At 41.4% G+C, this 72,089-nt stretch overlaps 3 protein-coding genes, 1 long non-coding RNA gene and 1 pseudogene across 11 annotated transcripts in view; 2 read left to right on the top strand and 3 right to left on the bottom strand.

The window, feature by feature from the left end:
* LOC145658956 (olfactory receptor 6C75-like) overlaps positions 1–811 on the bottom strand; it is a 12,820-nt pseudogene extending 12,009 nt beyond the window's left edge.
* A 3,929-nt stretch (positions 812–4,740) lies between these two features.
* LOC145659032 (uncharacterized) lies at positions 4,741–6,383 on the top strand. The gene is made up of 2 exons (XR_014125004.1): positions 4,741–4,850; positions 4,954–6,383. It is a non-coding gene; the product is annotated as an uncharacterized LOC145659032 (long non-coding RNA).
* A 9,148-nt stretch (positions 6,384–15,531) lies between these two features.
* wdr55 (WD repeat domain 55) lies at positions 15,532–21,622 on the bottom strand. The gene is made up of 8 exons (XM_027027233.3): positions 21,473–21,622; positions 20,959–21,101; positions 20,254–20,354; positions 19,697–19,784; positions 19,306–19,485; positions 18,555–18,654; positions 17,814–17,983; positions 15,532–17,025 (listed from the first exon to the last, which is right to left on the bottom strand). Exons 1-8 carry the CDS (start codon positions 21,539–21,541, stop codon positions 16,686–16,688), a joined length of 1,191 nt encoding a protein of 396 aa, XP_026883034.2. The 5' UTR covers positions 21,542–21,622; the 3' UTR covers positions 15,532–16,685.
* Positions 21,623–24,158: 2,536 nt separating this feature from the next.
* Positions 24,159–55,431, bottom strand: chm (CHM Rab escort protein). Of its 2 annotated transcripts, XM_027027232.2 has the most exons (15): positions 55,356–55,431; positions 48,973–49,039; positions 48,426–48,498; positions 48,178–48,308; positions 47,428–47,785; positions 46,779–46,895; positions 45,034–45,154; positions 44,412–44,634; positions 39,147–39,224; positions 35,426–35,530; positions 34,280–34,343; positions 32,872–32,968; positions 29,258–29,368; positions 25,787–25,944; positions 24,159–25,574 (listed from the first exon to the last, which is right to left on the bottom strand). In XM_027027232.2, exons 1-15 carry the CDS (start codon positions 55,405–55,407, stop codon positions 25,296–25,298), a joined length of 2,034 nt encoding a protein of 677 aa, XP_026883033.1. In that variant the 5' UTR covers positions 55,408–55,431; the 3' UTR covers positions 24,159–25,295. The 2 variants fall into 2 exon arrangements, with proteins under 2 accessions (XP_026883033.1, XP_081575145.1); XM_081719019.1 differs by lacking the exon at positions 35,426–35,530.
* A 9,052-nt stretch (positions 55,432–64,483) lies between these two features.
* dacha (dachshund a) overlaps positions 64,484–72,089 on the top strand; it is a 111,105-nt gene continuing 103,499 nt past the window's right edge. For 3 of the 7 annotated variants that reach the window (XR_014124742.1, XR_014124741.1, XM_035527326.2), the window contains exon 1: positions 64,485–65,133. Coding sequence is in view for 5 of the 7 variants with exons in the window: in XM_035527326.2 (XP_035383219.1) it covers positions 64,658–65,133 (476 nt within the window). In the remaining 2 variants the exon portion in view is untranslated. Of the gene's footprint in view, positions 65,134–72,089 lie in introns of all 7 variants that reach the window. The other 4 variants (XM_081718596.1, XM_081718595.1, XM_035527325.2 and 1 more) reach the window with 3 other exon arrangements.

The raw sequence follows: 72,089 nt of genomic DNA, 5'->3' as shown, positions 1-72,089 counted from the left end.
GATGAATTCTCTCTAGAATAACCTAATCTGGTATGTCTACCATAGCTATAAGGGCAGGGGTGGAGCTGGGTCACAGGTTGTAGACCTGTCTGTCCTAATAAGACATGGTGCCATTGGAGCTTCAGTTGGTCATACCGAAGGTGATTCCCATAGTGAAACACTTCATTATGTTCTCATCAAAAAACCTGGGTTTACATTAAGTAACTCAACATTCCCATTCAGAGACAACTACAAGAGGTACGTGAGCAGTGCTCTAGCAGTGTAAGTACTAACTAGTTCACCTAAATTCTGCACTCCCTGCTCAGTCAGCCTCATAGAATAGCATATAGAAATGGCCTCTCCTGTTGGTTTTTGATGGACATGAGTCACACCTGGACCTGATTAAGGTGGCACAAAGGAAGAGCATATTCATTTTCATATTCCTTTTCCAATATTACTAGTGCAATATCACTGAATCCTCCCACAGTGGCCACAGGTTCACCTGCTGTAGGTCCAGCCCTACCAACTTCACAAGGCTGGCCATAATATAGCAGATTTGGTAAAGATACTAACAGAATAGGTGTTTGATTGCCAATTGAGGGAATGATAGCAAAGAGAGTACTGCAGCCTTTCCTAACAGAGATCCACTCCACAACCATCTCCCAGTGCCCAGAAACATCACCCCATGCTTTAATCGTACCGCATAAGATACCTGTGTCTACTCCACCATCTCCAGAAACAACTGTGTTCTCACCTTCTCCTCCTCTTTAAGTGGGACCTTCACCAGCAAACCCTCCTGTATGACCATGAAAACCTTCACCTGAACCCTCATAAATCTTTTGCTGATTTCTTTTCTCAAAGGTGTATACCTCCCTCTCAAGAAAAGCTAACCATTTGTCTTGCCTGTGGCACACATGTGGTACACATGTGCCTGGGAATCCCTTAATTCAAATTATAAAGCATAGGTGGCATAGCTTCATCATTATACAGTTCTCTTTAGTTTTTTTTTTAGAGCTTTTGATGTGGTACTGAAAGGTGAAGCAAGGCAGGATGCAAATTTGACAGTGAACACTCTTTATTGGTAGTATTTCCAATATCTTTGTTGATAGAATAGGCCAGGATTGCAAAGCAGTAAGTCTGAGATACAAAACCAGAAAACATATCTGGAAAACATGACTGGGAATACAGATTTGGAAAAACAAGACTGTACAGGAAAACAAAATACTAGGAACAAGAAACAATACCTTCCATTTCAAATGTTAAAATTGATTTAAACAGAAATACAGTTGTACTGCTTTGCTCATTATTCCAACAAATCCAATTTTGAATCATATTTTACTGAATTTTAAATGCTCAAAAGTATGTTCTCATGACTGTTGCACTTGACTTTGTTAATGTGGTTGAAACTGATATATCAGTATATATCAATACTGAACATTTTGAAATGGTTAAATACTCATTTCCTGCAGAATTGATACTATTCATATCAAATGTGTTTCCTGCTTGTGCTCTTTTTTGACCTACATAGGTTTCTGTGATGCACCAGGTTTTCCTAGCAAAGTGGCTATGGTTCCTAGCAAATTGTTATGGTGCAGCAGCAAGTTTTTTTGGGACCAGTTTTACTCAACAAAGAAAACAGCAGAAGTGATATGTGAACACACAGCTCTCCTCAAAACATTTGATGGATATCTTCAAGGGAAAACATTATTTATCATTGAGCACAGCTGTGGAATTACGCCACTGTATCGTAATCAGTAACGTGCACCTGGGAAGGTGCTGCCAAAATTGCCAAGGAGGAAGTGATGGAATGTCCAACAGTATTCAGCTGCAATGGTTTGAACATTATGTGAAGTTAGCAAATTACCTAACTAACTGTTGAAGTTATCGCTAAGTAAAACATGTGCTATGTTTGAAATAGCCTACTACATACTGTATACTGCAAACTGCACTCAGTATATACTGTATACTGGTCCCTGTAGTAGTATGCAGTACAGTATCTAGTATGCAACAAACACAAACCATACTACAATGTCATATATGAAGATTCCACTGATTCCACCATTGCATGACAGGATGCAGTACACCATGAAGATAGCTCTGGTTGTGTGCTGGAATATTTGGCCAGAGTAGTATGTCATCAGGGTATATTTCGTGTACTAGAAAATTTTATACTGCATACTGCATATGTCATACTGATACAGGGCCCAATCAGTATGTGAGTAGTAGGCTATTTCAAACACAACTATGATGTTTCAATTAATATTTACAATTAGCTAGACTAACTTGCTTGTTACTTAGCAAACAGTCAGTTAAAATAATTTTTTTTCAGCCCTGTGAACTTATTTTCCTAAAGCACTTATTTTAGCAATTCATATGTTCACTGAAAACTAGACCACCACTAATTAGCTTTGTTCCACAATACTGCTTATCACTGGTCCCGAGAGCAACTATATTAAACAGCCTGTTTGAGAATTTCACTCTACAACAAAAGTGTTTTTAAAGCATCCTCGAAAAATAGTTTGATAACATTAAACTTTACCTATGACTAATATATAAAATATATCAGAATATGCATTTAATTTAAATGCAATTCATCAATTCAGCAAGCTAGCTAGCCTAGCTAATTTAACAGTCATTTCAACATAAGGTTTTAGTTAGCATTAACTAAAATAGTTAGCTAGTTAGATAATCAGCAGCCTGTAAATTCCAGACGGAATTTACTCCAAACAAAGCATCTGTTTTCTCTATGGAAGGACTGTGTCCAGTGGTGCTCTGATATTTGGCTGTTCAGAGATGAGCAGTTTTTCTTTTGCATCCAAGCACATCCAGTTTCTTAAAAAGAGGTTTCCTAAATTAATGTTACATCATATCTGTGTAATGTTTTCAGCTTTGCAGATATGGTTTGTAGAATCTGCATTTACTTTACTAAGCAAGTTCAGGGGGAGAAGAATCTCGAGGACAAGTGAAACAATACAGATCTCATCTGATAAGCAGTTAAAAATGTAGTAATCCATGTTACTGGAGAGAAATGGTAAATTTGTCAGGTCTGAAAGTAGTGCAGACTCACAAGAAGTGGTACCAGTGGTGAAGAGGCTCAGGGTCAGAGTGTAAGACAGGACCCAAGATTAGGGTATTCACTACTCAAGTCATTAAGGGTGTATTAATGTAAAAACTAGCATTTACATGATTTTAATGTCACTATTTATTTGTCTTTCTAGATTTTCTCAAAGACACAGAACAAGTCATTTTGAGTCACAATGACAAATCTGGCTCAGACATAATAAAGAGAGCATGACATGTTACCTGTGCCAAAAGCACTGTGTCCACATTCTGCAGACTGCCATCCACAATCGACAGGCTGGATACCCTAAAACAATATGACATGACAGCTTTCCATAAAGCAGAAGAAAAGAAACACATTAGAGAAGGTAGCACTTTAACAAAAGCTTTGCTCTATAAGTTATTAAAAAAAACTAATATAAAATAGTTGTTTTAAAGAATAATTTATTAGGACAACACTGCAATATGCCATAGCAATATAGGTGGATATGGACCACAGGGCACTTGAAGGCTGCTTCAAAATTATGTGTGAATGCCTCAAGCAAAAGTGGTCCCACCATCATTAGTTGTTTATGCAAGAAATTGGGCTATGCTTTTTTTGATGTTTTGAATGTAAATTCTGCAGCCATTTAATTAGATGTCTGTAAATTGAACATCTCCACATACTGTCAAGTAGGCTGACCTAATTACTTTTCTGCCCCAAGGTCAGTGGCAATTCCAAATATACAAACAGCCACATCACTGATGAAATGGTTTTAATCATTGGCCAGATTTTGTATACACAGATGGTGGCAGATTTGTCATATTCCCCAGTGTGGAGATTAATGGTGGGTGGGTGTCTGTCACCAAGCAGCTGGGTCTTCTTGTGAGAGAGATTACATACTACAATTCAGTAAAGTCAGGCAGTGGTAGCTCAGAGATTGAGGCACTTAACTGCTAATCAGAAAGTTGCTAGCCCCACCACTGCCACTGTTGGACCCCTGAACAAGGCCCTTAGCCCTTGCTTGAGTTGTACTCAGTCCATTGTAAGTTCATTTGGATAAAATGAAAGTTAAATGATTTCAAAATTCATGTCTAGGTTAAAATTACTTAGACTAAATATTGTTTTTTTGGGACCTGACCAAATGGGAAGAAACAAAACACAAAGTGCTGCATTTGGATGAAGTGTCTGCATGTTGTAACTTTGTATGAATCCATACTGACAAAATCTTTGCCAGTAATGTAGCCACAGTATTGATAGGTCAGTTGTTTCTTTTGCTTTTACCTTTAGTTTAGGTATCAAAGAACCCATATTTTTATGGATTGGTCAGAATTAATTATGTATTCACCCCACCGTTTTAAATACTAGAGGCCTCTGCCCTGTATGCAAATCATTCTAAAAGGACAAAGACTCTATACTCCTTTAGGTTTTACTGTATTAATGTCTAATTCAATGTTAGAACTCTTTTAGTACTTAATTTCTCTTCTTTCGTGACTTTATGTCACAAACCAATCTACTATTTTATGCTATTCATTTCAAATGTGTTAACGAGGGTTTAACCACATATAGAGTCTATTTGTAGGGTTGGTATGATTACACTTATCCAAATATGTGTAATATACTTGTCACGGAACGCTCGACTCTCGCAAGTCACGTGGTGTGTCCCGCTACTTGCAGTGGGAGGAGCTTTGTTTATTTGTAACCACGCCTGCACACCTGCACCGGGTTAGCGCTTTGTCTGTGTATATAAACCCGTGTCATGGAGTACAGCGCTACAGGTCTTTGTTTACGCTAGTTATATGTATGTCGATGGTCGCCGTTTATGTCATGGGTGAGTACCATTGTTGTTTTCGTTATATGTTAATAAATGTCTGTCCACGTCAAAAGAGTCTGTGCGTCCTGCCCCTCGCCTTGCGGCACTCGGGCCGTTACAGAAAGACCGACCGTCGCAGGACGCGACTCCCTTGGCGCAAGACGGAACTCCTAGCGGGAAGTGCGTAAGCACCTCCCGCGCTGCCACCAGGTTCCCTGGATATTTGGGAGGACCGCGACCAACGTCTGCGTCCACTCCAGAGGTGGAGGGGAACACCCCCGGGAATTTCTTGGAGGCCGAGGAGCATCGAGGACCGTGAACAGGGTGGTTTGGTGGAGCCCGAGTTCTGTCACCTGTGTAGAATCGCCAGCGAGACTGGAGAGGTCCGCCCAAAGCCTCGGAGGCAGACAGTCTCTGGGACGCTCCTAGAGCGGTAGGAAGAAGGACCATTTGGGGGAGGAGCACGGCCTTAACCGGGGCGGAGGTGCACCCCTGCGTTTCCATCGAGGCCAAAAGGACACGTATTCGGCGCCTGCGCTGCAGTACAGCGCCATATGTGTTGGTGTAAAGGCGCTTCCGTCTGTATTTCTGCACCTTTTGTATGTTTACAGGCGCGTCATTGTGTTATTGGGAGCGTACCGTACATCCCTGAGTGAGACACGGACTCTGCCTTTCTCCCTCCTAAAGAGAGATCTCCCTTATGGGCGACTTCTAGACCGCCTAGTATGTGGTGGGTATAAGGTTGTTACGTGCTGTGTGTAGGTGTACACGGCAGCCTGAGGGTCGTGTTCCCAGGAAGGACGCGTTAGGAGCCGCGCCCCTTGGTGGGGTGGTTCCGTCACGGAACGCTCGTCTCTCGCGACTCACGTAGTGTGGCCCGCTACGTGCCGGGGGAGGATCTGTTTATTTGTAACCACACCTGCACCGGTTGGCGTTTTTCTTTGTGTATATAAACCCGTGGTGTGCAGTGCTGTTGGTCTTTGCCCCGTATGTTTGTCTCTGTATGTTTGCTTTTCACGCTAGTTATGTATGCTCACCGTTTATGTCGTGGGAGCCATTGTTGTTTTCCATGTCTGTGCCTCCTGCCCTCGTCCTGCGGTACTCGGGCCGTTACAATACTTCCTGGCAAACTGTAATATTGTGTGTAGCAACACTGTTGGGGCTAGTGTTAACACAAGCACGTGAAAAAATGTGAATATAAATGAACAAAAACACTTCATAAAGCTCATCATGCTCCACCGTATAAGAACCCATACTGTACATTCATGAGACTGCTGAAGCCGGAGGTGACACCGCGGGAAGTGAGGCAGAAGGGAATACCCTCCCCATGAATCATTAGTTCTGGTCATAGATCAAGGGACATCAGAGCCTAACATGGGTCAAAATGACACCATCATAATCAGTCCCTCCCAGGTTCTGGTTTGGTTTTTTTTTTTGTTTTCCTCCCCCCCCCCCCCCCCGTTTCGTTTTCTCCGTCCCTAGTTTGATTTTCCACACCTGTCCCTCGTTATTATATATTTTGTTTGTTTTAATAAAATAAAATTTCCAACAGCCATGCTCTGCTTGTAGTCTATTCAAAATTTCCTTCACTATTTAGCTATCTTGAATTAGTAGCCATCCCCCGTGGGAAATCAGATACTAAGCTATTGATGTGTAAGAAATTGCAATTTTATTTTTAAAATACTAGGGACAGTATTTTACTTTGGAAATACATTTTCTACCTTTTAACATAATGTATATCACTAATTAAGAGGGACATATTAAAATAATCTTAAGATGTTCCACTCAGAACTTCCATCTCTAACACTACATAATACAGCTGCTTAATAGTTTTTATCTGATAAAATGTTGTATAGCTAACAACCCCCACTATCTTATCTCGTCTACTAAACAACATTCACCCCTAAGCAATTACTTTCCTTTGCTTCCACAATTTTCCTCTTTACTAAATATGTGTAATTCATTCAACTTTATTCTCTTATTCCCAATCTCGATGTTGCTGAAGATGTTTATCTTTGCAAATGTCTAGGGGTAAAATTAGCCATCTCATTCCAATTTAAAACCGCTCCTATTTTCTTCACCGTCATAGCTTTCATCTTAGGCAATTCCCAACAATATCCTGGGCTCAGTGAATTAATTCTGGCAAGCAGTAATGATGTAGCTAGTCTTCTTTCACATATCACTTCCCAATTTTTTCTTTAAATGATAGCTGGCTAAACAACAACAAGTAAAACATTACCATCAATAGCACATTCGTGTGGCCATAGCCAAAGATCCCCGTAGTACGGGCCACCAATAAATGTCATTCCTAAATCCCTCAGTCAGCTAGTCTTAAAGTTAAACATTCAAATATAAAATGAAGATGCAGACTTCAGAATTGGTTCAAGAGAATAGCTGGTCCTGTCCTTTATTGCAGGTAATGTTAACAAGCATTATTGAGGAACCTTCCAGAGAATGTCTAACAATCAAAGAACCCAAATTTTTATATATTTGTCAGAAGTGATTATATATTCACCACACCTTTTTACATACTAGTGTTTGCATTTGCCACCATTACATGCAAACCACACATTAGTCAACATATGCAAAGTGATATTCAACACACATACACACCAGTTGGAAGCCATTAGCACCACATTCCAAGAGAAGACTTCTCTTAACCATGTCCTAAAGGAGATTGCTTTTCTATATGGTCCTGAGCCTAGTGGAGAGGTCATATATCTTACCCTGACGTCCAACAAAGCCTACCCAGGATTCTTTGCTGAAGCCTGAAGCCCTGTACACAAATATTTCTGAAAGGACAAAGAATCTCTATACTCCCTTATATTTTATGTTATTAATCTGTCTAATGCACTGTTAGCCCGCTTTTCCCTGTTAACACCTCAGGTCCATGTTCATTGAGCGTTATTGTAAATTGGGATGTTATGATGCTGTCACTTCACCTCACTTTTGTCACTTAAGTTTGTTGACTGAGAGCAGCGAAGTGCTGATGTTCCAGGGTGTCCTCGTGCCTGTGGTTCCTTCTAGCTATTTCCTTTTAGCTGTGCTGCCATAGCTAGATATGACAGAATCCATCTTTACACGTTATAGTTCCTTAATTTACACACCATCTTACCTGGACATGCGTAATAATATATTCTCTTTTATTGCCGAGGTTCACCTACCCCTGATGTCATGTTGTTACTGAGCCTTAACCCGTCTCAGCTGTCATGGCTCCTCCCACAACCCCCTGATACCCCTTGCTGTAGCCGACCACACCTCTACTCTAGCCAACTTAGTCTCCATTGCCCTTGATGGACATTCTCATGCAGGATGGGTTTCATACATGTGCACATTCTCGAGACAAGAACAGGACTAGACTTTAATTGCTTATTTTTTTCATTTTATTTTAGTTTTTTCTCTTTCACTACTTATTCTGCTCATTGTTGTTTATACTGTTAATATTGTAGTGTCCGTTGTGCCCCCCCCCCCCCCCCCACACACACACACACATGCTCTTAGTGGAGTTTTTCCTTGCCACTGTCGCCCTTGACTTGCTCACTGGGGGCTTGTAAAGCTGCTTTGTGACAAAATCTGTTGTAAAAGCGTTATATAAATACATTTGACTTGACTTTACAATGCAACTGGAGACAAAATAACCAGTAGCCTACACTCAGATTTAATTTCCCCGTCTTTACACATAAATCTTAAAAGCAATTAAATTACTAATCGCAGATTTTAATTCATTTTCATTTCACGAATGGACTCCTACTACTTTAAAGAGTTAAGTATTAGGCCTAGGAACCAGCTTACTGGGAAAAACCATTACATTAAATAACCACATTTGGAACTTGTCTAAAGTGAGACGTCAGCTTGATGAGGTTGGTATATTCGGGGCCAAAGTATAGTAGAACGTAGTTATAACCATGCCAACCCAGTGTTCCATTATAGAACTCTTATAATATGACAGAGCAGAACTCTACAAACACATAGAAATCTACGATATCAGTTCAGTCTGATCAACGTTTAAGACCACATTAACGTCTAACGCTAAACAGTGAGCGATTTAATGGAAAGAAATGCCCATACTATGGCCAGCCACGGTGAACGAGAAACAGACGTGTGCCACGGCGCTGAAACTTCGGCTACTCAGGGCACTGCGTCCCGAAAACGTACATTTTCCCGATCGGCTTCGCCTTGCACTCCGTCTATTCACAACATTGACGAAGCTAGCGACGGAGAGATTCGCACTTATTTGGAGGAAAAGGCATTTCAGGTGCTTGCCCAGAAATCCGTTATCAAAAAGCCGCGCGTGGAAGTTCTAGGAGACGGCGAGGCTCCGTTCGAGCTTAACGTCGCCGCGCTCTCGTTTCCGCGGAAGCTGTGGCACATAGTGGAGAACGAGACCTACAAATCTATCGGATGGGACGCGCAGGGGATGTGTGTTCTTATTGACGCTGAGCTGTTCGTGAACGAAATTCTCAGGAAAGAGGGAGATTCAAAGATTTTCCTAACGACTAATATGAACAACTTCCTGCGCCAACTCAATCTGTACGGGTTCAAGAAGATGGGCCGCGTGCGTAATACCTCCAAAGTTGCGAGGGAATCTACATCCAAGGTAAATATCCACTTCAAATTAATTAAATCTTTATAGCAGGTCAAGCCATCAAGCAGGCAAAAGACGTGTCATTTCCTCATCTTTCCACAGAAGCTGGTGTTTCATAACAGCTCCTTCTGCCGAGGACACCCTGGGCTCCTGGACCACATGAAGCGCCGTACGAAAGTCAGGAGCGAACTAGCCTCTGGTTCTAGGCACAGTGCTTCTGTCTGTACGTCCCAAAGCCTCCTCCCTCTACAAAGCTCTAATGGTGAGATAAGCCTCGACACATGCGATGCACCTCTGGACCTCAGCCTCAAGAACAAGAAGTCCAGAACCTCCTCCTCCTCATCTGAGGCCAGCATGAACTCCACCCTTCTCCGTGTGCTCTCCCTCCTGACTGAAATGACCTGCTTGGCCCAGGCCTCGACAGCTGAATCTCTGATCCCGGCCAGACTACAGGCCACACTGGCTGCCTGGATCTCGCTGAGTACCCCGGAACTCCAGGCATCTGGGCTGATCTCCACGAGCCACCCAGCATTTAGTGCACTAGCCCAGCCTTGCCCCAACTGTGGACACAACCTTTTGCCCTCCCAGAGCACTCAGGAATAGAACTTTCACCAATTCTCTGTTCTCCACTAGATATGATACTATTGTGTGTGTGTGTGTGTGTATATATATATATATATATATATATATATATATATATATATATATATATAGTACATACAATGAGAATACATATAGAATGTATTTTTGAGTATATATCTCAATAATACATCTACATCATTCATAATAAAAGGATATTGCTGCAGTGTTGGTTTTGCTATGTGATTTATTTTGTGGTACTGTAAAGAAGTCTGGTATGATGAAGTAAAACATATAAATTGGTCATAATATTTGGAGCCAATGTAAAACAGAACAAAACATAAACAAAAAAAGAACCATTCTGTATAAATAGTAGGCTACTGTCACAGTATGACCCCTCCTCCCAAATGTCTCCCTGTGTGTTCGTCAAGCAAGGCCTGACGCTCTCGGATATAGAGAAATAGATTTATTTTGTTCGTGTGACGAACAGCATATTGGGTGTTGTAGTGTGCTTGGGGTTCGGTCGCCGTGACACATATGTTCCGCAACTCGTACCCCCATCCTGCTCTGCCTCCTCAGCGTAACAGAAACATGGCTACTCCCACCAGCCCCTCATGTCCCCTGCTGTAGCCCATCACACCTCCACCCCAGTCAACCAAATTTAGATAATTCAGCATCATTCTTTCAGAGTGTGGATGAATTTTAGGTCACTATTCCTCACAGAACTTCTTGCTTGCATCACAGAAACCTTGCTATGTTTTTGAGAAAGATTGGCTCAGGTCTTGCTACATCACTTCTATTTATTTTAACCAGGCCACACAAAATTTTAATTTGGTTTCTTTTCAGGCTTTCTTTTCTCTGTCCTAATCGTTCAAAATTACTTTGAAGTTAAATTTTGTTATTTTCTGCATTTTTTTTTTGATCTCCTAATCTTTCATATCCTGTCAGATATATTTTTTTGTGTTTTGGAAAATCTTTGTGCATAGTGCCACTTGTTGGAAGTTATACTGTGTTACAGCAAGATGTCTCCCACCATGCAGTGTTTAGTAAGAAGCTTTATTAACACAGTCCATGCAATTAGTAAAGGTTCTTGGAGCATCTAATATTAGAGATCATATTTATATTCCTTGCTGACTCAGCTACAGAAATTGCAATTTTATGACATTGGAAATATTTTTGCTAAATTCTTTCCAAGCGGTTGTTATTTACTATAATATCCTGAAGGCAAAGAATTAGTCACTTGCCGCTTGCCATTATAGGAGGCAGGTGCGCCTCATTAGGGCAAGAGTTGTGTATACCCATAATAGAAGGGCCCTTTGAGATTTGGCTTTTGTTTAAGTTTGGCAAAGGTATGAATAAAGCTCTTCTGGGTCACTTGTGTTGGTCTTGAGTGTGTATTTCTGTGCTCCTGCTTGGTTTCCTGGCTAGAGTGACACAATCCATCCCCTGGTCTTGTAGCAGTAGTAAATATAACATCTTAAAGGTTTTAAAGTTGGTCATTAGTTTTGCTTAGTAGAATTCTCCCCCTGTCTCCTCAGGCCTTCATTACCTGAATGAAATCCCATTCTGCATTTTAAAAATCTGAGTCTGTTATCAAGAACTGAACTGATTTGACAGTATGCATTAGCCTCAAACTGCTTCCATAAGATCCTTTGATATTGTCTACATAGATTATCTTTTGAGTGAAATATATGCTGTCACAACAGTCTTAAAAGTTGGAGAAAATGCTGTGCAAAGAGGGTATTCAGATATATTTCAGTTTTGGACAAAGATTTCCCAAGCAGACACACACACACACACACACACACACACACACACACACACACACACACACAAAGATTTTTCTCAGTTAAATAATATATTCTTGTTTCATGTGTATTAACTAAATAAACTGTTACATTCATTTTGAATAAATTATGGAAAAATATGAAGTTCTTGGTAATCATGTCAGACTTTTGGACCATATTGTATGTGATAAAAAAAAAAATCAAAGTTGTTTATCATGAAAACCTGGGCCTTCAATAACCAAACGCAGACTATAGTAAACAAATGGTTATTTAATTGTTTATTTAATTTTACCTTAGCTTTAATACTTCTACAAACAGTGAAACCTAAGTTTCAGTGCTTCACTCATTTGCCCTTGTCTTTTCCTGGTCTTCTCATCTTCCTAGGGCTACTCTCAGTCTCAGAGCCATGAGAGGGACTCGGAGAGTGTGTCTCCTCCTCTTCCTACAGATATTCTGTTCAACATGGTTTCTGAAGCTCTGACTCATGGCAGGAACATGGGTGGAGCTGTGAGCTCTGCCTTCATCAGGAGCTCCAAGATCATTTCCAGGCCTGGAGCTGTGCTGAGCCTGGTCATTGTGTGCCATGGCCAAAACATCAGGCTGGGGCATCTTAGATTCATTGGTAGATGATGGCTTATTATAAATTGGATGCCATACAGGTGTGAAAGAATCCCCTGCCATCCCAAAGCAGATACCCCATGCATCGGAGTTCCAAGCAAGCATGCCAAGCAGAGGGTTGTCCCTGTCATATTCAGGCACTGTGTAGTCAAAGGGCCGGGGAGATCATGCCACTGAACGTTTTCATACTTCTTGGATCTGCACACCGGGGAGAGAAAAAGTCAAGTTTCATGAGGTCCTTATTGTTGCAGCATTGCAAAGCTCATTTTGTTGGTTTGAATTGAAATGGGTAATGTGATCTGCTTTTTGCTAGAGGATGTGTGATTTGTGGAAATTATTATTATTATTAGTTGCATTAGGTGCATATATATTTATTATTAGAGTGCAATTTTTTATTGCACTGTTTGTTATTTTCACTTTTAAAATAAACATTTTTAAAATAACCAACAACTACCTCTTTTAAATATAAGTGTGCTAAATGCATTAAGTGTAATATGTAAAATATATAGTGGGGGAAATTAGCTTTCTGGTTCATTCCCTCTTCTTATGGGGTGATAGAAATTTCGCCCAGCGCAGCCAATTGCTGACCGTTGATGATATGATACGCACATATCAACAAAAATGTAGCCAATCAGCGTCCTCGATTCTGATATGTAAGGGCGCTTCATATATCGCCCCAAGCCACATCAATCAGTAGTGGAGTAGGGACATCTGACGTAATTAACAATGACGAATTTGGTTACTCAAGACACTTTTCAAAGTGCGTTTTAGACGCCCTCAAATTCAATAAGATCTTCTCTAAAAACCATTTGAGAGAACGTTTGTCGAAAAACTGCTGAGTAGCTTGCTAAGATGACAGCCTGGCTAGCTAGATAGTCGTGTATTTTGTGGTAGTTTTTCATTTATAGTACCAATGAACTAGCTAAGATAGCTAGTGAATGTTAGGTTTACTCTAGTGTTACCTATTAGCTAATGTTAACTTTCTAGATTTATGTTTTAGTGATGGTTCTAGCGAACTGAGCCAAGTTTAGCCAGTTGTGTGTGTATGAGCTTTCCTTTTGATCTATAGCTAGGTGTCTTAATTTATAGTGATCTGCACATTTATTTAGCATTAGTTATTCGTTTAGCTTTAGGTCATTTAATTTAAGATGACTTAAGGCCATAGCATTTATATGGAGGGTGCAATCGTGTGACACCCGTAAAGCATCTACAGTATATAATCTTTTAGAAAATATGGTTTAAAAACTAGGGGCATGTTGACTAGAATAGTACACAAAAGAGGACAAACATAATTTGGCTGGGATATCGGAATTCCTTTTGTTTAAAACTATGATTTACAGTGTTGTGTTTTGTAATCCAGATAATATAGTTGCTGTTGTTTTTTAAATCTGCACATCCAATTTATTATACAAGTTAAAATGTTTTTCCCTATTAAATGTAATTAAAAGTTTTAAACATAGTTTCAGATTAGCCTAGCGTTAGGTAAGATAATTCCAGTCCAGTAGACTGAATGCACACAGATCACTTTCATATTGGCATGTAGTTGCAGTATAGCAACAAGTTAATTTTGCCATTTTACAAAAACCTTAAATGAATTATATATTTTAAACCTTTAAATGAAGCGAGTACTTCTGGCTACAGCTATGTACACCGCCCTTGTCTAACTGGCCGTGAAGTGGCATTGTAGTTATTTATACTGACACTAGGATAAACCAGAAAGCTGGTTATGATTTTAAATGCTTTAAATTCTTTTAACATGAATGATATAGCCAGGAAATAGAAGTCAGCATTTTTCACTAAGTAGTATTTACAGCCCAGAAAGACCCTAATCAAAATTTCTTAATGACTTTGCAGATTTCCTCTCTAATCTAGTTTTTTAGATAGAAATAATAAATATTATTGATTTCAGTATTCACTTTCATAATCATCAAAGTGGTATCCTGGCCTACATAATATTTAGTTAATATCGGCAACTACATTTCACCTGTTGAAACCATTGGCTGTGAGATTCCTCAAAGATCCATATTATACCAGCACTGTTCTATTTTTATATATGCTCTCTCTAGGTAATATTTAGAGAAAACAATCTCTTACTTAATCTCTTATTGTTATACAGATGATACCCATCTTCAGTGTCTTCTAAGGTCAAATGATTTTTATCCATTAAAGTGCCTCATTGAATGCAGAGGCTCTCTGAAGGACAAACAATGTTTTACAGTTAAACTCAAGCAAAACTGACATAATTTCTTTTTTCCCCCTAAATGACTGGAAACCTGGTTGGAAACCTAGGAGCATTGACAGAGTATGTCAAACTAACAATAAAGGTGTTTTGTTTGATCTAAAAATCAACTCTTTTTGAAAAGAGCAGTTTTTACCAACTCAGAAAAACATTTATAATCAAACCATTTGCAATTGCTTTCATTGAGGTTGTGGTACATTCTGCTGCTGAGCATTAGGTCCCCTTCCATTATCAGTCCTTAATTTGAGAATTAAAACACAAATGTTTACTTTACCATTTTAGCGGTGTCACGTGGGTGTCCTCATGTTACTGGTTTCCTTCCGTTTAAGATTTTATTCTTTTAAATGTGCTCTTTAAATACATTTTTCTTACTTACTGCTTACCTTCCCAACAGTGGTGAATACCATCTTGCACTAAAATAAAAGGCTTGATAGCAAAGCTATCCCAGTTATTTAAAAAGCTCACATTATTTTCTTAGCACTATTTGGACAACTTTCATTGCGGCACCAAACTGGATGGGGGCCCAAAGATCTTACTTTCTACATCACTATACTAGGTACATTTCAAATCCCTTTAAATTTTTCTTTAATAATCTCTGACTGTTTTAAATGTACATGTGCTGACATGGGTTAAATAATAGTGGGGATTTCACTGTCTCTAACATCTACCAAACCAGCATCTAACACTAGACTTATTTAAAATCCAGATGCATCTTCTGTCAGACAGGACACTAAGGCACACATTTACATGTAAAACTACTAATCCTAAACAAAAGAAGGTTAGCTAAATGTGGCACATAAGACTGAACCTGGCCATGTTGTGATAATGAATATGCTACTTAGGTTAGCTTTGCTTTGTTCAATGGTATGAAAATAAAATCTTCACAAAATCTTAATTTTCATTTTCAGTTTAATGTCGCTGATAATTGGTCTGAACATTCTTGGTAGACGCTTCCAAGTAACATCAATTAAATCCAACACGGGGTTTGCTATATTAATAATAATGAATTATGTTTGATTTATTGGAATGTATATTTAGACTGTAACAGGAATGTGGGATTGAGTTTGAGGTTTCATGATGTAACCTAGCTAGCTACATTAAGTAACTAAACCAGCTAGTCTTGACTGTGTCCTTGGTTCTGTAGACACATTCCACTTTTTGGCATATTTTAATATAGTTAAGTGAAAGGACCATTAAAAATGACTTAATCTGCTTAAATATGTTCACTTGTCGTATAAAGGGTTTGATAATTCTCTCAAGTTAAATAAATTGTAATAAACCATCGAAAACACATACATATGCAAAGCATGTTTCCCTCAACCCAGCAGCTAGATGGCTATGTTAGGATTTCACATTAAGCAAGGTTACATTCTCCCAACACCATGAACATTTTCACAATGTGAGTGCCCTGATCTGTTTGAGTTTACAATAACTTCTTATTTTTATATTCTTTTGTATTCAGCTGTTAGTTTTTACATGTCAAAACCTGTTTTGAAGTAATTTGCTCAGCTGCACTGAGCAAAATATTTGTGCTCATCAAAGCAAGTCAGTTTGAAGGTATTTATGATTGAACATTGATATTACTTTAAATTCAGATTATCTGAATAATTGAAAAAAATCAGTTATTTCAGAAAGTTTTTTTTAATAATACTGAAATCCATCTTCTCATAAATACTCCAACCTTCTGAAGTATCATGCAAAAATAGCAATTTTAACTTCACTAATTTAATTTCACTAGTTTAATCTCACAAATTTTACACAACACTGCATATAAACAATAGTTACATTTTTAATGGGCTACCTGTAACCCAAACTTGCCCAGTAGTGTCCATGTTCAATAGAACTCAATTCAGCTACCATTTTTATTCTTGGGTAAAAACCTTGACAGCACATAACAGCTTTTAAAACAGAAATGACAAATTATACAAACACAGTGCACACAGCAAGTAACTTCCTTCCACATCACACACAGGATACAGTGTGCATAATATAGAAGCAAGCAAGCAAACAAACAAACAAAAACCAGCAAGAACCCTTGGAGCTGTTCAGTCACTCCCACTGTCACCGTCACCCTCTTCGTCACTCTCCTCCTCCTCCTCCTCGCCGTTTGCTTCATTCGAGTCTAGCAGTCCAGAAAAAAAGTCCCCTCTTGTACCAAAGGCCTTACTGCTGAGGGCTTTCAGACGTCCATCTTTTTTCTTGCGCCGCCTGTAATCACTCACCCTCGTATTGGGGAGGCATGAAATGTCCCAGAACTTGATGAGCTGGTCATGAGCGGAGCTAGCAAGGAAGCGGCCGTCCTGAGACCGAGCAATCTCCTCAATTGGCTCGCCGGTGTGCTGGCCTACACTGCCAACCACCCGGTTGGGCAGGATGCTGATGACCCTATATGGGCGAGAAGCCACTGAAAAAAAAAATCCATATTCTAGAACATCTTTTAGCTGGTTAAGTAATTAATCACTGCAATCCCATTGTATACACAGGGTTGTCAGTTTATTAGGTTAACTGTTGAGGCCGCCAATTTATCAATGCATTTACCATATAAATGTAAATTAAAAGCATATGCCCTTTGGACAAAATCGGATCACTCAAAAATAGTGGACAACGTACACCAGGTAGAAGACCCTCAGCTGACTGAGAAAATAGAAGGTTTACCTACTGCAATCACTCAGTTGCTGACAGATTTCAGAAGTCTATGTTACTGAGGGGAGGGGAAGCTACTCTAACAATAAATTCCACAAAACAAAGTGAAATAACGAATGCATGAATTCAAAACAAAATTAGTGTGAGCATACCATTTAGACTAGTGAACCACTTACAGTTTTTGACTAAATTCATTTTATATTATTTTCAATTTCTATGACACACCTATACCTTAACTACATTTTGATGGGATACAGATGAACTAAAGTCTATTTCAAGTTGGAGTGAATAAAACATTTGTTTTTTAGGTTGTGCTGTGTCAGCCAACCAACGGAAAGGAAGAAAAGCACTACCCATCAAGGACGAAGCTTTCTGAAGTAAATTAGAAACACATGCGTTGAGATCCTGATTTCTGGGGCCACTGCATAGCAATGATACTAGGTTTAAATGCTTCAGTGAAGTTACAGATGTTTGGCTGTGTGCAGTATCGCTTTCACACACTCCGTTTGCAGCCCTATCTCTCCTCCTACCTGATGACCCCATCCATGGAGGCAGCACACAGCAGGCTGTCCGTCATGGGCACGATGCAGTCCACAGACTCTGCCTGCAGAGTGAAGCGGTCACTGGTGGCCCCGAATCCGTTCCAGTTGAAAATGTAGATTGTCCCGTTGCTGGAGCCGCAAACCACTTTCCGTCCCCGCTGGGAAAGCATAGTTAAGAGGAAGAATTAAGAGGCCTTGGCCATGTTGCTTCACTGATCCACTTTACGTGATGCTGCGCTGTCTGACAATGTGGCCTCTGGTACATTTCAAGCCCTTTCAGTGACTGTGTTGGTTGCGCTTGGTGTTAGCTATGGCACCAACATGAAGAACCTGACCCGGGTCAGGGTTTTTGCCATCCCTTCTCTTACTCATTTCCTCACAGGATTTATAGTGGGACTATTCATATCATTCTTTATACAACTGTAACTTTAAAAGTTATGTTTTATTTTGCATACATGTTATATGAAACATGGGATAGGAAGAAAGAATAGCAAACACGGTCTAAATCAATTATGGCCAAAAAAAACAAAACCAGAGCACTGATACATTAAATGACCAGTTATTACAAAATCCAGGACTGGATTTTAGATTCAAGGTCCAGATATAGAGAGCTCTGTCAAATAGCTTCATGCTATGATTATGATTTTTGAGTCAACATCATAGTTAAGCAAACACATTTTTGAGAAATTTTACTCAAAAGATCAAGTCTGGAAGACTTAAGTGTCTTACTTTCATAATTGAAACTGAAGTAAGATCCCCACTTTGGAACTCAGACAGCAGTTCGAATCTTCTCCTCTTTAAGTTGAACACACCCATAGTTCCATCACCACTAAAAAAAAAACCACATCAAAACACTCATTTATACTAAATCATTTTACCCTACCCTAAATAAATTGAAAAAACAGTGTTAGCCTCCATGTGCTTAAGCAGGCTTTGTGTTAAGTATAAGTTGAGTATTAGTAGCTGTGCACTACACCTACCTAAAAGTAGAGGTCTGCTTTGAACATAGTAGAGCTCAACTAGATGAAACTTGAAGGCAGCTAGAAAAGCACCAGCTCACTCTATAAAATCCAGCAGTGCTACTGAATTTTGCCCAAGCAGCAGATGCCCCCTAGACGTTAAGCAGTGCACTGCTTTGCCTCTTACATGGCAGGTCCTGCACTAACACATGTACTTGCTTGTAAACACACATCACCTAAGGCGGTCATCACCTGATATGCCTGTTCATGCTTGACACAGGATAAGGTGTGTTAAAAGAAGTCCTGAAAATGAAGGACCACTTTGGAAATCCAGTCATGCTAAATGATAACATGAGAAATTAACCGGGGCCAGTTAGTGTCTCACACATGAAAGGACTCGAAACTGAAATTCATTCTAAACTGCTTGCATGTTTCATGGGGTATTGAAATTGAACCAAGCAACAGGCTGCGGCAATGCGAACAGCCTCTTCGGGCTGAGCTGTTTGCGATCAGCTCACTACCTGGAGGTGAGCAGCGTCCTCTTGGCCAGGTCGACGGCCATGTCACTGATGTAGTCCTCGTGGTGTTTCAGGGACATGAACGCATTGCCCTTCCTCATGTCCCACATTTTCAGTGTGCCCTCATCATCTCCGGTGGCAAGCATATTCTCGTCAACCAGCAGCAAAGCATTGATGGGCTTGCTAAAGAGAAGAACAAAGCAAATTAGAAGAGCTCACTGACATATTCCTGTCAGATGAGAGGCTTGCGCAAAATAACTAATAAACATACAGATGAACTGAGATTAATATGTGGTTACAAACAAGCATTGCGCTATGTGGACTCGTGAAATTGAAATACACCTAATTTGGACCACTGCATCATACCACAAAGACTTAGCAAGTCAGGTGATACCTGTGAGCTTTTGGAATGCGCGTTTCAAGTTTTCCAGCCTCCACGTCCATGATGTGAACAGCCTTGTCTTTGGATACACTGAATAATTCTTGGGAAAGAAAATTTTATAGGAAAACAATAAGCAAAATACATAACTGAATACATGCTAACTTTTAAGAATGAATGTTACATAATGTTCATTAGATTGCAATGAACATAATATTCACTCTTTTATATGCAGTGATGGTCATAAAAGCAGATGTTAATGACAGTTCTAGTTCAAATGTCACATCATGCCCTAAAGCATCTCAAATGTCGAATGCCATTCTAGAACCAGACTTTAGCTCGTAGCTAAGGTTACTATGACAAACACAAACTGATAGACAAAACTCCCAATGTTTGCAGCTTCACAAATTTAGCACAATATAGCCACAGCAAAGATTCATGACCATCTGTTTGAGACATTAACTGCATTTCCCCATCAGTAAGCCAGTTAGTTTGTAATGCTGCACTTAGTGTGCACTTTGATTTGTTGATGCTAACATTATAAACAAATACTTTAGTAAATGCATACTGACTTCCTCCATCGCTTGAGAATGCAACCTTCCTGCAGGACTTTAAGTGATGCCCAGATGACCAGAGTTCCTTGTTCTCACCTTCAGTGCAAGAGTAGCTGTATCTGCAATGTAAAAATCAGCTTTTAGGTGACAGTGAAAGACTTCACTCATCTTTATCACTTTATGCCTCCAAAAATGGTTTTGCTTGGCAGGTCAATCATCATCATGCTTCATTAACACAGGAAATTAGCCCTGGCATCACCTGGAATCAATACTGTTTTACACAAAAGGTAGCTGTGGCACACAATTCTTTGTTAGAAAACAAGAGATGCGTGGCTCTTGATTCTGTTTAAGGGAAAGCCATCAGTAGGTGTGAATAGCATACTTCATTGTCAGGCAGTATCCATTAGCCATCAACATGCCATATAGCTATTGTGCAGAAGGATTTTAAGTGACACTGGAAAATTGTGGGAAGCCATACAAAAGTAAACAGTGAAAAGTTCTAACGTAATAACTGCTGTATTGAGTGCACTTAATCACTTTATCTTCTTGAATCTAGGGAACAGTTTAATGCAACAAGCCTAGGTAACTGAAAAGAAAAAAAAAGTGTATTGGGTTTATTATCCATAACACTGTCCACATATCTGATGTCCTATTGGAGAAGCATCGACCCCTCCTCAGCAATATCTGTGACAAAAAAAGCGCAAAAAAATAAATAAAACGTACAAATATATATCTCCGTCAATGTCCCCAGCAGCGAGAATGTCCTCTTTAGGATGGAACGCCAGTGTATTAACGATGGCCTCTTGTTTAATGTCCTCTGGAGTCTCTCTGATCTTTGGTGGTTGAGGTTCGTCCTCTATCTCCTCCTAACGTGAAACAGAAAATCAGTGAACATGCTGTGATCCAAAATACCTATAACTACCTAGGCTAGCTAAGCATCTACAAATTACTATTCACGGCTACATCTCATGCTAGTCTTGGGTTTACGACAAAATAAAGGACAAAACTAACAGCCATCTATGCAATACTTTCCAGCGCAAAATTCATTCTCACTCCAAGAACCTGTCCTAAACTGTTACTTTGCTAGCTAGCCTGGTGGCTACCAAACGTTAGCATACTATTCAGAAATTAAAGTTGTTAACCTAGCAATTTTGGATGCTGCTAAAGCTAATACAAATGTATTTCAGCGTTGTCAGATAAGTAAGAATGATGAGCATAAACACTGATAAGAACCTACATTCTCTTCTACAACGCTGAAAGTTTCTTCTTCGGGAGAAGGTCCACGCTCTAACTCGGCCGTCGCCATCTTGTTTGTAGGCTAACCAGTTTATTTCCAGGTTAAAGGTCTGCGATGACGATTTGGCCAAACGTGCAAACTAAAAATTGCTCTGCAAGTGAAGTCAACTTCAGTAGTATGAAGATTTAGTTTATATGCTGTATTTTACAATTTTCTTGTGGCAAACATAGGAAATCTTAGAATAAATCTAAGAGCATAAACTATCTGTGATTCAACTGATATGCCACTAGATGTCATTACTTACACATACATGGTGCGATTATAGGCGCCCATTCGCTAAAATATACTACGTTAGCTTTTTCGGTAATGATTAGAAATTCTGCCCTTACAGCATTATACCTTGTTTCATGTCAGGAATACAACTCTGACTGGCTACTTTGTAATAAAGACATTCCATATTGAATGTGGCCTTTTCTGTTATGTAAAGTTTTTAAATGTTAATGTCCGACTCTGGGGATGTTTCTAGGTATATGTTTATACATTCATACCTTACGATAATCTTCGAGGGCATAATCATGTACCGTCAGGAACAGTGACGGGCATTTGTTTCTAGAGCAGGTCTATAACGCTCTCTCCTTAGATTAACACTGATCACCATATGCACAATTTCATTTAAAGGATCCCCAAACTAAGTCACTGAAATCTGAAAACAAGTATTACTTAGTAGCTTATTCTGTCATTACTGTTAATTTGTAATGAAATTACTTTGAAGGTTTTCACGATAGCTGTCCGTCTAAGTGACACGCCACTCGCGACAACATAGTCAAAATATTTTTGAGCAATTTCTTCATTTGTGCATTTTAGGGTCAAGATAAAAATCACATATCAAACCCCATTTTTTACGAACACTAAAATTAGAATGATAAAAAATGTTTCAGAGTACATTTCAAGACGGCAGATTGCAGTCTTTAATAGAATCTCTGAGATCCTTCTACAGACTCCCTGGGTTTCAAAATATTACTGAAATGCTTCATCCCTCGTTCTGTAAAGAAAAATGAGCCCTCATTACTTCGATAAACAGAGCCTGTAAGCCTGTTGACAGACCTAGTTATTACTCCTGTGAAAAGGCTAGTTATTTGATACGACAGTTCCCAGCACAGTTTGGCATCCCGGTCAGTTCCTAGCCAATTTAAGTCACACACGTGTCATTTAATACGAACTGAATGACAATGGCCAAAACATTGCCAAGATATACAGATATTTAGATCATTGTTTCACATAAGTAAGAATTGTTTGCTTGCAGGTGTAAATTTTCGTGCCTGAGCCATGTTTAACCTCAAAAGTCACTGATTAATGCCTGCTTTTCATTTGTGGAATGAAAACTCATTGGGAATCAAACGACACACAGCCAAGAGCACCTCTGAGGTGCAAGACAGCTGTATGCCTGAATCCAGAATTCAGCAGGAAGCATTTTGCAACACCTCAGAGTGGATCCCAGAAGGTTTGTCTTGCTGAACGCATCCCATAGTGAGGGGAAGTGTGGGCCCCTGCTAGGTGTCTTGCCTGTGGCACTTTCTACCCTTTTACATTTGAATGTCAAGACTCCCCATGCAGAAAATTGATTCCCAATGATACTATTGAGCGGCTGGGTCACTCAAGAGAAGAAATATAATCTCGCTCAAATTTAAACAGAACAGTGAAGATAAACTATTTTCACGAAATTATGAAAATAGGACGCAAATTTAAGCATCACAAGCTCGTCGACAAGGTTTAACCACAAATAAGGCCTAAAGCTGCTACTTCTGACCTCGTCAATTTATAGACTCCAGTGAAATGAATTCTCAAACAAAGGCCACAGTGCATGCTACAGCACATTCAGTAGAACAGACACTGTAACCAATGGCACCAGGCCCAGTGCTGTAATGTGTGAAGAGAATCCTCCAGCAGTACAGCCACCAGCAAGCCCTCTGCTCCACCCACCAGACCCACATGCAGAGTGACTGGGCCACTGAACTGCGGCTAGGGGCTACTGCCACCAGAATTGAGCACAGCGCAGTCTGCCACTTCACTCAGGGCGCCTCTTCCCAGTGTCGGGGGAACGCTCTGTTCCGTCAATTTCCAGCCACCCAGTGTGCCTTCTCCGGGCCGGGACTAGCCGGGGCCATGTGTCGAGCCGTATTTTATTCCCCCCGCCGAACGGGTAAACACCCTCGGCAGAGCCCCCTATCAAATTCCCGCGGAACAAAAGACAGCGAGCGCTTGCGAGGGACGCCTTCGCCCTCACAGCCATAATGAGCCATCTGTTCAGCCGTGGCAGCGCAAACCAAATGTCATCAAACTGTGCTCTCCCTCTCTCTTTCCCCTTTTCCCTCCCTCTCTCCTTCTCCCTCTGCCTCTCTCCCACTTTTCACCTCAGCATCATTGCAGGTAAACAGCTCATGTTCAGATACCGAGAGAGACCCTCAGTAATGTTCAATCTGCAGCAAACAGCTGCGGCGTCACACTTTGCACTGGAGCCTGGCCTACTGGAAATACGTCTTCCACGGTTCTTGGACTGGGCTGCAGTGTTAACGTTGGTTTTGTACATTCACATATACATCTGCTGACATACAGGCAATATCAGGATGGTCGCGCGCACATGCTCACACACACACGTTCAACTGGGAAAATACATAAACTCCTCCTCCTGAGTTCAAATATTTAATGTTGGTAACCGCTTGCAAACAATAATTAACAGCATTTCATTTCAAAGCATACAATACATAAGGACAACAGAGGACGGCACTGATGGCACAGGAAAAAAAGAAGACCACAGCAGAATTATGAAATTAGTCAGAATTATGAAACAGGGTGTCCTTGGCAACTGTGTCTTCTAAGGCTTCATGAAAGACCCAAAATGGCAAAGGCTTCACAAAATTCCCTTGCAATACACCCTTCAAAATATTTAGGTTTGCTGGATTATCAGATACCTTGAACTGAAATGACTGCATCCTCCCAGTGAAATGTGTCCATGTCAACAGGCACCTTAGCTACATCCCAGTTCAACAGTACAAACTTGGATGAATTAAAGGAACTAAGTGAATTAAAGGTGTCGGAATAGCGACCATAACACTAAGGAGGTCACGAAATAATGCATTTTCAGGAGGAAAAAACAAGCCAAAACAATTCAAACTCATAAAACCAAATGCATTTAGAAATAAAAGGCCAATCAGTATTTAACCACTGATGTAACTTGTTTTTTGTTTTCTATTTTTCCACTGAAAGGAAACTGCAGGCTAGTATTATATTTGCATGCCAAGACCGATATGCTCAGAACCATAAGACCATAGTAAGGTTTTCAGGCACTGGCAGTTAGATTTGAATGAGCAAGACTATATAGAATTGGCCAATTCAGATGCATGTACACTCCCCTTTAAAAAACATGGATATAGCAATAGCAATTCCGTTGTGCACAGTGCGTGGAAATAGTGATCTTATTTTTCTTTTGCTTGATATTATTATGATTATTGTTATTAGTACTATTTCCAGGGCTTTTGCAGACAGTAAATGTAGGAGTGAAGAGCTGTATCTCCTTCACAGGCATTCAGAGGACAGGACATTGTCAGTCAGTGGCCATAAACCATCTTCTTGGAGGGTTATGTAACCACACAGTCTATTTCGACCCCAAATGTGTCTGATTCTTTTTTTTTCTGAAGTTATCTCAGGTCTTTTTAAGTATGGTTGGGACTAACCCCTGTGTGGATGAAGACACCTAGGGGGAAGGTTGGTGGCCACTGAGAGTAGGGGAGTGGTTTGAGGAATGGTCCTTAAGCAAGGGGAGGGGCTATTCCTCAGTGGGTGAGATCTGGACCTTAGATTCAGTGTTAGTTTCCGGGGCAACACTGTCTGTACTCTCTGCCGGTTCTGAGCTCTCTGAGCTTGGTTGCCCATTCTCCTGAGGCTGGCCCTCTCCCTCAGGTCCAGATCTCTCTGCATGATTGGTCTCCTCAAAGCTGGCCCCTTCTCCTGGTGCACCGTCACCATCGTATATAATGTCCTCAGGGTTTGGCGCTGGTGGACAGAACTCCTCATCTGGGAGGAGCTGATTAAACATAGATTCAGCCTACACAAACAAAACACACACACACACATCATATAACAATCACACTAAAATGGAATACATTTTGGAGTTATGCAACCAAACAATAACTAATATTGAAAAAATGCCAAACAACAATAAATAAATAAATGAACAAAACTAAGAGAACATGTAATAATAATAATAATAATAATAATAATAGCTATCTGAACAATATTGCCCCCTTCTGGACCCACCAGCTTAATGGAGTAGTCGCAGCCCAGGCTGGCATCCGGGCCGGTGCAGACGTGGACGTTGCTGGGCAGACTGTAGCAGCTGCTGTCCAAGCCAGACGTGTCACGCATGTTGAAGTACATGACCCACAGCGCCAGAGGCTTCTCAGTCTCCTCAGACCCTGCACATGACACTGCCATTATCCCAGATGCTTGAGACACCGGGGAAACAGACGGCCAGTGTCACAGGAGCAAGACGAAAGCCAAGAACTCCAGTGAAGGAAATGAGAGGCAAAGATTAACAGAATGTTAACTTTGGGGTTTTTCCTCAAGCTGCTAAACACATTTGGCCACATCTAGGATCTTGTGAGCTTGGCTCAGCTTCCCAACGCAAAGGCTCTTTTGCACTACCCGCTAAAAATAAATGTGCTCTGACACTCTTCCCAATATCAGGAACATTACAGCTATGCTTGCTTTTATCTTATTAAGATTAGTACAAGATGATAGAGGGGAAAAAACACTTTAAGAGAGCAAGCCTTTTCTAGTTTGTCTCACCCCTACCCCCCAAAGTTGATATAACCAGGTAGACCATCTGGACAAAAAGGCAAATCCCCCATCAACAAACTGTCTCTCTTCTCGCTCTCTTTCATCACGTGCCATATAAGAATCTGTTATTGAAGTGCTAAACAGCTCTGTGCCACACAGGTCAGCTCTGGGAGGGGCCTGCAGCTGCTTCACCTGGAGAAAATGCCATTGGACGTTGCTGCACCGACACTGCTGTAGTCAAACTCAAGCATCTTATAAACCTGCAAAATCATCCTCATTTCACAGACACACATCAGCAAAAGGTAACATCACAAACCCCTTTTTCTTTTGATAATATAGTGCGATAAGGAGTAGTTACAGCACTACCAGGCACAACACTTAAAGCACTCTAGTCCGTCACCAAGTTTGATGGCATCTTGGGCCAGGGTTGGCTATAGGGATACAGTCAAACTTAAGAAGTGGGTGTGTGTGTGTGCGTGTGTGTGTGGTGTGTGCATGTGTCTTATTGGAAGTGTAAAGCTGTCAGTTGGTATCATTACCCTTTAAGTACACGAGCTTCCCTCCGCCCCCCAAAGAAAAAAATGAAGTGGGAAAAGAAAGGCTAGGAAAAAGTAGGGAGAAAGGAGGTGTCAGTCTGAAATGTCAGCACGGTCATTACCCAAATGTCACACAATTATGACGCGTGTTCCTTTTCCTGCCCGGAGTGGCTCAGTGATTTGCTTAATTTGGAAAGGGTTTTAGGGGTGGGGGGAGAGGTGTGGCAACATCAATGTTTAACGCCACTTCAAAAAGACCACCCGACCCTAAAAAAAAGGAAAAAAAGCTGCACAACCAAAATGGTCTCTCAAAACTCACATTTTCGGTACACAACTGGGCTGTGTGACCTTTTCACAAACGTTCCCCATCTGTAACCTCTTCCTGTCTAAAACAGCATCGAAGTATGAACAATGTATGGCTTTGTCCTAATGTGTACAATGTACTGCTTTGATGCTAATGTGAATCTACCCCCCCCCCCACCAAGTATGCAGAGTAGTAGCTCAAATCACATTGGATATGCTACACACTCACACGTGTGCATGCATGCACACCCACACACATACAGATGTGAAAAACATCAGATTAACATACACCATGGTTCCAGGTGGGCCTAACACATGCCTACAACTTTGCACATCCAAAATCACAGCCACCTCTAACACATTCTGGCATCCCACGTAAACAGAAACACACACAGAACAAAAGGCGGCAGATTGCTGTTCAGTTTATGGCACTCTGACTAAACTGCACGCTTTACACTGAGAAAGCAAGAAGAATCTTGGAATCATAGAAGATTGTTGGAATCACAAAGTATGTGAATTGAAAAGACGGAATCAGAAACATCCTATTTGGAGGGTAGACCAGTCACCATGTGTATTACAGACACCATGGAATTAGCAGAGTACCTGATTTCTTCTACTTGACCCCGCTCAGAGCCCCAAGAGCTTGAAAAGACCTCCCTACAAATGTAGTAGACACCCTCCCATACACACTCTCTATAGGAATGAATGAGGATCTGTCGCCTAGGTGACTTTGTGTCTTTGACCTGTTCTGGCCCACCGCTCCCCTTATCTAGTGATTCATCCTCAAGACCTCTGCCAGTATTTGTTCTGACATTTTAATTAAAATACTACTACCTCATTCCTGTGATAAAAAGAGGTGTGTGTGTGGTGTGTGTGTGTGTGTGTGTGTGTGTGTGTGTGTGGTGTGTGGAGTGAGGCCTGAATACACACCCCTCTGCAATACTGGCCATGCACCTGAGCACGGCACAGGGACACTACCATGCATACACACGCAAGCACACACACACTAATAACAGTCATTTGTAATTGTTTGCGTCTCTGAGGCACTTAAAAAGGAGAAGAAAAATAACAAATGTTTGAAAGACTGAGAAATTGAAAAAGATGTGTGTGAAAGAGGAGATGAAAACAGAAGGAGATATAGAGATAAAGAGCTATAGGCAGAAAAACAGAGACAAAGAAAGAGGTAGCAAATGCTGGTCTATGAAGGAACTCATGAAAAAGATGAAGATAAAGGGTGGGTTGAGGAGGAGACAACGATGATGATGATGATGGAGAGAAAAGGAGTGTGAGTGATAGAGAGTAAGATGGAGGCATGCAGACAGGTCTTCATCTGGCCTGGAGGTCATCAGCACTCCTCTGATGACCTCGTCTCACGGCTGTATAGACGAAGCCGTAAAACAAAACGACCATCATCATCTCCACCCTCATCCAGAGACGTCTGTGGCTGGTCAGAGTGGTGTCGTCATATCAAGCTCGACACTAAAAACTAGCTAACAAAGGTGCCTTTTACCCTATAAACAGGCGGTACTTCTCACCTTTTTCAGTGATTTTACATTCAGATTAAAACACACGGAAACATCTTGGTTGTTCAACATGCTAATAAATTAATTAAACAAACATCGCCTTTAAACGCGATTGGCTTCCAGCCCCGTGATTGAACGTCGACGCAAGATTGTGTTTGAGGCCGCCCTCCAATTTACAGTCGAGGAGCCGGGCAGACCCTGACAGAGCGTAATGGGAATCAATGGCATGAGAGACTTGCCGCAGTCCCTCCCCCACCCCCCACCTCCTCCAACGCTACCACTGATATCCATCACCATTATTGCCGATAACGTCTCGCCGCTGGCCCTGCTGGTGAATGTCACAGCAACGTGAGATCTTTCTTCTTTAAGGAGGAGAAGCGGATCATCTGCACGCGCCGGTGCGGACGGCGATCTCGGACAAGGGCGGCCGGAGGAACGCGCAGCACAGAGGAGTTCACATGCCGGGCAGGGGGCCGGGAGTCGGAGGTCAATAATGCGAAGATGGATGGTAGGGGGTGGGGTGGAGGGGTAATGGGTTTAGGTCAGCAAGGGATGCTAATGGGAAATGATGGAGATGGCGGGCACACCTTGCATGGGTTCCTCCCCAGAGCTGTTGGGAACGTGGAAGAGGTTGGATATCACTGGTGCCAGGTCTTCACGGGCCGACCCTGAGGCTGGGCAGGTTAGGTGGACCAAATCTGTTGAAGGAGCACAGGTGCATGTGCACTCACCTTTGGGTTTCTGAACACAAAGCAAAATTAACATTTTTATTTACAGGCTGGCAGCTGAAATACTTCTAAAACTAAAGGAGCAATAAAGAAAATCTTGCACTGAAGCCTGATCAAAACTTCCAAATGATCATTTGAAATCATTTAATTTTACATTGGAGTGCCTCAGGTTCAAACCCCAGTTGTGCCATGCAGTGTCTGTGAAAAATGTTCCTACAGGATCAGCTGGGCTTCTGTAGGTTTGCATAGAGCACTCAAGTGTTCAGACAAGAGAAGGGCCAACTACACTGGGAATTTGGAGGAAGTGAAGTGACGTTTTAGGCTGAATCTTCTCTCGTGTTTAAAAGCCAACGTATTCTTGTTGATTATCTACTGATCTCATTCAGGAGAGCTGACTTTATCATAGGTCATGTATTGAACCTACAACAGAAAACCGTCTCTGAAGTGTGCTGTGGCAATGAAGATGCCAGCTAAGATGTGCATTGGGAAGTTTCAAGCCTTCAGATCAGGCCCCTGCCACTAATACAACCAGAAGCCTGATCTGTGGCAATAATCTGCCCAATCCCCCATGCTCAGATTCAAAGGCCTCATCACTTTTTGTATTCTCCCCTTACAGGTTTGGAGTACAGCATTGTATGTGAACATTAAAGAGGTTGTCTGTGCATGCAAGGATCAAATAACAATTACCAGTAGGGAAGCACAAACTATGTGTGTGGCAGGGAAGGCAGTATATGTGGGTGTAAGTACAGACAGAGTCCTCTCAACTGGGACAAGAAGTGAGTCTTCTCTAAAGATTCTGAGGACTTGGAAGACATTACTGAGTTTGGAGGATTACTCTTGCCTCAACCAGAAAGTGGAAGCTCTGCAAAAACGATGGCCGGTATAGAGCCAAGGCAGACACAAGCTTAAAGGATTTTATCTACATTCGTGTGTTGGGCCATAAAATATACTCCCAACAGAAGACACTACCTAAAATTCAAATTAACATTGGCTCATATGCATAAACAGTTTCACTGCATAAAATCAATTATGAAAGCTTTTTTATATGCTATAAAGAGTTTGCATAAAAAGATATTTCCCTAAATGTTTCATTTAAAAAAAGCTAATTTATAAAAGTCCATCACATTTTTTTACCCTTAACCAAGCTAATATTTGTTTAATGTGCCACAAAATGGAAATGCTTTTACCTTGCCCTATTTGAATAAGGAGTTTGGTACATAGAACTGATGTAGCGTGAACCTCAAACTCTATTGTCACCTCCTTTAAATGTAAATCCCACATAAGCAAAACAAGGTTGCAAAACGGACCAATTCAAACAATCCTAAACTGTCTTGAGTGAATAAAATTTATGTCTCTAAAATCTGCAGTTCTTTAGGTACTGTGAAGAATAAAAGAATAACACTGGATTAATGGGCTTGGTTGATGTTCATATTTAACAGGACCCCAGACAAGTTGTTAGTTTGCTCTGCACATTTCACTCCATTTTCTTAAACCATAGACAATATTGAGAAGGCTTCGCTTAGCATTTGACACGGAAGAGAGGCAGTTGCAACTTTAGTGGCATCACAACCCTGACTTAAACCTTTAAGTACTTAGCTAGCCACACTATGTGATTTTAATCACTTTTTGTCGGTTGAAGCCAGATCATCTTACATAGAAAATTTTACGGTGAGCTGGTAAGTATAATTTACTTTGTTGTGTTGTTACCCTAGGTGTCAAAAGCAAGTAGCTATTTTAAGTAAATGTTAGCTACTAGCAAGCTGTAAATAACTAGCTAGCATAGCTAACTAAAAGGCTATGACAACCTAGCTAAGCTAGTTATCTTCTTTACATTGAGGTTCATATTTTTGTTTCTATCGCATTCAAAGAAATAGCCTGTATTGGTGTTATACGTCTTATATTGTAGATGCATCTTTGCCAATTCACTTATCAGGTAAAATTTTAACCAATACATAGCTAATTTATCAACAAGACATAACCTAGAGGTTATCCTACTGTATAGGTAGCTAGCTAACTGGCTCCTTCTAGCTAACACTAGCTTGTCCTCCACTGAAGCAGAAACGATTGTCATTTGACAAGACGTCTACCTAATCAATCTGTTAAAATCAGATGTGTGTGAGAATTGTGAGCTTCCGATGCAGGCTCAAACATGGTTGGATTACTAAACACTACAGTTCACCTCTGACAGTTAGAATCGCTTTACATCAGCCAATCAGAGTACAGCTCATCAATTATTTATAAACTCACAAAAATGGGGTTGTAAAAAAATAGCTTGTTTCATTCTAGGCCTAAATCATAGGGTTGTAAATAGGTGTGTAAAATAGCATCTGGGCATTTTTCACCCAGAATAAAGTCACATAACGTCTTTATACACCTCAGAGAACAATTTAAAGATACTGAATAAATGCATTCTACGGCAGCTTTTAATATTTTAAATATCTGCTATTCAGATGTTATCTTGTCAACATGTCTAAACACTGACCAATAACCTTTTAAAAAATGAAGCTTTGTTTAGAGTGTGCCCTTTAGATTCTACACAGACATTTACTCAATAGCACTGGTAAAATGGTGGCCAAGAACAATCATGTGATAAATACTTGCTGCCATCTTCTCGGAGACTGCCTGTTATCCTCACCAATGTCCAAAGCGATTGTGAGTTATGTGCCGATGAAGAAGCTGGATTACTTAAAAGAAGAGTGACTCCTGTCTCCTCATCTGGGAATCTGAGAGTGAGGGGTGCAAGCTCTAGTTCTACACTGAGACTCCACCCCCACCCCCCTTCAGCACCAAGTCAATTCCCAGTGAGAGGAAGTGAAGTTCCGCTGATTAAGCTCCTCATTCCCCACATCAAGACGGAGCCGGCGGCCGGGGCCCTGTGCCAAGACTGCCGATCCATCTCTGCCCGAAGCCTCTCTCCTCTCCCACCATGATTGATGGCAAAATTATGTCAGTGTAACAAAAAGAATAACTTCCATAAATAACAATGGAGTTAATGGCAAAGTTGTCAGTGGCGAGAGCAGGCGGAAGCAGTTGGCATGGCGAGAGCAGCACCACCTTAGGTGCATGCTACAGAACCACAGCCACTTTTAAGGGCCACTGGTTAGCAAACATTTCACTTGATACTGCACCAAATAAATGTGGGTCATGTACTTGTGAACCTATTTATCCTCAGTGACACCATTCTCCCTCACATATGGGTTAAAATGTACTCAGGAGTGCATCTAAATGAGGTTAGTGAACTTACTGTACCGAATTATTCGTTTACTGCAGTTAGGCTTTGGAAATCAAACCACAGATGTCTTGAATGACCACAGGGGAATTTTGGGCAAAATTGCCTCAAGCAACATTAATTAGTTTTCAGCAGGCCTCTGGTAAATGAAAACCAAACTACACTAGATGGTACATCTCAGCAATGTAGTGCAAATCTTGGCTCGTGTTTTGTGTCCTCGTGGTGACGGTGGGTGGAGGCTTACAGGTGCCAGGCATGCAGGTCATGGACGAGGAGCTTAGCTCCACTGCCCTCACGGCTGGAGAAGAGAACTCAAGAGGAGGCACAGTCACCAGTGAGATCTGCACACAAAGGCATAGGGACATTCAGGCATTCACACTCCCTCTTTCTCTCATGCACACACATGCATGCACACACACTTCTTCCAGCAGCAACTGAATTACATGTGCCAACAAAAGGTCCATATACACAGCAGCTGCACTTGAATAATGAAGTGGGCGAGAGACAGAAAAATCCTGTTAGCTAAACACTTTGCAAACCAAACGACATCCACATAATCCTGTTACACAACTCGAGACATTTTCATATCGCTCTTCCTTTTTCAATTAAACTAAGAACAGCTTTTCAAATCAAGTGAACACACCTATGCTCTCCAGGAGGGAAAAAATAAAAGTTCAAAAAGCAACTTTATCCCCCTCTCATGAATGTAATTGCAACGAATGAGCAGCTAATTAAAACTAGCCTTAATATTTAATTATGTTGTCACACAGTCATGTAATATTTCATTTTCACACTGCGTCAGGAAGCAGATACGAATTTCTGCCGAGTCTAATGAGCATAAATTACCTACGCTTTGTGTGCACAAGTCTGTGTGCGCACAACAGTGTGTGTGTGTGTGTGTGTGTGCGCGCGCGCGCGCGACACTGAATCGCAGGTATTTGATGGAGATCAAACCAGGCCAGGCTGCGAGCCAATTGAATGAGTGTAGGGCCTCTATTCAAATCCAAATTCAAATGCAAATTCCATATTGAATTCATCAACCTTGATTCTCGTGTCCTCTTCATCTATGAGACCTATATCCACCGTCCGTATCTCTGGCACTCAAATTAGCCTCGGCGGATGCTAGCACGTCACCTTTCATTCTCCTGGCACTCCGATTAATTCATCAAATTCCAAAGCGGTTAGAGAGCGCTGCATTACGCGCCTTTCACTGAACCGCTTTTCTTCCTCCTCATAATTCACTTTGGAATGTAATGCTCGCGAGCGCGACGTCAAAACCGCGGTAACGATCCCACAAATCGGCTCTGATGTTTTGTTTCTTCTTTGCCTGCTGACTCTTGGACACGTCCCAGGAATCCATACAAATGTGATGGGCGGCATAAAGAAACGACGCAAGGCAGGACAAGTTGCACGGCAGTAGCGCAAGGCTGGCAGGAAACGCGCACGCCCACAAACACAGACGGCCAAGGAGAAGATGGCTGAATTTAAATGCGTGTATGGATATGCGAGAGGGTGCTTTTGTTGTGATGGGCCTCCTTTTGTTTGCGATTAAGAAGGGGGGTTCCACAGAGTACGATGAAAAAGAGAATGAAAAGAAGAGCCAGCCAGCGAGATATACAGGCAGACAGACGCACCCTCCCACAAACAAGTACCTGCTGATCAGACTCGTAGGACAAAACCGATCGGTCTGTGATGACCACTGCTCTGGAGATCTGCCTGAGATCACACACACACACACACACACACACACACACACACACACACACACACACACACAAATACATTTACATCCAACCAAGTAAAAAAAAAAAAAAAAAAAAAAATCAATATCAATGTTTTATTAAAGAAACAATAATACAAGTCAGGAAAAAAAGAAGAAAAGGTTTATGAAGATTACACATAAATAGTTTAGGGTTATAGAGATTAATGAGTGAGGGCATGATGGAGAAGGGAGAAAGTAAAACTCTAAATCTAATTTGGTCCATTACAATTTATAGAGGTTGCAATTAACGTCGACCATATAAAGGTGTGACGTCTCTGAACTGGCACTTTTGTTCAGTATTTAAAAACATACAGCAGCATTCTGAGTCTATAAAAATAAAATAAGTCAATTTATTCTGCTGCAGAACACATCCAAATATGCACCATATTCTGACAAAGTTCACAAAAGTTCTTAAAGTACCCTTATCCTTTAGATTTATTCACCAATAGTAGTCAAACAGGAATAAAGTATAAAATGTTAATATTTGAATAAATAAAACTTATGGTTTTGGTAAAAACTGCAAAGAAACAATATAATCTTCAAATAATAGATATAAAACAAGGGTTGAATGATAGCTGCTTGATCCTTTCTTGGTAGTTGGTAGCTGATGAACGTGCTTGACTGAGCAGTCCACAGTACCATTCTCCATTAAAGTCACAGCTGCATATCACTGCCACCACGAAATGGCTCAAAAGACAACAATAATTGTGTAACTTTAACCTGCATGATTTGTGCCATTCTAATTTAGCCTTGATTGCTGCTAAAAACAAAACAAAACCACCCAAAAAAATAAAAATAAATAAATAAATAAATAAAATAGGCATGTGGATCCGGTGTAATTTCACTACTGAGCTGAGTGGAGTGTGTTGGATTACAATGTACTCTGCGTCAACACAAGAGGGATCGATTTACAGCAGTAAATTCTGCCCGGCCGTCTCTCTGTGGTTATCACATCTGTCTCAAGTACGTTATTGACTGGCACATGAAAGCTGCCAGTGAGGGGGAAAAAAAAGGCTCCACCCCTCCCCCCGCCCACCTGTGTGAGGTCTTCGTCCTCTGCTCCTCTCTGATGTAGCTGTCCTCCACCACAAAATGGTTGCAGCTGATTCGCTGGCCATGCGTGTCAATTACAGCTTTACACCTATCAAGACAAACGGCGGAATGGGCGAGTCACAGAGCAGAATGGGCGAGTGACAGGCCAAATGCGCCTTGAGATGGTCACTGAAATTAGTTGGTTTAAGGCTCTCCAGTTGAAGGTCCTTGACTCACCACTACAAGTGACAATTCATTAAAAGTCAGGAAAAACTGAATAAATTCAATACGTGGTTAGATTTATATGCTATTTTAAGAGTGAGAGAAGGCCCACAGAGCAACAGGAGATATAGTGAAAATCTCTCTGTTGGACTGAAGTTTTGCTATAAAAGTGTTAGCACAAATCTAGGGGCAAACCTGTGACCTTCTTGCTCTTCTGACACACGCACACACACACGAGAGAGAGAGAGAGAGACAGGAAGAAGAAAGGGGAATGAAGGGGAATCTGTCGGCTTGTTATGTCAAGAGTTATAAATGTTCTTTATAGGGCTCATTATCCAAACTAATGGGCTACGGCTGACATCCTTGAAATGGACTTTCACATCACAATAAAGGGCCAGGCGAGCACCTCGCTCCCCCGACAAAAAGAGCGGCCCTCAGAACAATCTTCCCTCCGCCCACGCGCGTCTGCATGCCGGACTGACTCCAGGACAGATCTGTTTACGTAAATGAAGATTTATTTGTGGAGAGGAACTGGTGGAGGAAGACGAGGGCTTTCCAATCAATCGCTAGCAGACATAATGAACATGGGCGATATGGGATACACTCCACAGGCCCAGCATACCTGAGGGGTGAGTGCCAGCAAGATGCATACATGAGGTGTGCATGCATGCGCACACACACGTATGTATGCACACAGCAGGCTTACAGGACCACTTATGCATTTACCTCTGCTTCCAAGAAAAGACTAACAGTTTCTTTAAGAATTGGCCATCTTTGACAAATATCTGACCTCCCACCACACTCAGAGTCCATGCTCTTCTAACACCAGCAGCAAGGACTCGATTACATGCCATCAGCTTCCCTTTGGAGCTTGAAGCTTGGAGACTGTCAAACACTGCAGGTCTGCTGCTTTCCCCATTACTGTGTACTGTACAAAGCTCAGTCCCAGGAGGACCCATATTTATACATACAGAAGTGTCTTCTGTCAGCATTCATAAAATGTTGATATAGTGCTAATCACTGGGTTTCATTTGGCCCCAAGGCCAGGTCCTGCTTTCTAGATCATCAAAACTGTTCATAAATACCTCTCATAAAGCACTGGTGGCCTCTGAGCCAATCAGAGCGTTAACCTTGTTCCCGACGGCACATGCGTCCAAACTCATTTGACTTTTACATACTTCCCAACAAACACTGTTTAGTTTAGACTAAATCAATCATGGGCAGTATGCAAAATGACGTCATGATGGATGGCACAGCTGAGAGCTTATTTTCTCTTGGCAAATAAAGCATGAAATGTGGGCATTCAATTTTAAATTGAAAATCGGTTAAAGTACTAGTGTGTTTGAGCATAAAATTATTATATGAGGAATAAGCTTTACTAATGTTATCACCTGGTGCAGAGTTAATTATGATCATAACTACAAATAATGTGCTTAACAGGTCTCTAAATTTGAGGTGAAGCCTGAGGTGAAGCCTGAGGTCTGAGCTGAGGTCTCAGGTGAACCCTGAGGTCTGAGCTGAGGTAAGGTCTCAGATGAAGCCTGGAGGTGAGGTACTACCAAAACAGGTCTGCGAGATAAAAGCCCGTGGCAAAGAAGTGAGAACCGGAGACAGACAGCTGTTCTGAGTCAGTAACCCAGAGTGACAGGGCCAATCAGCGTAACCGAGTGGAGCGATCGAGTCACGCTGATGAGGCAAGAGATAAGAGGAGCGGGACAAATGGGATTGGACGCGTGATTGAGGCGACTGTCGCCTGCGCTAACAAGTCGGGCCGCCATCGGGCCCACCTCCACGCCAAGTGGCAGGTGGGCTCCGAGGCCCCATAATCCTCTGCTGTATTATTAATCTAGCTCTACCCTTTTCAGCTTTATGCCTGTAATAAGAGAAGACATAGGGACGTAATTTATGATGCTGGGGAAATTAAAATCATTGTTCAGCCTGCCAGACACCTTGCCAACTCTTCTTTTTTTTTTTATACCTCTTCACCTTCATGGAACTTTTTCTTTCCCCCCTGCACCCCCCACCCCCACTGATGTATGGCACGAGCTGGGTCGAGCCGACAACTGGGTGCCTCTGGCAGAGGGCAGCGATTCTCTGACGGAGCTCTACGGAACTGATTTCAGGACCTGATTGACACGGCAGCTTGGAGCCCGTCCAGCGCTCACCCGGGACCCTCCCTGCACATATGGGCAGTGCCGGCCGGCAGGGCTTGGTTCTTGTCCAGGCGTTTGGACTGTGCAGCTTGCCTTGAAAACCTGCGGGGGCCCATGTCACAGAGCACCTCTTGGACTTTCTGGCACTGATAAGCGAGTAGGAGAGGTGGAAGGGCTGGGGAGCCGTGTCTGTTCGTCATGGTTGTCTTCATCAGTTTTTCATATGCCACGTTAAGTCCTGAAGACCAGTTAGCCGCAACACCGCTCAAGCAGGCGGCAGCAGTGGAGGAACGAAGGGCGAGCAAACAGGCTCTGCCAGGGTCACATCATATATATCGAGATGACCTCTGTCAAATGAAACTAGGGAGGGAGACAGTCACCTACGAGCTTGAGAGCTCTTTATGCTCTCCGTGAAGAGGACAGGAAGTCAAAGTCAGGTGTTTCAGTGTGACGGTTCTCTAGTCACTCACGAGCACAGGGCTGTTTTTGGTCTCTGGATTGAACATCTCGTTCTCTGGGCCTTCACCCTAGCAGGGGAGAGACAACTGTATGCACCTTTCCCTGTCCACAATCTACATCCACAGAAACCCCCCCAACCTCACCCCTGGTGGCAACACCCACCACCAAGATGAAAGAAACTCAATATTTCACCCGAGATGCAGCCAGGGAGCGAACAGAAATGAGAGAGAAAACGGGGGAGGGGTGGAGCAGGGAAAAGGAAAAAAAAAAAAAAAGCTCAGATCTAACCTAGTTTATGACAACAATCCACCTTTGAAACTCATTAAGGGCCTTTCTGGTGAGGCCTGACGCACATTATCAGCACAGATTAATCAAGGGAGACTGGAGATGAACTCTCATTTTTTAAGAGGCAGCAACAGAGGGCTTTTTTGTCTTCAGATGAAAATCAATTAGTGAAGGTAAGGCCACAAGGAAAAAGCAGCATCACTCATCGCTGGCCCAAGTGGCAGGGTCCGTGATTTGTCTTCCGAGCTCGGCTGCTTCAGGGGGGCTGTGCACTGCTGTCTCCCAGAAAATTAATTCCATATCTATAATTCTGAGCCCCCCCCCCTCCCCCTCAAAACCCTTGCCCCCTCACCAACTCACTCTCTTACTTTCTTTTTGCTTTGTTTCCGAGGGACCTGTTTACAAAAGAACTCCAGTCAAAGTTGAGCCCTAACCTAGACTAGATGAGCTAGGATGAAGGCCAAGTCTGCTGTCTCCTTGATTTTTATCTTTTTTTTCCCCCACTTGTTTGAAGGGGGGTTGTGGCATGTTTTCTTGTTCTTTTGTTTTAGTATTTGTGTCACAGCGAAGTCGGTGTAGGTGGTGGATCGATGGTGAGCTACTTACTTGCCCGATTCCTTGTCCACAACCAGGCACTGTACGGAATGTCGCAGGCAATAAATCCCACCAAAGACAGCACACATTCTGGAAAAAAAGAAACAGGGACCGACCGACCCACCCACACAGACACACATTTAGGTACAGACACATTACACTGAATTTGGAAACATCTGGCAAACACCCATAATTATAAGTGATAGCATGACATTAAAGGCAACAAAGGATCTGATCACCCCATCTACACTTAAAAAAAAAAAAAAGTCCAATTAATATGATGGGGCAAAATGTCACCAGAAACATTAGTTAGCTTATTTCACACTTTTTGTTGCAGCTTTTTTATTCTGTGGTAAAGGGGTTGTGGCAGCTCAAACAACAAGGAGCAAATTTAATCACTTTGATCAATAAGTAGGAATAACAGCCCCTTTATTCCAGCAGAGTTACATAAGATTAACACTAAATTCCCCCCGTCCATTGAACCAGGCTCAGCAAATGCAAAACCAGCTGGATATGAGCAACTTGGAATACGGTCCTGGTTCACCCAGGAGAGCCACCTTCATGAAATGAGGGAATTACAGAGGCTGCATGTCAGATCTACATGGAGAAAAGGTCTAAAGAAACAGACGAAGAGATAGAAGAAATAGATACACCCAGTCATTCCCATAGTCTATGGTCTTAGAAGATAAAGTGGGGGGGCTGCTAAAATGCCTCTGTCCCCACAAATTAATCTAAAGACATGGCATCTTAATAAAGCACTAGGGAAAGAGAGGCTCAACCTGCCAGTAATCATCTGGGCCCATCTCATGTCCTCCACAGAAGCCCGCAGAAACGGAGGGGGAAAGTCCTTTGATGTCATTAACCCTAACTGACAGACGTTTAAGATGATATTACTCTAATTAACTGCACGCCATCGGCCACGATGGCAGAGCTCAGGGGGGCCGCCATCTTCTTCCCCTCCCCGTGCCCCGCCGTTCGCCCCTGCAACATCGCGCGCCATCACGGGGCTAAATTAACAGTTGTGAAAATCCGGTACCCCCGTACAAGCCCTCGGTCTTTATAGCCTCTAAATGGCATTTCAGTTCCTATCAAGGCGGGAATCAGGGGACGTGATTTTTTAATACGCTAGCAAAACAATGGGGGCCATTAATAGCCCGATGCCATGACAGCGCCCTCACCGATGATTTATGAGTTTGTGTATAATTTGATTATGCTATTAATTCCACTGATTACAGCTGCAGCGAGTGTGGAGAAGGTCACATCCAAAATAAATCTTCGACAACTCCCCCCTTCTCATCACCTAACCCTCCCCTTCACCCAAATCCCCACAAAACAACTGCCTCCAACTAGTTATTTCTGTAATTAAAAGGTAATGTAACAAGAAGCTCAAATAAGCTGCAGGCTCTACCAGCAACATCGCACTCAAGCCCAAAATAAATTGAACGGAGCCTTACAAGTGCGGAAGCTGCCTTGTTTTTAAGTCCACGGGAACGTGATGGGACGGTAATGATGAAATATCAGAACCACATAATGGCTAGGTATACCCACAGGCTGTAATCCAGTACAAATACAAGTTTGTTAAGATAAGTAGATTGTTCCATCATGGACAATGAGGGTTAGGGGACAAACAAGCAAACATGGACATCAATGATCAAAAATTGAGCTAGTGGACATTTTTTGAGTTTCTGTCCCTGTGCCCATCAACCTTGTTCCTTCAAGAGGAGGACCGAAAATCAACCTTAAAAAGAGTCTGGTCTGGCCTATGCTCCGTTATAGGTACCACCATGGAAAGGTGTAGGCAAACACATGCTTTCTCCAAAGGGCATGGCCAATTACCATCTTCTGCAGCCAATCACAATGGCCTGGTACATTTTACAAGGACATGAGTTCATAAGCACTAAGCATTTTTCATAATACCATCACATGCATTATGTGCCGTGTGAAGAATATAAATAGGAGGGTAGGGTGATTAATTACTATCATCTCAACCAATTATATTATTCACCTCATACCTGTGAAACAGTTATACTAAACACAATAGTGCATGACAACAGCACATTTGTGTTTTACTTTATTTTGTGCAGCTGTGAAAAGGCAGTGGAATGTGAGATTTGAGTATTCTAAGGTTAACACCACTCCGGGTCCATAAAAGTCCACTGATGAGTGCTCACTGTATTAACTACATACCTTTCATACCAGTTCCAATGTAGTCACTCAATAATTCATAGTAGTTGCTGAATAATACTCCCCAAGATTAATAACTAAGGAATTAGCTTGAACTAAAGAGGTTAACACCTCCTTATATACATCAGGTAATTAAGATTCATTGTCTTTACTCATGAAGACACTTTGCCTCAACTTTGCACGTTGGTGTTACTGGGACTGAGATCTAATGGTCAAATGTCTGTAAATGAAAAATTCAAACAGCAAGTTTTTGTTCCACCAAGCAGGACCGAACACACACACACACACACACACACACACACACACACACACACACACGACAGCTAATCAGATGTTTGAAGACCAAGGCCAACTGATTAAGTAAGTGGAAGCAGGTGCACTCCTGTACTGCTGGAATGTATACCAGCTTCCGCAATGTCCCTCTGCAGAGAAGATTGCATATCCGTGATTTAGAATCCGGTGACTGCATGTCTCTTTAGACGTTTCAAAATGTACACGTTAGTGAAGGTGAGACAGGCATGCCTCTCGATTAGGCCTTCATAATGAAGTTAAAGCCACTGGTACTTCCGTCCCTCTCAAGCCAAAAGTCGTCAGGAGAATTCATGACGAGTAACAGCCAAGTGGTTTACAATCACTTTTTCTGCGTGCGTCAACAGTAAATCCTCCGCGATCCAGGAGGAGCTAAACAAACAGAATTACCGTGCGCTGCAAAGACCACTCACCTGTCAGGATCGCTGTTCACAAAACGCGCTTGTAATCTGGGGTGCTGCGCGCCAGAGTGGGGGGCTAATGGTTGGCCAATAATTAAAAGAAAACAAAGCGCCATGCTGCCTGGCCAGCCGTTCTCGCCGAAAATTAAATCCCACTCCGATCAGAATAAATTAGATGTTTATTGCGCCCCGAGATGACGAGGTGGATGAAGAAAAAATTACACCGAGGAAATCTGATTTGTGAGCTAATGTTGGAAATGACAATCATTGGTTCTAATTAATGCATTTCCTCGTCCTCTCAATCTGTTTTTTTTTTGTTTTGTTTTGTTTTTGGTTTTTTTTTTGTTTTTTTTTGAATGTTGTGTGATTGAAGCGTGGCGCTAGAGGTTGCAAATCAAAAGCTGCCACGACCGGATGCATTTACAAGACTAAATGAATCGCATTCTCTCAAACTGCGCGCTCCTAGCTGTCGGGGAAGGGCCAGCGAACGTAATGGGAAATAAGAAAGCCAGCAGCGCCAAAGGTTATTTGAAAATTAAAAAGAGTCTTCGCTGTCAAAACTTGAGGGATAATGCGGGCAAGGACAGCAAAGCATTTCATCACTTTATTAGCGGCGCTGCTCGCTGATCTGTGAATAACCCGAGAGAGTGAGCATTATTGAGTTTGCGCCGCCGTCCATCCATCCATCACCTGCGAACAGGTATCAGCTTGATGGATGACCCCGCCTCCTCACCACCTCTCACGCCGACTTCTGTCTCTCTATCCCTCGCTTCGGTCGCCTCTCGAGGTCCCTGCCTTTTCGTTTTGCAGCCCCTCCGTCATTCTCCTACTCGCTGCTCTCCTTGTTCTATTACATTCGCCTGTCCTGCAGTAGCTTACACTGACCGCAAGTCATGATTGAATACATGGCGACGTTTATACTAATATGAGGCGAATATGCTAATATATCAATCGAACAGGCGTGGGTTAAATGCGACATAAACCACCCCCCCCCCCCACCACCACCAAAAAAAACAAAACAAAAAAAAAGTTTTCGTTGCCCCGAGGGTGGGACAACAGGTTCTGGAGTGTCTAACTGAAAACCTGCAGGCTGGACTGAGACCAGACATGCTCGCACTTATCTGAACGTCAGCCCCGGCGATTGGTGGAAAATCAAAAATGCTAAATGACCTGCTGCACAGCGGAGGGATCACATTAAGATTCTCACGCCGAGCTTTTATCCTCTGGTAGGTTAGGACGTGTATATCTAACAGCAAGAGAAATGAATTTTGACAAACTTACGTGTAATATCTAGGACAGAAAAATGTATTATAGACGTGGACCGTATTTAAAAACCCTGCTACTGTATATGACATCCAAGTTCATGTTAAAGTGGTACTTCTTTACATTCTATCTACCTAGCCTCGAATTGCAGACAACAGAACATTTCCTGGATACATGAAACCACCACTGTGAAATTATGCCTCCATCCCAACCAACCGGTTAACACTATTAAATTCCATTAAAATGTTTTGTGGGAACCAGACACTCTTTTGGAAATTAACACAACTGCTACCAAGACTACACTTTAGTTAATATCTTCTGTACGGACTAAAAATCTGAGACACTTTACGAATGTTTTTCATATGTCCCAAAAACGTAATATGAAGTCAGGCCATCTTTATGGAGCATGAGATATCCAACAGGTCCTAATTTAGAGACTGTATGGTCCCTTGCATACCATGGGGCAATTTCAAGATAAACACCACATGCATGATGCATGTGGTGTTTATCTTGAAATTACCTTTGGGGAGATATGCTCTCTAAAACTGGCCTTCTACCAGAGTTCTTCTCACTGACAGGAGCACCTCTTCTCTGTGGCAGTGGCCTAAAGACTCCTCGCCTCCAAGTGCCACAGTTTTACAGCACTGATCCCCACAGAGTCGGACTGCTAAAAGCAGCCACTTACAGCACTGCAAAGGGTTGGCCCTTCTTTGTCCTTTAGTGCCCTGTGTCGGTATGTGTCTGTGCATAGAGAGAGAGCTTATCTGTATATGCTTTATGCACGGAGAATGATTTGATTTCTCAGATGTGCTCCAAATTAATTACACTGCAGTCATACTCAAAGTCAGTTGCATTTTTCTCAGGTGCATTAGCTCTATCCCCCTACAGACTTCTAACATACCTTATACAGCTAATCAAGGAGGATAATTGGAGTATTTGAACATTAGTGTGTTAATTAAGGTTGGAACCTAACTGTAATGTTTTAATTAATTATTTAGCTTATTATATGCAGCTACCATAACATTTTTTAGATGATGGGGAAACAATTATACAATATGTGAGAAGCTACAAACGTGTCAGCTTATGCTTCTGACTTAAGAAGTCATCAAGGCCACCTCACCTGCAAAAGCACTGTGGAATCTCACCCAGGCCGTACAAGGGGAACAGGAAGGGCGTGTTGCCGTAGCGACCGAGGCATTGCAAGAAGTGCTGCGTGGCTTTCAGACCCTCCTCAGTCAGAATCTCTTGGTCCGCCATGGAGATGGAGTGCAACACAAAATGCTGCAGGTTCTCTGTAAGTTTCTGACTCTTCAGGAACTCCCAGAATGGCTTCTCTGAGAAGCCTGAATGCATGATGTGTTGAGGAGGAATAAAAACCAGTTAGTAGCGCTTGGCTCACTAGTAGCTACCACTTTTGACTTGGATTTTAGCAGCAGTTGGGATACAAAATGTAACAAAAACAAGACTCTGGCATTGGGAAAGTGACTTCTACTGATTCTATAAATGCACTTATTTAGAATCTATATGGAAGCCCTTGAACATTTGGATCCCATGAGGGTGCTATATGAGGACACAAACAAAACACACACACACACACACACACACACACACACACACACACACACACACACATATATATATTATGCATTAAGAGAGAAACTATATATATACACACACATACACACATTTGAGACAAAAGGCATGGGGAGGTAAGAGAGAGGCAGAGGAAGAGAGAGTCATACCCTGGAATTCCTCTGGGTGCTGCTCAAAGTCCAGACAGAACGTGAGGAACTTCATCAGCATGCGCTTCTCCACCACATTCAGCTGTTTACTGCCAAATACATCGGCCCGTGAACACGGGACCTCGGAGGGGAGAAAGTAGAGGAAAAGGGATCAAATTGATTAAAATGGATTTGAGAGGTGATGTGGTGCGAGGGGAGAAATGGGTCAAAACAAGATTTGTCCAAAACACACACACACACAGAGAGAGAGAGAAAAATATGTTGGTGGAAGAAAAGAAGACACATGAAAAGAGAGAGAGAGAAAGAAAGCTTTAGTGAAAAACACCTTCACTGTATAATCTCTAGCAAAGAAAAGACATTATTCAACACATTATGCTAAAACATAACAGTGGTTGTCTGAGGGCTAGAAACAACCCAAAACAGTAGCTATTTATAGCCAAGTGAAAAAGAAATACATTTACTGGCATTTTCATCCCAAGTAATTCACCTCTCATACAACACATCTGAAAGTATTAGAAGTGTTCAAACTACAATCTGCTACATATTGGAAGTTCAGCTAAAGGGTCATTTCCCTAAAAATTAAACTAGTTTTGTGTGTCTTCACTTGTTATAATTTTAGTGCTGAAGGACTTAGCCACCATCAATGTGAAAAATGTCGCAATGAATAATTACATAAATCAGCACATCATTTAAAAAAAGCCCCGATCTTGTTTACTAACCATTTAACGCTGAATATATTGCAAATGCCTGTCCATTTGTAACTTGTAAACAATTTTTAATTATTGAAAAGGACAGGTATTCATTCTTTTATATTGGGCTAGGCAAACTATGTCACAATAAACATTTCACACACCACCTATAAAGTAGCAAAAAGACACACTCCTGTGCTGTGCCTATTCAACAACTACAAGGAACTAATATATAAGCAAATAATATCTGATGTCAGGAATACTGGTATATTTGTCCAAAACCGGGTAATTCTGTTTGACATGCCTGAAGAAGAGGCTCCAAGCTATGGTAAGCTGCGCGATACTAGCCAGCATGTCCAGTAGAGGATGTGGTGGGACATCCCAGCGGGTAGAACAGCGACAAATCACAGCCAAGAGTTTAGAAGTGTGTTTGGGAGTTTGCCAGCTTATCACCACTGTCATCACTCCTAGAAATCATCCAACCAAAGGGACAGGCTACTTGTGCACAAGGGAGTAACGTTTTGGACGACCTGACAAATGTGTATATATGCATACACGCCCTGATCTGTGAAATGAGCAGTCACATCCTACCTTCTCCAACCCTCGTTTCACACTTGTGTTACTGTACTTCATTTGTATTATTGCAGTTTTTGTCTCTAAATATCGTGAGGTTATGTCTAACCCTAACCTTAACCCACCTAGGATATCAGGCCAAGATTCAACGTCTACCGCTTTCATTTTATTTCCATCATCCCTCAGTTCAGTAGTCACAAGCACTACAAGCATTGTCCACACATGTAAACAGTGAACACGGCATGCGTTTAGATTAGAATGACCCTGGCATCTTCTCACCAGAAAGAGGTTTTAGACCACTGTGTGAAAATGTCTGAGAAAAGAAAAGCAAAAAAAAAAAAATGGTTCTGTGTGGAAAATACCCGTCCTGCTATTGAAAAGTCACATAAAGCACACATACATTTTTATCCAATATGAAATACTACTTTGTGGATCAAACAAACAACAATCGGATGTTGGTATGTGTGCAAGTGGTCTGTGTACCTGCTTCACCCTGCCATCGCGACAGATGAGGATGCGATTGACGTTCTTGAACTCCGCATAGCGGCTCACGTTGGACTTGATTAGCAGGTCCACTAGCGATCCACGCGAATACAACAGCTGTAAAGCAAGAACAAGGCAGCCCAGCTGTCATCTTCCAACTCTATTACAGATATGACGATCAACCTGTCATGCCAGTCCCATTACTGTCACAATCAACTCACTGCATCAGACCTCTAATAACATAGTGTTATTATATTCTAATAATCAGCAAGATTCAATCGGTAAGAATTGGTAAAAAAGGTTCAATCGGTAAGAAGTGAATCCTTCAGTTTGATGTGTCTATGAAAGAATGGAAGAAAGAACTACTTTGTAGGAAGCAACAAGAAAGTTTAAATAACCATTTAAACATTTAACTAATACACTTAAAAATACTAGAATGTATGTTTAGGAGAACAAAATGTATATCAAAATCAAAGAGGTCAGAAAGGCATTAAAAGAAACTGACATACTAGTCTTATTTTAAGGAAACAACATATCCCACATTCCCAGGGTTTTGCAAAAGTGTTAACAAGTTGAACAGGTCAGGTTGAGGTTTGAAGGATCTCAGGAAAACATTTAGGTGTTTTCAGGTGCAATCACCTACACTCACCTTAGATACCAGATCGATGTTAAACCTGCGCCCCTCCTTCAACAGCTTGGCATAGGTTATCCTCTTGTTCAACTCTATAGGTGCCTCAGCTGGCCTGGTGATTGGTTGCTCCTGTTTGTCACTTTCTTCTGACTGATTAGATTGTTGGGTCTCGGGCATTTGTCTGTTCTTGCAGGCCTCTGATGGCTCCGTCTCTTGTTTGGGAGGCTCAGCAGCACCTTGTGTCCTGTCGCCAGGAGAATCCGAGTGTTGGGGTTCTACAGAACTGCCACTGGGCTCTTCATTTGCTGCTTCAGAATCTTTAGGAAAGCTATTTGCCACGGACGGCGTCACCACCTCCTCATCTTCAGACTCCTCACTATGTGGAAATCAACACCATTAAGAGAACAAGATATTGAACTTCCAAGTTCTCAAAGATATGTGATTTTTTTAACACCATCACAGAAGGACACCAAAAAGTGTCTGTTTTACAAGGAATGTGATTTGCATTTTTGAGAATTTTCTTCCCAAAGCAAATTATGCCATCACTAATTCACTTCTGCACACTGCTGGAGCTGCAATAATGCTGTACCTGGCAAAGCCAGATGAAGTTCATTTTAAAGAGTAGGTTGAAATGCAATGCTTATATGCCAGAAATGCTGGCTTAGACCCAGCCCTGCTTACTGATCCTGAAAATGCTTGAACAACAAAAGGCTTATAAAAAGAAAATTATAAACGGAGGCAAATGTAGCCAATGCAAAAAAACGCTACCTGGCGTAAGAGAAAACTTCCAGGTTGATGATGGAGGAGTCTACGGAGCTGAGAGGCAGCATGTCCTCTCCTTCCTCAATCTTACCCACCCATGCCTGGTCTGACTCGGTGCTTGGCATCTCCTGCTGGGCCTGGACTCCCCCCACCACCACCAAAGCAGATTTAGCAGCATGCCACAGTTCTCAAGTTGACGTTAGACAGGGAACTACCTGAACATTGTGTTTACACAGAAGAAAGGAGTGAAAAACCTTGTACTCTTGGATCCATGACAGCAGGCTGTTGAACGTGAAGCTCGCCCAATTTCCAGCATAATAGTTTCTCCTGTAGAATAAAACGGGGGTGGGGGGTGTTAAAGGTCTCAATTACAGTGACAGTATTAAAACTAAACACTGAGAGAAGAAGGGATGAAGAGTTTTCAAATCCTGTCTACAAATTGTCTAAATTATCCACATTTCTGAATTTTGAGGTTGAGCAAGACTTGCGAATGACTCCAAGGTTACTCGTTCTAATCTTGCTAATCCACCCAGGTTTTTGCAAATCAGCATTATACCATTGCAATACCACTATGCAGCCAAAAGCATTAAGAACCACAGGATTTGAGGAAAACACATCTAAGAGTAACAGTTTAAATGAGCTTTAATTTTTTTTCCACTATGATTGTCAGACTCACAATATTCAAACATAATCTACACATCTTATTAACTAGCAAAAACAGTTCCTCAAACACCAGACTCCTTTTTGCCCAGTTACGCACTCGTACTTACCTGGTGACAAAATAACTCACGAGAGCCTTACCTGTCCAAGTGCAGAACCTTCTGGCCGACCCGTGAGCAGGCAGCAGCAAGGACAGACTCGGTGAGGCCTGCGAACGAACCAAGACGGCGCGCATTGTCACCGGCCACCGTTAAATCCTCCACCGCGCTCTACTCTCTGACCTCGCGTCAAATGAAATGCTTCATTCAATTTGGGAAGCGCCTCGCATTTCGACCTCGCGTCGCCACCCAGATCACCGCCTGGCTCACTTTCACAATTGCACCTCCGCGATCGTAAAAGGCATTAGGGCCCACTTGAGTTCCATTCAATTCGACTGCTGCATTGGCCAGCACACAACTGGAAGGCAACATATGAAAGTGCAGAGCAACAGCGTTATGATTAAAGTGATGTAGAGTAACTTCAAAGGGAGTAATCAAGCATTCGAAAGCAATATCTTGACCAATCCAAGCCCAATTATGAAGACCTCATGTATCGTGTATTACTTTCTAATTCAACTCAAGAAGAGGTTGAGAATTGTCCAGATAGTTGAATCAGGTGTTTTGAAGCAGGAAAAAGACAGAAGTTGAGAAGTTGTAACCAACTGCAAAGCCTGGGGTTTCTAGGCCCGGAGATCACAAATTCTGAATATTGCACCCTTTCACTACATTCCCCATACTCCCCTCCTCCCCCTGCCAAGTACTAGTGCTAAGCAGAACTGCTTTTTTATGCATTTTATGCATTTTTTGACATTTTTAATCTTCGTCTGCTGCACATTCCCACACACCTTTCATTCTGTTGGATTTCATTTCCCATTACAGATAAAACACTGGTAGCATTTGGTACATTTACAAGAATGAATACTAACTTAGCACACCGTTTTACATACTGTAAAAAGTAGCAGTAAAAAAAAAAAGCTTTTGCGGACAGTGTGAGGTCTGGAGGATCAAGACTGAGCAGCAGCCGGGCTGAAAACAACTCCATTAAGCCACTGAAGCATGCCTGTCCCTCCATCTTTCTTCTTCCTCATCTGGCCTTGCCTGGTGCCGCCTCGCGTGCACAATGGAAAAGTGATTTATTCCGAGCGGACCTGCAGGCCCGGCTCCTCTTTTCTGGGCCTGGCCATTTAACTGATGGAGAATCCTCCACTGGCTGGTTATGGCCTGCCACACATTCACCGTTTCACACGGGGCCGTATTGAGGGGAGGCGAAGAAAAACAGCGTTTTTGCTCCGTATTCGGCTTCCGACCGCTGTTCCCAACAGCTGCTGGAGCGGAGGCTGATGCTGGGGAAACGGTTTTCGACTTTTCATTTGGAATGATCTGGAACGCTACTGGAAAGTAAAGACTATTCAAATGTTCAACTGCCATGATGCACAGTATGAACCAATATTTATATATGCTCAATGGATTAATCTTTATGGGTATCATTTAAAAATACCTATGAAGAACTGTGGAAGAAAAAATCTTTATAGCTGAAACTTGTGTTCAGAACTAGCCATTCTGTTTTGGCTCAGTAAGACTCTACTTCAAAAACATTCTTTAACACAAACTACATAATTTAGATCAATGGAAGGAAAATATTTGTTCATTTCCCTTCGTTCAGCCCCTTTCAAACAGGAAGCATCTGAATAAACTATTTGGCGGAAAAGCAATAGGCCGCGCCGCCTCTGTCTGTCGAGACGATACTAAAGATGTTTTTAAAAAGTGTAAATAACCTCTTGCCGCCATCTTTTAATGCCATTTATCCCATCCGGTATCGATTTTTCCACATCATGTTGGCTAAAGACAAACATTACCTGCCATAAAGCACTAGTGCCACACAGACATGCTTGGCGATAAATAATAGATTGGGGCCGGCAGGACTTTGATGACCGAGCAAAGCCCGAAATGCTTTCAGCAGGAATTGTATGAAATCATAAATCACTCTTCATTTCGGAGAACATTCCAAAATGGATTCTATCTCTGCACCTTGAAAGTCATTTGGTGCGTTATTTATAGTCGGTGCTGAAAAAGAGAAAGAGAAAGAGAAAGGGAGAGAGGGAGCAAGAGGGAGAGAGACAAAAGCCAGGGAATCCACTTTCCCTTCACACTCCTCCACGTTCTGTCACCCATTCCCCCTATCCATCTCACCCTCACAGCCAGTCAGCAGTCTCCCCTGTTCTTTACCTCAGATTTGTGGGTGGCCGAGGTCAGCGGCGGAGCATCCTCAAATTAAACCAAGCTCCGTGGGTGGGGGAGGGGCCGACTCGGCGCTACTTCACAGAGTTCAGTCAAGCCGGCTTCACAAATTACAATCCAGACACGGATGTAAAGTAATCTAGACGCAGATGTACCCTGGTTCATCGCGGTGTACTGCGAAGACTAGCTCTGGCTGTCTGCACCGCTCAGAGGTGCCGCTGGAGCTAACAAGCCAGCAATCCTGCACTAATGCTCGAAGAGCCATGAGAAATCAGTCAGCTGAGAAAGAGCAGCAGTGTGCACACCGTTGAGGACTGCACTCCATAATCGTATGGTTGCTAATAGAGGCCATTTGAGCCACGGGCAAAGGAGGTCCATCTGAGATGAATAGTTACATTAACCAACCCGCCGAGTGCGGCCCAGCAAAACTGCTTGCTCGTTTCCGCTGTTGCGGCTCTATTAGCGGTAAGTGTGAGCATGACTCTGCTATGAGAAATGCTAATTGTGTGCCTCAGTCATGGCCATGTCGGGCAAATGGACAATGCACCAGAACCAGCAGTACGCTCCTATCAGCTGTGAGGAGTTTCATTATAGCCTGCTACTGTTGTAATTCTTCAATTACTGAATTGACCAGTTCAACTACTAAACTGACTAGAAGGGGTTTTAAATGGGTAATTCAACACAACAATGTTAGTAACACAGGGTGGGGTTCAAGGTGTTTTATGCCAAGAACTTATCAATTAGTTCTTGGCTGAGGACAGAGACCAAGAAGCCAAAGCCTGTACTTCACAGCAATGCTTATCTGCACAAATGAGGACAAAAAACAGCATGTATTTGCTGTTTATAGGACAGAAGACAGTGAGGTGTTGTAATCCTCCATCTCCCACTCCTCTTGGTGGAAGCAAAATTTATTTTACCACACAAAACAGCCCACAAGGAATCTACTTAAGATCATAGCCTATACAACAAGTCAGTTTAAAATGAAACCAAGTAAACCAAATTAAAGAAAGAATAGGCCTTTGGTCATGTAACATATTAATGCAAACGCAGCTAAATTGCATAGAACAAATACCCTAAATTGTGTGTAACCATCCCTGCTTCTATATGTTAGAACAGCAGATTCTTACAAGTACAGTTTAGCACCAACCATAATCTCACAGTAGTTAAGGCTCAGTGGTTAAGGTACTTGACTTGTAATCGGAAAGTTGCTGGATCAAGCCCCACCACTGCCAAGTTGCTACTGTTGGCCCCTGAGCAAGGCGCTTAACCCTAAATTGCTCAAGTTGTACTCACTCATAATTGTAAGTTTTTTTTGGATAAAAGCGTCAGCTAAATGCCATAAATGTAAAATGTAAAAATGTAAATTCTGCAGCAGATCTCCACAAACAGGTAACCTTTCAAAAGCTCTGATTTAAACCTAACGTGGGATGACCGTTCTTGTCACAGTCAAACAGGAGGCTGCACAACTGGTCCAATGCTTCAAGCACATATATAGCTGCAGGACGACCTTGGTCAAATGTAATTCCATTAAGAAAGGATGAAATGCTTTTGCGTGTAATCTACCCAAATGGTCAAAGCCTCAGTTATGTGATCACTCTTACAACATGTTCACTAAGTGGAAGCACAGGGGAGAAGCAGTGTTGAGGTATTCATCTCTCTTAGCTGTCACAGGAACCTTGGCTCATGGTTACCTGTGCAGCACAGTCTTATTTGTTTTCCCATCTTTTCAGTTGCACATTCACGGTCAACCCACAGAGGTCTTCAGGTCCACAGAGCACTTCAGGTCCACAGAGTTGGTCTTAGATGGTCTTAGAATGTCTCAGTGTTACAAGGTTTGCTTTTAAAAGCTGTTATCATCATGCATAAATGTATTAACTCCATTTAACAACATAAATCTTGACATGGTGAAAAACAGATTCACAAGTCTAGATTTCCAAGACACTTCAATGTACATATTAAATAGCACGTTACTGAATCATTTTTGTATGGAACATTAAAGCAAACCAGAAACTGACAAAAATCCAAATTGGACAAAACACTTTGCAGGCCACTCTCTGACACACTCACTTCTTATATCACTGACAACTCAGCACAGCAACTTACTTAAAATGGCAAATCCAATGGCCCACCAACAATCTGGCTTTCTGCACTCATGTCTTCCACCTGTCTCTTTTTCAAAGTGTCCACAGAAAAAAAATCCACATGCTCCATATACCAGGCTGTGCACTTCAACGCTCTCAAGACCTTCTGGTCAGCACCCAACGGGGTGTGGCAGACAGGAACGTGGCCTTACATGCGGCCAGCGGGACCACCAGATGTCAGAGGGGCACCACCATATTGATTAGCAACTGCTCCTTGTCCATACCCTCATTTGCACCTGTACACAGTGGTGAGGGGTGGGGGAATCAAAGGAGGAGGGGGTAACTAGGGAACCTGGGACAAACATGCCTGCCTGAGCAACCTTGACACACAGCAGTGTCTGAGCAGAAATAGTGCAGGTCGCATGTGTCCCCATGTCACTGGCAGCCTGGGGACCAGCTGGCTCTGGTGGTTTTGCATGAGCGCAACCAGAAGTGGGCCAGAGATATTCATTTGCGCGCCATCAATCACAGTGCGAGGACGTCGCTCTTAGCCATAGCGAAACGTTCCCCTTTTTTCTGTGCTTTTCTCCCTCATCTTCCTCCCTACAGTGTAGAACAATGCACTTTGCACCAGGGAGCATCTTCATCTCTTGGCTCCGGTGCTGTCCTGAGGATCTGGCCTGCATACGAGAGCACTCCCGCACTCCGAATCGGGACACTACAAATAAGAATGAGGACAGCAGCATTGAAGGGGTCCCACTACGTTCTTTTGTGGACACCTCCTACGGGCAGGGAGTGTAGTAGCCTAAATCACTGGCTGTGTTCAAAATCTAGTGGTGAAGCAGGTCATAGAGGCAAAGTCAATAGCAGTTGTACTTCAGTGATTCAGAGACTGGTTTATGTGGGCTACTTTAGAATAGAGCTTTGAAAATTAGTACAAAGTAGGCTACCTTTGAGAGCAGAGGAAACTAATTTAAACTGGGTCTGGTCAGGGTGAGGGAAACTTGTAAACTAGACCAGTACTTGGATAGCCGCGAACATGTATCTTCATTTATGAGCAAGTATTTAATCAAATTATTTTGCACTTGAATAGGCATCATCTTGGCCATAAAGGGTCATAAGAACCAGTAGAGAAAATCTTAACATATTCACCTGATAAATTGCACTAATTGGGGTGGTGAACATATTGGACATCTTGGAACAAAGGAACAAAGGAATAAGCATCATAAATGGCACAATCTAACCATTACTCAGGTAAAGATCAGGGCCTAACTTTTAATCTACACTCAGATGTGCTTCAAGAAGAACTGCTATGACTGTCAATATTTAGATACAGCAGAAACTGATTTATGGAAGAGATTACTGATTTAGGGTTTGTTTCCTTACACACACTCGCTAAAAATGATAATGGCAACTGCCTAGTTATCAATGTGGTAAAAGACAAATGAGACCTGTGCCAGGCAACTAAACCATGCAGGGAGGTAATAAACAAACCAAACTGGATATATAGAAACAATTATGAAACACAATATAGTCTGTCGTGCAGGGAGTACAATCAAATAGGCTTTTCATAAATACTGTGACCATAAACTTGGTCTAAATGATCCAAATTACTGTATAGTGTCGATGTAATTAGACTTTTCCTTAACCGCCTAGGTGAGTAACATTTCTGGGATATACATTAAACACTTCAGCGAGATCAAGACCTATTTCTCCAATGTCGTTTATCTATAATCTGAATCAAGTTATTTTTATCTAAAGCAAGTAATAAAATGAAATAAAAAGGTTAACCAGCTAACTACTCCGCTGTACCTAATAGATGTTAAACTATTCGAATCATACACAGATCAGCTTTTAATAGGTTTAACCGGCATCGACTACGTACAGCCATATGTAATTCTATCTAATTCTATGTATCTGTCTGAAATGGTCGCCGTAGTGGTGAAACAAAGCTCCTGTAACATCCTGCCACACGACGATGGGGCTCTGCCGTCGTGTCAACATAGCTCTGGACATTAGCTAGCAACGAAGTAGCTTCTAGCCATGTGTGGCTTTGCATGAGCGTGAAGCCGCCACTGTATTTATGTATTCTTCAGCAGTAGTGGACCTACAACTAGTATTTTTTGAGAACAACAAAATTATGCTCCTTTATATGTGAGTTTCTTACCTGTCCCAAGTATGACAACATCAAATTCGGATGGGAGGTTGTCGGCAGCCATCTTGAACGTACAACCGTCACGTGACACAACATAACGTGACGAATAAATTATAAGGAAGCTTTCGTGATTAAAGTCTTTTAAAGTCCAATGGGGAACAGTAACAACAACAATAATAATAATAATAATAATTATTATTATTATTATTATTGTTGTTGTTGTTGTTGTTGTTGTTGTTAATGATAATAATAATAAATGGTTGTAAATTTGTTCATTTAACTTGAAACTTGACTTAAGGCAAAGATAAACAAAAACTATAAGTAGAAAGAAATGTTTAACTCTAATATGCAGAAACACCTATGGCAATGCATTACATCTTTGTGTTTAGGGTAGGTATAGCCAACAAGTGTTTGTGCTCTGCCTTGGAGCCTTTTTATTTCCCTTAATTTGCTCAAGCCATCTTGCTGATGTTGTATATAGATATCATGCACCATTTAACATATTTTAACACTTGCCTCAGATTCTCAGTTGGATTCACTTTTGCTCTTTCAATCAGGAGCATTCGCTGTCTTTGTAGCCACTCACAAGATTTTATTTTGTTTAGGAGCTTTGGCCTACTTTTTCCCTTGTGTTTTGTTAACTAAAACAGGTTTTCTTGTAATGGGCCTCTTTGCTGGTATTTTGCTGCCTCTATCTGTACTTCAATCTTGGTCCCTGGTGGTGAAAAACAGCCCTACAACATAATGTTGTCACCACCATACTTTGCTACAGAGATTTAAAGATGTCATCTTGAAACTACTGTATCTACAAGACAATACAAAGATGTGTAGTCAAATGATAGAAATTATCAGTGAAAGACTTTGCTTTCATACAAATATGAATAATGCACTTCAATCTTTAGTCAAACAAACTTTCAGAAAATTTCTTTTTGATTCAAAGCATACTATAAATACCTTTATTTTAAAATTTTAATTGTTTACAATTTCTTGTAAGTGCATTCTAGCTGATGCAACTGGTGCCAGCAGTGCATTAGAGCAGTCTAACCTTCATGGAATGAAAGCATGGACTAGATTCTCTGGATCATATAACGAAAATGGATACTTCATTTTAACAATGCTTCAGAGATAAAGCTGTTGTTGTAGTATTACTTGGATGTGCATCAAATGAGAGACCCAAGTCAATAGCAACAGAAACTGAGACACCATTAAGACTCAGTCTGTATTCAGCTGGCTTATTTGTGGTTGTTCTGTTTTGTTTGATGTAAATGCATTGACATCTTGTCCTAATTTCCCTTATTCAATTCGCAGCCTAATTAAGTCAGAATACATCGCTTGGTACACCTGTAGTTCTGGGTTTGTTTTCTTTCCTTTTTTTGTTACCATTATTGGTTTCTGAAAAAATTCACTTGGGAAATTGTGTGAAATGGCAAATTCTCCAAGCACTGTATTATTACCTGAATATAGTTAATATTTGTATCCTCTCTTTTGCCCTATACAGTTTGTGTTAGCTATCCTCAAGACCTTTATCAGTGATCACTGTCTTTCCACAGGACCTTCAATGGCTGGATATTTTTGGTGGGAGACCACTGTCAAAACAACATCGACAGTGACAGGCAAAAATGCCAGCAACACCATTGTGTCTGAATGTTACGCATCATCTCAACACCCATAATATGCTAGTACTGGTACTAACACCCATAAACATGCTGTGTTTCAAATGGCCTTCTCCTAAATCATATCTGGTCAGAGGTGGTGTTGTAATTAAAAGTGACCGGTGAGGAAAGAGTGTGGAAAGTGATTGACAAGTTGCTCATGCCACAGCTGTAAATCAGGAAACTCTTTGAGGTCTACATGAATCTGCATTTTTAGATCCGGCTGAACCCTAAAATCTGGCTTCTAAACTGATGAGGTCTAAAGACAAAATTTTGAATTGCCATAGTATAATTGGATTTAGCCATATAATTCAATTCAGGTGTGTATTTAACCTGTCCTACCTCTTTAAACAACTTTCAGTAACCTGTTTTTCACACCAGAATTCTATTTCAAACACAATATGGCCAATACTACAAAGATCTTAGATGGTGCTTAAAATTTGCTATGGATCTGCAGGCATCTAACCCTAGTTTTTTTTTATGCTAAATGCCTTTAATCAAAGTCCAAGACGTATCAGGAAGTTTTACAGTAGATTATCAGGTCATCTCTAAATTATCTAAAACCACAATGGCTCATACGGGAGAAATTCTGTATTTCAGAATGGCCAATTTAGAGGTCTAACCTCAATCCCATTGAAATACTGTGTGAAGTAGACTAGTCAAGCACTAGTCAAGGACAACAATGTTGTATAATGAAATAGGTGAAAATAAATCCTAAATACTCTGCAGTCCTAATCAGCAGTTAGAGAAAGTATTTGGTTGAGGTTATTAACAATAGATGAGGTTCATTTCCTATACTAAGGGGTTCTAAATATATTTTTAAGCTCCTGTTGTCATGCAGCCCTCTAGAACCACCACCAACTACAGTTCCCAGAAGCCTCTGGGGAGATCATCATCCCCAGAGTATTAATCCAGCACACCTGTGCATCGTTATATCACCTTTATATAGGCTGTCCACGTGCTTCCTAATTGTGGTGAATCACGTCTAGTTATTTGAGCATACGGAGTGTTGTATATTTAGCTACTGTTTAATTGTGTATTGACCTATTTACGTTTCTAGTCCGTTTACAAGTTTTCCCTTGCCCATGTTACTCAAGTTTGCCCCCGTTTTACGGCTTTACGTTTGATTACTCTGATTCTAGATTTGCCCTTTGGATTTGTTTGCCTCTTGGACTTTCTTTCTGGATTATTTCCTGAACTGTCTGTGAAGTTTGCCTTTTGTCTTTCTGTGTGGCACCTGTTCCTATGATACCTCTGAACAAGCATATAAATAAAAAAAATACACATAAAAACCTTTTCAGATTATTAACTTTTATTTGAAAATAACTGTCTCAACAAAGAAAGTAGGCTATATTAGAATAAAATTACCTTGGTAAGTTCTAATGGTCATTTTATCAAATTAAAATAACATTGCAGAACCAACATCATTTGGTAGCAAAAAAGTAAAGTGAGGTGAATTATTACTATATTCACCCACTTTAATGGCCACAGTGGTATTCTGTTACAAATTCTTTACAAATTCATTGATCCACCTGGGTATCCTGGCAACATAAAACTGTGTGCACAGAATGTACATAAAAAGTTAATTGTATACTGTTGCAAAACCCAATAAACAACTAATTTATTTTGCCAAGATTTCTCACGTTCCAATGTAAAGTGGCTCATTCTTGTTTTGTGTAAAGTCTATGTAAACTTTACTTTCAAAAAACAGATGCAGCTCTCACACAACTCTGCATCTTTTGGATGTTCTTCTAGCTGTGCTGTCACTGTGAACTGTTGATTCTGTACACTTGTTTTTGAGCATTGTTTCATGATGTTTCTCCTTTGTTTCCTTGGTTTAACCTTCTGGAGTCACATGTGTGATCAAACCACATGTCTAGTTCAAGATGTCACAGCATAAAAACAGTTGAACATTGCTGCTGACATGCATTGTAAGTGCTGGCTTGAAACGCCATTGAAACTGCATACAACAAAATGGTTGTATATAGTTTGATTTAACCTTTTTTTTACATTTTCACATTTGCAAGTTGTGTTTTCATTTTCAATCTTTAAAATGCTTAATTGAGTATGTTTGTGTTTTTTATAGTAAAAATTTTCAAATATGATTTTATGTGTTTTGTGTGGTTTTTTGGGTCCAATATATTGAAATATTATGTCAAAATTAAAAAATAACCCATTCTATGTCATGTTATATAGGTAGATACCAAAGATACCAAACACTGATATAGTAAACATTATTTAAGGTGTTATATAAAAGCAGCTTCCATTTAGCAAATGTTTAATATAACACTCTAGTTCAATATCATACTGAACTTCCTGGATATTTCCTGGATATTTAATGATCATGGATTTTTGGGGCGTAGCAATGTGGGTTTTGGTATACCTGACCTTTCCAAGTTTATTTCCATCTGGAACCAATGCAAACACCTACATATAGAAAACCTATCATTATATATTTTATAGGCTTAGACTGTATTTTATACATTTCAAAAGCTTATCCTTATCATGAGATATCCCAGATGCCACTGGAGGACCCATTTTAGAGCTCCTCTTCCAGATGTTTCTGCTGCTTGCTTCATAGATCTTTCAGAGGCTTTGAAAAATCATCTTGTTTAAGCTAACAATAAGGAAAGGGTCCTTTTTATCATTTGTGCATATTTTGGAGTGTTCAAGACTTTTCCCCTTGGTTTACTTCATTGCCTGACCTAGAGAGAAGTCTGTAGAGACCTAACAGAAAGAAAGCAGTGCAGTAACCTCTTGCCCTCTTTCTTCCATTGTATGTCTAGTTTTTGACATCACAGCTTTTGTCATCCATGCTCCTTTCCTGAGCCAATATGCAGACAAGTGTTTATTTGCTGAAGTAAAAACTCATGAGTGACATTTGATCTCCTTTAGTCTGCTTTTTTTATGCCCATCTTGTCCACACTTAAAACAACATTGGCAAACAAGACAGATGGCTTACAATGAGAGAGGTTCATCTCCCCCCTCTTTTTCTTGCTAGCTGTCTCATTCTCTCATATCAAACACACCAGGGGTTCTTTTAACCAGAGTTTCCCTCAGTATTTGTGACGGAGGGGGTGTCTTCATGTCACTGGCTCATCCTCTGGGGGATGCAGTTCCATCTTTTTGCCGGAAAGAGAAATGAAAAGGGAAAACTGTGCACACCAAAATGGCTTTGGGAGTCTTCATCGCTTGGCTTTGGGAGAAGTTTTCATCGCTTGCCATTGCTGCGATGAATCGCTTTTCCCTGGCCAGGTTTGAAAGCAGCTTCAAGGCGACTAGCGCCGCAGTACTTTCTGTTACAATCGAGTCGTCTTTATCTCTCCAAGTGTCCACACCTTTAGCTAGAGCCTCCTGTGAGTTCCTCGAGCTTTGATCTCCTCTTCTAAGAACTGGCATGGAAAGAGCCCTCATTCGTGGCATCTGTATTTCTGGTTCTAGTGTAGCATGTTCTTGCAATGATGTTTTGAGTGAGCAAAGTACGGAAGTCCCAGAGGTCAGTCACTTGCCCAATTCCTTTAAGTTCAGGAAATTTGTAAGGCCTACAGTGTGCAGGAACGTGATGTCCATGTTGTATGAGAAAGCCTTTTGTAACAAGGAAAGAGAGTACAACTATTCTTTCTTATCCAGTCTTATTCACTACGGCACAACAACAAACACACATACTGAAATAAAAGAGGCACCAAATTTTTTTTTTTACATTCTGTTCAAAGCATTGGCATGGTTTCAGTCACCAGTCGTCAAACACAGCACTCAAGGTTTTTTCCTGCACTTAAGCGAAACTTTGAAGTGGAATTCAAGGAGACTTCACAGTTCATTTCGTTCATTTCTCAATCAACTCTTTTTTTTTTGGGGGGGGGGGGGGGTTACAGCCATCTTTGGTGGGAAGAGGTGAGCAGTGGCAGAGCGATCCAGAATGACACCATCTGTCAGCGCCCCTATAAACGCTCCAAATGAAACATCCAGGAGGACATTATTGTGTTATAAATCTCACCATAAACGTAAATTAAATTTGAGATTAGTTATCAAAGCATAACTGTGCTTAAACATCCAGACTACTCATAGAGCCGCAGTGAATAAATTTATATCAACAACAATAAACACCTTTACACACCCCTCAGTCAACCAGAGGTATACAGGAATGCTTACATGGCTGACGTTATTATCAATAACACTAACTTGATATAATATTTCATGGACTCGTATGATTAGGACTAAGTCAGTTCTATCTGATGAATCAGGTCACCTTGAAAGGCAGGTAGGCTATTTGTAACATGGCAAACCATGAGAAAACAGCCATCTTCTATGTAACATTCCCCATTATCATAAGTCTCTATCACTTCTTCAGTAGAAGCTGACCACAGCACAAATGAAAGAGCTGAAAAATGAAATGGCACATTTTGTTGGGAGGTGGCTGAAGCGGTTAACTACTGACTGTCAGTCTCCTGGGACCCTTGACAGACACTGCTGCACCAAGAGCTGCTTCTTACTCCGAGGGCCAAGTCACCCCTGATTTGGCAGCAAACACAAAGAGAGTGTTATTAAATCATCTGCAGTGGCTTTCTCAGAGGAATTATGTACACTGAGCGCACTCAAGTAACAAGCCTGTCCATTCTTAAGTAGTATTAAAAGGCGATATTTTACCCTAAATTAAGAGTCCAGCAGTTCTTTGGCACATGTCACAGGACAAATGGATTGCTTGACTGCTGATGTATGTAACATTTCGCCGAGCGAAAATGACACAAAAAGCACAATGAATGTAAAACACAGTAATGGGCATGAATATTTATCATGAGTGAAAGTAAAATTAGAGAAAAACACTCAATTACAATCAGTGGCAATTTACTGTTGCCATTGATTTGTGTAAGATATGCATTAATAATAAAAAAAACCATTTAATTACATCAAGGGAACATGGTGATCTGTGCTTGGCCCCTGCTGTAATATATTATAACTGGAAGGTCTTGTAATGCTAAAACACAGCAAAACATTCCCTCAGCAATTTCCATGCTCACTTCATCAGTCCAGGCCCTGGTTTATTTTCTCCCAATTCTCCCTCCCACAAACCTTCTTTGCTGACTATTCCACACTTTGGCCTCTCTGTCCCCATGTTGCCAAATGTAAAATCATTAAAGAGAAATGCCTCTGTCAGTTAAAGCTATGTCAGAAAGGCTCACTCGTCACTCATCGGTGGAAAGCATACGACCAAAAATGAGGCAGTTAGTATAGGCATTGTACATTCTTATGATCACAAGTGCTCTTACTTACAAGTGTTAAGAAAATGATTGGCCTGGGTTGTATTTGCTGACTAGCACCATGAGCTGGACAAAAACAACACCTTGGAAAACTCTAAAATCTGTTTTGAGTCTCATCTAAAAAGGCTAGGGTGGGTACAAGATTTCGATCCTATAAAAGCACTGAACTTTACCAAAATGGTCAGAAGTCCCAAACAAAAATCTTTATTTAAGCAAAAAAGTGTGAAAATAACCATATTAATCGTAAAGCATTAGTTTGGGCTCTTCTTTAAAATAAAAAAAAAAAAACGTGTTTAGCCTCTTTAAGCATACTTGACAGGACATTTGTACATAGCAATGTTACATCCCTAAAAGGAGTAGACATCACATTGTAGAAAAAGTGACAGAAGACTGGAGTACACTCTCTACAGTGAGAAATGAGCATACCCAATAGAACATACATCAAAAACCATATGCACATGCATAAGAGTGAACTAAATATGCATAGAGAAACCTCTGGGCGTTGGTGAATGGGTGTGTGGATAAGGTGGATCATATGTTTTCCTGCAGAGCAACGTGTAGTAATCAGCCAGCCATTAAGATTAAATACGAGACAAAGTGGATAAGCTTCATTTGAAACACAGGTTAAAAAATGTATCTAATTTCCCAGATTGCCAGCTAGCTTTTTAATTTCAGCAGGTTCTTGGCAGAAATTTGCATGGCATTTGGGTACTCTTTACAATATTAATCTTCCCTGAGAAGTTGCTAGAGCTCAAAGGTTAAGCATGATTTCATATTAATTTTACAACGTTTTTTGACCCTACACAAACATTCTCATATAAAAGGTACTTGACACCTAACTGAACAAATTTAAACTGCTAATTGATTTTAAAAAGTTATTTCGTTATGTCACAATGTCACAATATGCTCTATGCACAATGTGCACTCTTCAGAAATTGTTTACAAAAACAACCCTAGTGTTTCATAACAAACCCTCCAGAAATCCTTTCAACTGTACTATCCTGTCATGCCTACATAGTTCTTTACATTACAAACAACCCTGGTTGAGCTTAAGTGACAGGTCAAGAGGTAGAAAATAGGTGTATCCTCAAGACCTTATCTTGTTCGAGAATAATTTAAAAAGCCTTTTTAGAGCCTATAGAACAGGCTCTTTCCTTCAACAAATGGTTTGTGTAAGTGAACTGTATTTACATGTACCTTTAACTGTAGTACTCTAATAACAAAAACAGTCAAACTGAGGTCATTACAGAAGTCATTACAAAAAGTTATTACAAAATGTCATTACAGAAGTCATTACAAAACTACCAATGTACTATGACTTAAGTTCATCCAAAACTCCGCTAGAGTTTAATACAAGATTAATACAAGAACATTTCTATCATCATTTGAGTTATTAGTAGTCTAAATAATAGTTGATACTATCAAGCCAGTGGGTGATTATGTTTTGCAGTATAGGCTACAGTATATTTATTATTTATTATGCATATAAACTATTGAGTTTCCTACCTGCCATGTCATCTTACACTACCATACATAATATTGTGAATTATGAAAAAATGCCCCATAACCATTTAACATTGCACCCCAACCGAAATGCGGATGTTAGAATTATTGTAGCTTACCTGTTGAGTAAAACGCACATATGAGCCTTCAGAGGTTTAGAAATTACATTCACTACAACTGGCCAATACCTCTAATGTGTTTGAGGTAATATTCTGCAAACAAACAAAAAAACCAAAAAAATCCCAAAACAAAACTAGGCTATAAATTTAATAGTTTACTAATAATCTATTAGTATACTTTATTTCTAATCTATTATAATATATTTGATAAAACAGTAATTAAGAAACAATATATACTACATTTGTTATCATCCCACTTGTGTAATTCACTATTAACATAATCATTCATATCTGGTAGATAATTGTAAAAGTAACATTCAATATTAAAAATTTACATTTAAAACCGCCTAAGGTGGTCCCATTTAACTTACATTTTATGATAATAAAGCAGCATTTTAGCTTTTCACTGCGTTTTAGAAGTTGAATTGTTACAGTCTACTGAAAGTTAAGCTCCGCTAAGCGACGATAATAATAAATGTCCCCGCTATTACAGACAAACCACCAATAGGATGTAAAGGCGTGTGCTGTTAAGCTTGTCGTTGGTGGACAGAGGTGTCACTCCACGTCGAGGTGGGCTGGCTAATTGAAACACTGAGTGCAATGCTCCTCATTGTAACCATCCCATTTGCGAGGAAGGTAGTTGCCTATTGCCGACTACCAGTCGTCAGCGTGGTCGCATGAGAAACGCCAAGTGAGAGCGGAGAAACAGTGCAAGGAGCAAGTAAAGCGCGAACGGGTGTGCGAGAGCGATCGAGTGCGGAAAAGGAGGAAACTTAAAGAGAACTATGGCCGTATCAGCGACTCCCCCGGTGCTTTCACCGACCTCGACTCCGGGTGCGGGCAGCTTGTTTCGTCCTGACCCCCTGTACTCCAGCCCGGCCGAGTCCCCGCGCCTGACAAGCAGCCTGATCAACTCTTTCATCAGCAGTGGAGGCGGCGGCGGCGGCGGCGGTGGCACCACCAGCAATAACGAGTGCAAAATGGTGGAGGTCCACGGGGTCAAAGTAGCCTCTTTCACCGTGGACGGCCAGGAGCTGATCTGCTTGCCGCAGGTTTTTGATCTCTTTCTTAAACATCTGGTCGGGGGACTGCACACCGTCTACACTAAACTGAAGCGGCTGGATATATCCCCTGTTGTATGCACGGTGGAGCAGGTCCGGATCCTGCGGGGACTCGGGGCGATTCAGCCCGGCGTCAATCGCTGCAAGCTCATCAGCCGAAAGGACTTCGAGGCGCTTTACAACGACTGCACAAATGCAAGGCAAGTTCAGACTGTGCACTTAAATACTTAAATATCAATTTCCAGTCAGACTTCACTCTTTCGTTGTAATGCACGATCCGACTCTAATGGTGGTACTGCGCGTTTGCGCGTTCGTGCTGTTCTGTGAAAAGTTTTGGAACTTGTGGTGTAGGTTTGTTTAAAGATGTTTGTATAACTAAAATATAGATTGCATGTCTGCAGAACATGTAAGCTATATTCCATTTCATTAAACGTTCTACTGAATTAAAAAAACAACAACAACAACCAAAAAACAGATTAAACCAAGTATTGGCCGTATAATTTGAACACATTCATGTTACATGTAAAAACCCCACGGCCACCTGCTTGACCGTTTTAAAGCGCTCGCAAATTTAATGCGTATTCATAGCCTAAAACTCGACGTAGTTGACTTAAGTACTGATTTTGGGTTAGACAATTTCAGCTGAACCGCAATCCATTTTGGCCACTTGATGAAAATATCCGCTCTCCTAGGAGTGCATGCTGGAGGCAGTTCTTAAACAGTGTACTCTGACATTGTTTATTGGCCCCAATAAACACTCGCATTTGGCCAGCAAAATGAAACCGACACGCAGATGATACAGTTTATGAAAGAAGAGTTTAAACTTGTTGCATCTAATTTCCTGATTTGTGGGTGCAGTTCACCTAGCGTTGACCTTCACAGTAAAGTGCATCGTGTGAAATAAGCAAAAACTTATCATTGCAAAAGCAATGATTAAAGGGAAAGAGGCAGACTCTTTTTTTTTTATATATATATATATATATATATATATATATATATATATATATAAAATAGTGCAGTTTTCAAGTTTATAAACGCACTCTATGGTTTAACTAAAAAAAAAACAATTTACCCAGGTCAACCTCTCGAACTCATTTTTGATTGTAATTAAATAAATCACAGGGCGTGAGATCACATAAAGGAGATTGGGTCGTTTGATGTTTTACATTTTGAATGAATATGTCTCACATTCACACACAACTCTTTTAGGTTTTGATACAAATTTATGAATGTTTGCCAATTGATCCCATTACATTGATGTGTTGTTTCAAAACATATGCAATATAATTCCCTTCTATTTTCTGCCGCAGGTTAAAGCTGATGACCAACAGTATAATTTAGCACTTATGAAAAATGTTCAGAAACTCGTGCCGAACTAACGCTCTGCGTTGTGGCATTGTTGTTTACAATTCTCTTGTTTGTAAAGATGTCCAGCTCATTTGGACTTTGTGTTTGCCCGTGTTAAATAAATCAATGTGACCGACAGGGAGGGATAAATCACCTCGCCCGGATTCTTAACTCTGTTTGGTGTCAAGATGTTATTCTTAGCTTGTTATCATGACAGATGCATTAGTGTTCCCATGCTCTATATTCCTCCTGCAATGTCAATAGAGAGAGAGAGAGAGAGAGAGAGAGAGAGAGAGAGAGAGAGAGAGAGAGAGAGAGAGAGAGAAAGAAAGAGAAAGAGAAAGAGAGACAGACAGACAGACAGACAGAGACAGACAGAGAGACAGACAGACAGAGACAGAGAGACACAGACCACAAAGGGTTGCAATGGCTCTTTTCCACCTTCATCCGAGACCTCAAGGGTTTTTGCTTTATTGTCTGATTGTATTACTGAAACTTTTTTCCCGGATGGTGCATCAAGGACCTGGGTGACAATGAAGCACTCTGATTAGCGCCACAAAGGCAGAGTTACACAGAGTGTTTTAACCAGTCGACATCGACAATAGGCCTTATCTGTTCGAATATAATAGTCCAAAAGTACGGTATTTTCCCGAATAATAAAGACCTTAAAATCAAAACTAAAATAGACATAAAGGCAGTAATAACGTAGTAAGAGTACTCATGCTATTACTAAGAATAATACTTTTCAGCCACTGAGCAAAACATAAATAGTCATGTTATATGACAAGCATCTGCAAAAAAAAATGAATTAAATAGTAGCTACCAAAATAGAAATTTAAATACAAGGGTTAAAGACTACGTGATATGCGTTCAGTCAATCCCTGTTTCTTTATTTCTTAATTTTATTTCATTTTATTTCCTCGCTTACTTATTTATTTACATACCTACCCTCGAAAAGTGAATCTTTTTACTTTATCTATTGCATTATTGCCAAGTAATCTAATGTTTTATATATGTTGTGTTCTTAGAATAGAAGTATTCTGAAAGGTTGCAGTTGGATGGAATATTTGAGGCTTTTTCACTTGTTTTGTTTCTTTCTGAACTGTAGGTAATGTGTGACCCATTTCAGTTGAGAAGGCTCTCAGTCCTTCCTTAACGCAGCCTGGAGGGTATTGTTGAAGGAGGGCATAATGCTTAATAAAAATACATCGACGTAAGAAATCCCGACGGGCCAGTTTTATAATATCTGATAATCTCAACAATTACACAATATATAAGGTGACCAAACGAAACCGTGTGTGTGTGTGTGTGTGTGTGTGTGTGTGTGTGTGTGAGTGAGAGAGCGAGAGAGAGAGAGAGAAATATCCAGATGGCAGTTTTGGGCTTGGTTCGGTAATTAACCTTTTAACGCCCCCTCCCCCCCCCCCCCTCAGAATTCAGCCGTTACTTTATTGGGTTTTGCGTTGTTCTCGATCAATCTGTGATGAGAGAGAGAGAGAGAGAGAGAGAGAGAGAGAGAGAGAGAGAGAGAGAGAGAGAGAGAGAGAGAGAGACACACACAGACACTGACTGACTGATTCTAGCAGCATCGTTTTGTTATTTTACTTTATAGTTTTGGATTACAGGCAAACTGGGTAATAACAGACAGGGGCGTAGAACGTCGCGCTGTTCACTTAAGTCAGGTTGCAGCATACGGTCGGATAATGAAATTGCTTCAGCAATGGGCTCGCCTAGAATTGAATTTGGTCCTCGGCCTCACTGCTTTACAGCTCACCTTCCGGTGTCCGCACATACAGGCATCGCTTTTATAGTCAGATTTAAACATCATCCACCGTCCCACCACCATATGGTGGTAACTAATGTGCACAACCGGACTCCTCTCTCTCTCTCTCTCGCTCTCTCTCTCTCTCGCTCTCTCTCTCTCTCTCTCTCTCTCTCTCTCGCTCTCTCTCTCTCTCTCTCCTCTCTCTCGCTCTCTCTCCTCTCGCTCTCTCTCTCTCTCTCTCTCTCTCTCTCTCTCTCTCTCTCTCTCTCTCTCTCTCTCTCTCTCACTGCTTCCCTAGGGGAAGAGTGAGAAGACAGAGGAGGTGTCTTTTGCCTTCGCTTTCATAAGCACAGTCACGGACATCAGGAAAGTAATCAAAACATTTCGACGGGATCTTTAAAACTGCCACGGACAATTTAAATACGCGAAGAAAATGTCCAAATCAGCAAACCCAAGCGGCACTTAAGGCCTGCTTTTATGATTTCTCAGCTCGCAATTGATCTCCGGGTTTTTATTGCATTCATTATTTATTAAAAAGAATTTGCAAGCTAAACATAACGCTAAACTAGTTTGCACTTGGGGACTGCACTTAGGAAATTGAAAAGGAATTACATTAGAGACAAACATCTGTGCTGCTTTTCCTCTGGTCTTCCGTGTTTATAGGCCAGTGTTGCTTCTCCGTATAGATGGGCTTTGGCATCGCTTATTTAAATGTTTTCGCACCAAGCGAAAGAGCGGCTCAGGAGTCAGGCAGCCAGGCAGTTCAGGAATGCTCAGTCAACAGATATTTTAGTGCACGGCTGATCAGGGATTTGTTTCAAGGGAAGCACGTCGTAAACGAAAAACCCCACCTCACTGACTACATGCCATGGGTCAAGGATGCTCCTGTCAGTACCTACTGAGATGTAGAAATTGACAACCTAAATTATAAAGTCATTACTTGCATGAACGTTCGTCAGACCCCGATTTCTTTGCGTTATCAAACAGTTTGTTTTCAAATCCTTAAAATATATCTTATTCTTTCTTTTGCCCCTGGCGTGATACGATTTGCAGATTGTGACACTTTTAAAAGAATAGGGTATTTCTGAAACGCATGTAATAAATGCGAAGACTTGCTAAAAACGTTAGCTACAATTTAAGGTTTTAAACTGTAATTTTAGATACATTTCTGATGGTGAGGTTGTAGATGAGGTTCACATAATTTTCCATATTATGTTTTTTGTTTGTTTGCTTTCTGTTTTCGCGAACCTCCTAATAATAAAGCATAATAAATAATAATAAAATAATACAGCTGTAATTATTCGCGCGGTTAAATACACATACTGCACTGAAAAGCCATTGATGAAAGACATTTAGGTCATGTCGGTGACGGTATGTGGCAAGGAGGTACAAACTCGCAGTCTGTATTTTAGTATGACCATGGCGTTAATATTGCATGGCCTCCCACTGTTTCCTCCACAGTGCCGGCACCTGTGTATGTGCGTGTTTTTCTTTCTTTGTGTGTGTTTGGGGGGCGGTGCGTGATTGTTGTAGCTCGATCGATGACCGGTATGTTTTCTGATGCAGCATGAGCGCACATTAATACAAGCGCATGTCTGTCCCTGTGCCTGGTCCATATGGACGTTTCTTTGCCCCTGGCTTCGCCTAAGGCTACGGTTCCCCGGCTCGAGCCTGGCACCCAAGATACCCCGCTGTCTCCTCCAATCTCCTCAGTGGGCGTCGAGACTGTCACTCGTCCTCCTGCGCACCTTGAATGTCAGTAATCAATTATACATCCACCCCTTTCCCCAGTTTTATCTTATAACAAATTCCCTTCCTCTGCCCTTTATATGCAGTAAATTATAAATTAACCCCACTCGGGCCGAAAGTGGCCCAAGGGCCCAACATAGCGCCCCCAAGTCGACCCACTTCATGAAATAGTCAAGCAGAGATGCAGGGATATGTGTTTCTTTAGTTTTAGACAGGTTGTGTGTGACATTGCGCGCACGTCTGTTTGTATGATCTTATATTTATGTGCAAGTGATGTGGTCGCTGGCCGTCTACCTGAGTGCTGAGGAAGACAGAGAAAGAGACAGAGAGAGAGAGACGAGGAAAGAAGTACCGCGATACAGCTGCACCGCGATACAACTTCTGCTCTGGAACGTGGAGAAGGACCTTTTTTTTCTATTCTGGCAATATAACGTCCATCACATATGGACAATTGTTTGCGACAATTCTTGTCAGTTCTTGTCTATACTTTAATACTCTGTACAGAACTACATGGATTTTAAATTAAACGCACCCGTCGTTGTCTTTTAGAAGCTTTTCATTGAACAGTTTACCATAAAATGGTTTCGTATAATAAGGCTAAAATTCCCCATGCCCTCTTTTTGAAGTTAACGTTCCAATATCCACGACCTTTCTGCGTGTCAGATTTATGGCGCTCTATTGTAAAAGCAAAGGTTGAAATACTTTGATATTTTTATGGCTGCGGATAGCTTGCGATGTGTCCATCTCTCTCTCCTTTCCTCTCTCTCCTCTCTCTCTCTCTCTCTCTCTCTCTCTCTCTCTCTCTCTCTCTCTCTCTCTCTCTCTCTCTCTCTCTCTTCCTTCCTTCCACTTTTCTCTTTTTCTCCTTGTGAATATGTTGATATGTTGGAGACTTAAGAGCGCTTAACTGCGTCTGGGGTCTAATAAAACAACTTGTGGCCATGAGATCTCTCATTAATTTTGGCAGGGGCCTGTTCCGTGCCGCGGCGCTCTAATAACTAGTCCCACGCGTAACCAATGAATTACAGTCAAAACGAAGACACATGTGGTCAATTAGTGATGGAAATGCGCTACCTGCATCTCGGACTTAACGCGCGTCTATTTTAGCACTGCACAAACATGCATTAAGCTAATGAAAGTTTATTAGGGGCAGCACAATGGTTCTGTGTGCGTAATGTAAAGTTACTTTTATTCACTTTTGGGTGAACTCCAGCGGTTTTTTTTTGTTGTGTTTACTGTATTTATTTATTTATTTAACAAACTTTTTATCTGTGTGTTTTCATGCGATCCGTGTGAGAGGTTAAATCTGACAGATGGAGAAGACTTGTCAAGCAAGAGGAAAAATGATACCTCCGCCACTCACTGCAGGAGAGCGGTTTAGGAGGGGTGGCCGCGCTGGAGGGGAGGGGAGGGGGTGGGTGAGGGTGGGGGTGCTGGAGCCACTGGTGTCATTTTGACTTTGGGAAAATCTCCTTCCTGAGCCTAATGACACATCTGCAGCCGGGCTATATTTATTACAGTCATGTAGAATAAAATTGATTGTCTCCTAAAATTAATTTTTGGTTTGCCTCTAGCAGTGCTTTAATGGAGGACACTAGGCTCCGTGCAGGAGTATTGTTTAATCACATTAATATCACAGCCCCCAGGACAGCCGAGATAATTGTACAAACGAACATAGAAATATGTATCTCCAACTTTTATGATTGAATTATGCAAATGACTTATCTCCTGCCCTTCCAAGCACTAATCATCTAATTAGGAGTGATGTTTTAAATGGTTGTTTTTGGACGGGGATTCGAAGAGACGCAGGGAGCAGAAAATTGAATATGACACTAAAATCAGCAAAGTAGTTTGTGCCGGAAGAGCCGGTGTTTTCTCCAGTGCCGCCGCGACGTTGTCTGTCAACGCAGCAGGCAGAGGGAAAATGATTAGAGAAGTTTAAGAGACTTGAGATATAAGCTCCTTTTAATCCATAATTGCACCTTACCCTTTTTTCGAGAGTTCGTTATTTGTATTTGTCACTTTAATCGTGGATTTTGACACTAAGCTTCTACGCGCGTGAAGGGCGGGAAACGTTTAGCGGGGGAGAACTCAATCCGGTTGAGGAAAAGATAACTAGGTCCTAATTACGAGGATTAATATTTTATGGCGCCTTCCACTATATACCTACCTGTACCTCGTAGGCCTACCAGCTGTTGGACCGTTTTGCCGGCACGCCTGCGAGTGCAGGTTACAGTAATAACAGTAAGGCTCAAGTGAGCATCACGCACTACCTCAGAATGGCATTTTATAGGA

The sequence above is a fragment of the Electrophorus electricus genome, chromosome 8 (assembly GCF_041902795.1).
Source record: "Electrophorus electricus isolate QZ-2024a chromosome 8, ASM4190279v1, whole genome shotgun sequence".
In the NCBI taxonomy this organism is placed as follows: Eukaryota; Metazoa; Chordata; class Actinopteri; order Gymnotiformes; family Gymnotidae; genus Electrophorus; species Electrophorus electricus.
The sequence above is the reverse complement of the archived record's forward strand: the minus strand, read 5'-3'. Positions and strand labels throughout refer to the sequence as shown.

Coding starts and splice junctions, on each gene's coding strand:
- chm (XM_027027232.2), bottom strand. CDS start 55,407: ATGGCTGCCGACAACCTCCCATCCGAATTTGATGTTGTCATACTTGGG. Junction 46,896..47,427: donor ACATCGATCTGGTATCTAAG/GTGAGTGTAGGT, acceptor CTTGCTTTACAG/CTGTTGTATTCGCGTGGATC. Junction 25,945..29,257: donor TGGGGAGGAACCCATGCAAG/GTGTGCCCGCCA, acceptor TGTCATGTGCAG/GGTCTGAGGAGACTGAGAAG.
- wdr55 (XM_027027233.3), bottom strand. CDS start 21,541: ATGGCGACGGCCGAGTTAGAGCGTGGACCTTCTCCCGAAGAAGAAACT. Junction 18,655..19,305: donor AGGACGCTGCTCACCTCCAG/GTAGTGAGCTGA, acceptor TTTTTTTTTTAG/TGGTGATGGAACTATGGGTG. Junction 17,984..18,554: donor CTTCAGTTTCAATTATGAAA/GTAAGACACTTA, acceptor ATGCTTTCCCAG/CGGGGACGGAAAGTGGTTTG.